The sequence below is a fragment of the Mercenaria mercenaria genome, chromosome 1, assembly GCF_021730395.1.
Source record: "Mercenaria mercenaria strain notata chromosome 1, MADL_Memer_1, whole genome shotgun sequence".
NCBI lineage: Eukaryota > Metazoa > Mollusca > Bivalvia > Venerida > Veneridae > Mercenaria > Mercenaria mercenaria.
Window position 1 is genome coordinate 86,058,772 of NC_069361.1, and position 72,089 is coordinate 86,130,860.

Genomic DNA, 72,089 nt, shown 5'->3' on the forward strand with positions numbered 1-72,089 from the left:
CGGCAACGAGAAAGAACAACTTCCTCCCTGCGAACAGATCTGTTCTCTTTGTGCCATTCCCCTAGAGTAGGTTTACAGATTTTATTAACTATCACAACAACGTTCTTTAAGTGCCGTGTGACGGCTGTAAAAAGCCTCCCCGTATTTGGTTTCAGTGTTGTTATATTTTCTGGTCCTTTGGGATCATAGAGTTCATTCAACATATGTGTAATAGAGTTCCGCTTAAGCCGGTGTTAGGGGGCGTGAGAGGTGTTGCACATGTCATTACCTCCAATGAACGGACTCAATCAGACCGAGTCTGCTATTATTCTTCTTGGTTGCATTCTTTGCTTCCAAATGATCTTTTTACAGATTTTATTAATATCATGAAGTTTATTGAAAGAAGCATTGTTCCATGACGATTGCCATTTAGATATATAAAAGTATTTGTTCACATTTGGTCTAAAATCAGTATATGGTAATTTCAAAATAGATTTTGATAATGAAAGGGATTTCTTTGCTGCAGTATCAGCCTCCTCGTTTCCATGAATACCAGCATGATTAGGAATCCAACAAAATATGATAGACTTTTTTAAAGATAGTGCATGAAACCTGAGAAGAATATTTTGAATGAAAGGATTTTCCATATTTCAGTTATGAATTGACTGTAAAACAGAAAGTGAGTCAGAAAAGATAATATTTTTTCTTCACTATATTTTGATATAAAAATTTAGGGCTAAATCAATGGCTTTTGCCTCGGCTGAAAATATTGTTGCGTTATTTGGCAAACGTAATTTTGATTGATGAAGTTGGCTGACACCTTTCGAATCATCTTTCGAACCGTCTGTGTAAATTGCAAAATAGACCTTTTAAGTTGACTTGATTTCATTATATTTGGACTTGAATATTTCAGGGTTTGTTTCAGACATTCTAAAGGCAGTTTTCATATAAAAAATACTGTAGGGGAATTAAGGGTCCATGGTGGTGTATCTGGAATTACATCTTCTACCATATCATCGAATTCTATGTACTATGAAGTTTGTTGCACGCAGTATAATATAACAGTAGAAGGAAAGTACATTTGATTTTGTGTATTGTTATTTTGAAAAAAAAGATAATTGCGCAATGTAGAAAAACACAGATGCAATTTAACATGAAGAATAAGTAGATGTAAGCGTTTAGACCGAATAAGAGGTCAAAGATGTGTATTGGTATCCACACCACGACAAGGAAACGCATACAAATACTAGATGCCCATGGGCAACATGTCGAGTCCGCCGTTTGATCCCTAACTGTGACCTTAACCTTTGAAATAGAGTCAGTCTCACCGAGTTGAACATTCATGCCAAATATAAACAAGATTCCTCATTGCATGTCAAAGTTATGGGCCGGACCAGATCTGACATGACCTTTTTCCAACTACGACCTTGACCTTTAAGACAGGAACCTTGGATTTGCGCATGTCATTCCGTCTCACTGAGGTTAACATTATTGCCAAATATAAACAAGATTCCTCAATGCATGTTAAAGTTATGGGCCGGACCAGATCTGACATGACATTTGACCTCCAATTGTGACCTTCACCTTTGAGATAGGAACCTGGGATTTGCGCATGACACACTGTCTCACTAAGGTTAACCTTCATGCTAAATATTAACAAGATTGCTTCATGCATGTCAAAGTTATAGTCTGGACAAACAAATTTGGACGGACGCACGCACGCACGTACTGACGCACGCACGCACGCACATACACCGAACAGTCATTTAGACAACTATGTCTTTGCTTTCGCAAGCGGGCTCGACAGAAAAAAATATGCATAACTTTCCCGAGGTGCTATGGGGCACCTCAACATCCAGAACCCTCCTACCCGATCCGCGGCAAACGGGCGGCTCCATTTTCAAGGGAGTGGTACCTCTCTGCATGGAGATACAGCCGGTATTTTCTATCCCCCGCCGACAAGGGGCCAGTATTTCAGAATGTCCAACAACATGTGTAACTTCTGGTTCTTGTGGATGAGTTGGCAGTTACTTTCGAACAAGATTTAGTGTTATTTACTCGGAATCCAGGAATACTGGTTAGGTTGACAGCCACTGAACTGAAAAAAAAATGTTGATCAACAGCGCCTTCTCGATGCTTCCGAGGGATCTACTTTTCAGATTTTACCCAAAACAAGCAAAAGAGATTTACTACGCCTTTGTGAGCATGTGTGCATGATGTCGCTAATATTTTATTTAGAATATCTAGTTTGCCTGCTGTTTATAGTTGGTTCTGTCGTCAAAAGTAAAAAAAAGGTAAACCTAAAATTTTCCAATGAATAGGAATGTTGCAAGCAAGATCAAGTTTCTGAGTGGAAACGTCCGTTCTCACACCATTGAGATCAGAAATAAAACAATTAACATCCTATTTAAACTTGAGTTAGAAGAAGATATTTTAAATTTTATCATTGCATATAGCACATGACCACGAAAAGTCCCATGACCGTTAAAAAGAAAATGAAATATTTTTGTCTTATTTTAAATATTATATGTTTTTATGTTATCACTCACATCAGCATTTAATACCTTAAAATACATTAATAATTTCAACTAACATCTCAAAACCAGATGATTAAATAAACGATTTATCAAAATCTTGATTTATTGTAGGGGAGGCCAATTGGTTTTGTCGGCCCGGTATCGTTTCTCTTTAAAATTATGTGGAAAAGAACACATATCCTTGTACATGATTGTAAGTTTCATTAGAAAATTAGAACATTGACAGCTTTTTTCCCCTAAATTTTAACACAATCTTAGTCAATCTTCAATAGAAAACAACTCACATGAACAATATAAACACCGACTTTAGATAAAGTTTGTATTGTATTTAAATAAAATTTGTATTGTATTGTATTGTATTGTAATTTTTTAAATTGTTTTAAATACTTTAATCCCAGTGCATATATTTTCTGATGAAGAGTTGTTGATACACCTTACAATTCAAAATTAACGTTTCCCTTTTCAGTGCTGAGAACAAGTGTGTTATTTACGACCTGAAAGACAAACGTAAAACAGCAACAATGAGTGAAAAGGGATATACACGGTTAATTTCTGCAGCCAGGAATAAAAATACTATAATATTATATCCATGCATTTCAATACTTTATCCTTTTTTTTCTGGCATATATAGCGTTCTATATTTACCTGAAAATTGAGAAGAACGGAAGCAGAAGAACGCGGTCACGCGTTACTTATACCAATTTAATTTTGATTATATTTTTTAACTGTACATTTTTTTTGTATAATGTATCTGCATCGAATAAAAGGTATGCAACACCGTCTGCTTTTTTTGTAATTGTTGTTGTTTTCGTCTCTGTATTAAAACACAATACTGAATACTTGTGTCTCAATCTATCTCCTCCTTTGTTATCCAAACATCTGTGATATATGTACATAAAAGAAATAATTATTGAAGGGTCCGCCTGGAGTCTATTTGTAACATCCCTTTTATAAATATAGATTGCCATTGGTCACTATATATATTACTCGCCTATTAATCTTAGTGTCAAATTAATTGACCTTTATGTTCATTCTTTTTATAAAATTGCAGGCGAACAAATGTATGTTACACCAGGGAACATTGTCCACTGTGAATGTAGAAAAACTACTGCCACCCGAATCTACTTCGCGCTGCAAAGAGTACCTCTAAAAAGGATACCTCTAACGTAGCTAAACGGACACGTTCATCTGCCTTTTCTTTTCACCCCAAATGTCTATTCTGTGGTACAGATGCCAAACAAAATAACAATATAAAGGCATATGATGTCTTTTAGTGAAAAGTCAACAATAAAAGATCTTTGTAAAAGCAGAAATGATCTATTGGGAAGTAAAGTTTCCTGTAGACTTGAGTCAGTACATGATCTAACTGTAGTTGATATCATCAAGTGTAGCACAAATTTTAGAACAGGATGTCAAGTTCCGATTCAACATCAAACGCTTAAAAATAATGTAAACCGTAGAAAAGCTAGACCAACAAAAGAATCATCTGAAAGGGGTTATTGTTTTGAAGACCATGCAACATTTTGAAAAACCGAAATTGAACAAGTAACTGTGTCACATCTAGGAAAAATGTCTAAACTGTGTAAAGATAAGTCTTACACTACTGTTTATATAAAGAAAATAATTAAGAAATATTTGGGGATGTCATTATTATTTCTCAAATGAATGGGAAACATGACGTGGTAACTTTTAAAAGCGCTGCTCATTTGATTCTACATATTTTCTATAGAGACAGCAAAAAAAAAGCCAGCGACTCTGAATGCCAAGCTGTTATAAGAACAGCTGCTAAACTCATTTTAACTGAAATAAAAGATATTGATTTTTCTGCTGAAGTGCATCCAACAAGTTCTGAAATAATGTCTGTGGAATCAAACTTAAAATACTTACCTGAAACTTGCATCAATTGGTCAAGAGATTGTGCAAGCGTCCATTCCTCGGAGTATTATTTCACCACTAAAATTGGCTTGGGAATACAGGTTCATCATCTGGTGGAGTCAATGCTTTTGATACAAACTTTGCGAATTCTTGGTTTCTGCTCTTCCTATTAAGACGTTCCTAAATTCGAATCAAGTGCTGCAATATTAATAGAAAAAGCAAAACAAAAGTAAATTATTTGTTTGTTCATTTCATAGATGGGAATAATTGCAACGGTTAGGCCTCAAGTGCAAATCAAGTAATTCCATACATAAATGCATCATATGAAAACATACTTGCTGTTGGACAAATAGAAATACATTTCTATAAACAAAAAGTTAACATTATTGAAGATATGGTTTTAGAACCACTGACATATTTACCTGACATTACAGAAACCTCAACTAATATAGAATTTCTGATTACAATTGCATGACCGTAACCACAAAAACATACCAGGATGGTCTGGAATGATGCAAATGATGCAGAAAGAAAAATATTCTTGAGAGTCGTCTACGATAATCATGCCTATGATAGATATGAGAGCTAGTGTCATGTCTTGTATATATTCGAAACTAAATTTTTGTGGCAGCACATTCAAAACAGCTGAATACAACTGCAGTTCTTCCCTTTGACCAGCCTCTATACTTGAAGGCGCTTAATATTGTTACAAATAAATAAGATTAAAACAGTTGTTACCAGGCTCGAAGGATTTCACACAGAGATGAGCTTTCTATGATATGTTGGCAGAATAATTGACATTGCAGGCCTGAAAGAACTTCTAAGAAGTTCACAGTATATGCAGAGAAACGGTTGATCACATGCTTAATGGTAAAGCAATAAAAAGAGCTATAAGAAGACATTTCATGACAGATGATGCTTTGCATACTGTTTTGTTTGAGAAGATGTTTTCGCTACAAGATAATGTATCAGACTTTAATATTAACACTGCTAAAATGTCAGACTTTAATGACACAGTTGACCATGAAACAGACAGTTATGACACGGGCAAGAATAGTTTTGAAATGCCTGCTTTAAATCAAGTAAGTGACCATGTAAGTGATGCTTCTGATATAGGTAATAACAGTATTGAAATTCCAGATTTAAACCAAATGAGTGACGATGAAAGTTATGCTTTTGGTTGATATAGGTAATAACAGTATTGAAATTCCAGATTTAAACCAAATGAGTGACGATGAAAGTTATGCTTTTGGTTGATATAGGTAATAACAGTATTGAAATGCCAGATTTAAACCAAATGAGTGACGATGAAAGTTACGCTTTTGGTATGAACAACTACAGTGCTAGAATGCCTGACTAACGTGACTAACCTAACCATGAAAGTGATATGTATCATACAAACTATAACAATGTTAAAATGCACGATTTAAATGACCCAAATAACAATGAAATAGATGCTTCTGATATAAACAATAACTGTGTTGAAATGCCTAACGTAAATGATACGTGTGGCCATGGAAAAATATCTGAAAATAATAGTTTCCCTTTAAGATTAGTTAATGACACTGACAAAATTAAAGGCATAATGTGTACCATTAAAGGAGAAATGTGTTCCAGAGACAATCAGTAGTGACCCTTTTATACGTGGGATAATGAAAACTTATGAAAAATTAAAAACCGGTCTTTTGAGATATAAGACTGCAAGATTATGGTTACAGTACATGGAGATGACAGATATACTTAAATCGTTTGTCAGGGCGGAAAGGACAGTAAACTTGAATTTGCATTTACAATCCATGCAGAAAATGTTACCTTTCTTTGCGTTTGCTGGTCATAATCTCTACTTAAAATATGTTTACATATATTTTCAACAAATGTTAGAATTGCCAGAAAACAATCCACAAGTTTATGAAGCATTTTGCGACGGGTACCATGCCTCTGTTTGAAGAAATGAACCAACTTATAGGTTTAAGCGAATGTATGTTACCTAATGAATTAACCTCTTAATTTGTCTGAATCATTCAATTTCAAAGAAGATGCCCTTCATAATCTGATTTGTTTTAGATTTTCTAATGGGCATTTTGATACCTAACGGTTATAAAACTATAAAAACATTTCACGTTGGAATTTGTTTAACATTTTGACATAATCTGTGGAAATATGATCCGCCTAACAAACTAAGCAAAATAATAGCACGCTCGGTTTGATTGAGTCTGTATATGAAAAGAATTAAAATAGGCAACATCCCTCAGGACCCGTAGCACAGGAGCGGGATTCTATTATAGTAAAATTGAATGGATTCAATGACCCTGAAGTACCAGAAAATGTAGAAATGAGTCCAAGTTTTCTTTCAAAACAACACGGCAAAACTGTGAATTGACTATTAACACAATAAACAAGTATAATAATCAATGTCTTATAAATAGCTTGAAGATGTCTATAGCCAGCAATGAAAATATTTACTGTCTGTGTTAAGTATATGTTTATTAACATCAAACTCAAGTTCATTATGAACAACCATCTAGTTTTATATTACAGTCCCTGGCTTGCGGATATTGCTTTTTCTGCGTTACCACATGCACAAATACTTATCCTGGGTGGAAAATCGCGATGATTTTTTGCACATTGAACGAAATATTCACTACGATCCGCGATGAAAAATCTCAACGGGTCGTGCTGAATTGCGATGAATTGCGGAGGATCACCTGCAATCACCACGATATCAATGTAAGGTTTGCTAAGGCGTATATTTATAAAATTAACAAATGATATAGTGCACAATTTGCAATCGTGTTTAATACCCCAGTCACACATACGGCGCGGATAGCTACGTCTAGCTACGAATAGAAACGAAGTAATCCGTATCGATCCGTACCGGAGTCGTACGGATTGGTACGGATTGATACGGATTACTACTTTAAGGTACGACTCAGGTACGGATAATCAGGTTCCCTGTCCAATATTGGTTCCCATTCAAAATGGCTTCCAATTATTGGATCAGGTAACCACTAAGCAAAATAGCCAAAATTGTGGCTAACAGACTGCGTCGTAAAATAATATTTGAACAAAGCTGATTTCCTAAACAAAATATATACCAGTCGAGCATCTGAATAGCATCTGAAATCGTGTCCTTGTTTCCAAGGTAAATAAAGAATGAAATATCGACAACAACAACATGAAAACTTTTTTCCCTCGATTCATTCGGAAAAAAATGAATTTCTATGACGAAAGTACTTCATTTCGTTGTATGCATGATCATCAGAGAAAAACACAACTTATGCCTCAAATAATAATGTCTTTGTTCAACAAATGAAGAAAAGCTGAAACTACCAGAAAATGCTGCCCAAAAAATAGGCATGCCAGTGACACATGTTGACTCTTGTCAGTCTTGAATTTTGCCCAATGAAATTTATTATATTAGATATTTACAAGTCTTGCCTTTTAAAAATAAGTTCATAGATAAATGTGCATAGTCCAAGCTTGTCAGAATTTTCATGCATAAAACAGTATCCCAACAGTATCCCAACATTTATAATCATCACAAATAATATTTGCCAAAATGTGACAAAACCCTTATTTATTTTCATTTACACCTGCAATAAATCCTCTCCCCAGTCTCCTTCAAAACAAAACCAGAGACTTGCAGTTATAACTTGTCTTCAAAACTGAATGACCATTAACTTGAAAATGCATATTTTGCATAAAATGCCAATTAAATGTTCATGTACTATTAAATCACTCACAACTAGAATCACTAGTCATGATCAAATAAACCCATAGCTTACATTATGTGTGTCATGCATCTTCACTACAGGAATGTGCATGTTACATGAAGGCTGAAGACTGACAATTTTCAATGGAATGCAGTTTTTTGGTTTATGAAGTTGCAAAAATTCTTGAGGATTCCAATCATATCACACCTTGGAACATTGTACAAGCATAACTGAAATGGTGCAACCTGACTTATATCTGACACAGTTTGAGCATGAGTTCTTTTTACAAAATGTCACAAGTAAGTTTTCTATATAAAGCAACTTGACTAAGGTGATGGCTTTTTACTTTGACAGTCAGCAATAATAAAGAGTAATGTAAGTAAAGTTTTGTGAGTGATTCAGTGAATGATTGATGTATTAATTTTAGGCTGTCAAAAAGCAATGCTTGTTGGATTTTGGCCCCTTCCAGATCAGCCAATGCTTCCCCCAGTAAACATCACAGTGAGATGTGCACTTACAGCACGCACAGCTATAACTCCTGAACAAATTTTGCAGTCTTACGTATCACTTCAAAGAGTATTTTTCTTTTATAACTTTTTTTATTCATTTACTAATTATGACTTGGCCATATCTAAAAGATTTAATAAAACTGTCTCTAGACAGAATGTAAATCAATATGTCAAAGTAAAAAAAAATGTTTTTGTATATTTACAGTTGTTTTCATTTCAGTTTGTTACCTATAATACATCTATATAGGTACTTTTAAACTATCTATCACAAGTATTTGGTACTTGTACATTTTTAAGATAAAGAAAAGCAACAATAATTTTATTAAGGTACATAATGCAATGAGGACAATCACATTTCATGGTGTGGGATCACTTAATTGTTATAAAAATGTATTGAGACAGCAATGTACATTTTGGTGATTAATATGCAAGTATGATCTTGAATTTATCATGTACTGTAAGTTAGTCTTTCATATTGTCCTTGTACCAAAAAATTATTGTGTGGGAAATTTAGAGAAAACCTGTTATGTTTTATGGTTATCTATATTATTTCTCAAAGTGTATACCAAAACAAAATTGTACAAACATATACAATTAATGACAAAAACACACAATGTTTTGTAAATTGGAAGTCCGTCCAAATAAATATTTCTCATATACCAAGGCTTTGACCTCACATATAAGTTGTTTTCCTTTTTGTGAAATTTGGAGACATTTTTAAGGCTATTTACTCTTGAAAAAAATGTTTTTATCAAAATTCACTAAAACTATCTGTTTGAGATTTTTCTGTATGAATAAATAGCACTTTTGGGTAAAATTTACTTTTATGTTGCTGTGCTGAACCATGATATACAAGAAAAAAGCACATGTCAGGAAAGGACAAACAGCAAAGTATGGGCTTAAAGTAGTCTAATTTTCTGAGTAATTGTAAAAGTGTTTTATAACTGTTCAATAAAAAATGGGGAAAACTGGATTTCTGTGAAACCAGACCTCTTCCTACATTCTTACAATTATGGAGTGTGGAGTGTATCAGGCATTTTTTTTTTCAAAACTGGAAAATATATAATTTTTGAAAACATTGTGGCACAATAACCTTTAAATTAGTATAATATTAACTGTTTACGTAAGTAACAGATTGGTCAACACATTCTGGTGTTCTCCAATACAAAACTTGCATGTGGTCAATCTCATTTAAGGAACATGTTATATATGTCATTTAAAATGAAAAATAGGCATATTCTTGTACAACGGGCATCAGTTCCAAGAAATCATAGAACATCCAAAATACATTTTTATGTCTCAGCTGCCAAAAAAAAAACAACTATTCCACTATTTTCCATATACTACATACTCTTATGCAGTCCTAAGTTTCCTCAAATATGAATCCTCAAAAATTACTTTGTACTTTGCCTGTAGTGCATATAAATTAAAACCAAAATGACTTATAAAGGGAAAATAAAATATTGTTGTTTTTTTTTAATGATAAAAATTATAAAAAAATATTGTTTGTTTGCAGTGCTCTGATATAGATGCTTTTCCCCCATTTCTGCCAACACTAACAGACAAAACAACAGACAAAGAAAATTCAAGCCGCCAATATTTAGGCTAATAATGAATAAATTATTACATTCTACAGAAATAAGTAAATTGTTAATACAATTTTTTCTGTATGCCAGGGCTTCCTGCTAGGATTTGAACCTAGAATTCTTACTGAAGTAAGCGTGTTTCCTTACACTACAAGAAGTAACCCCATAGCAACACAGACTTTTTAGATCATCTTAACATTTTCATTTATATATAATTTAAAAGTGCAATTAGTTTCCAAATCTGCAAGAACAGATGATAACTGAAAAGACATATACAAAACGGCAATCTATATTATATCTGTGACAGTGATACTTGTAAATATTTCAACGAAACAAAATTTAATACATCATGGACTGTTGTGATATGTGCTGATAAATTAACAACGCTTGGTAGCATGTACTACATGTACAACTAAAAAAAGCAAAATGAAAGTGAATTTTGCTGTTGTTGTTGAATCTAGAAGTGGCAAAATTAAAAATATGTATCATATTTAAAAACAAATGGATGCAGTAACCGGACCCCTTGACCATATGTCTACCGGTCTGGGTATAATTTTATAATTTACCAGTAATTGCTGTTGGGAAAAGCTGAAGTAAGTTATCATCAACATTGCCTCTTTCCATTTGTTATTAAAGAATCTGTACATTTGTATGAAAAACAAATATCTATGGGGCGTTAGACTTGAACTTAAATTATGAGTTAAATGATTAAATCAATAATTTGGGAACGAATTCTCAAAACAAGAGCGAGTTGACTGAGTGCGAATCGGCAGTAAGCCATCATTTACGCGTATTTTTAAGACCTTCATCCATTTAACATTAAACAAATAATGAAGAACGGTAAATCTATACCATTTAAATGAAATGAGATTTGTAACTGCCTCTACTGATTTGAAACAAACCTACATTTCGTCAGAAAATAAAACCTCTCGATAGCTTACCTCGCAGCCGCCGCCATATTTGTTTACCAAAATCCCTTCAGCCAATCAGGCTACAGAAGTCGCTGGTGATTACCTGTCGTACTTTTTCGAAGTTCGCAGGGGACCAGTCTAAGGTACGGATCGATACGGATTACTACGTTTCTATCCGTGACTAGACGTATTAATCCGCGCCGTATGTGTGGCTGGGGTATAAGGATATGGATACGGATCGGATTTGTTTGTGGTGGGGGCGGACACGGATAAGTGCGGAGCAGTACGTCTTAGTACGGGAAAAATGGTTAGAAACGGGGAACACAAAATACAGGACGCGAATAAGTACTACGTTGAACTACGTTTTACTGCGCCTGGCAACTTGCCAAGCGCATATTGGCTTAAGACTACAGTTATTTCTACTATATGTTCTATATAGGCATTGGACACTATAGCAATTTTGCATGCATTCCAACCCTCATAAAAATACCTGAACTCAACAGAACTATTCGAGAGAAAAAAATAAAGCCACAGTAAACATTGGGTTGACCGGCTCTTTTTTCCACCATTTTGAACCAAATCACATGCGTATGAAGAATACTCTCTAGATGGCCGCAAATAGGCAAAACAGGCCCTATCAGAAAGTCATGTTATGCATATTCTGACATTCTCATTCTGTCAAATTGTACATTTACCTACTATTTCATATCTCCTCTATTAAATTATGCCATTTATTGCAGGTCTTTCACTCAAAAATTCACCAATATTCACCATCAAACAGAGAAACTATTTTCCGCGTAACCACTTCTGTATTGTGGTCAACCAAGGGCAAATAACTGTTTTCGAAAGGAACCGAGATATTATGCCCATACAAGTTGTGTGCAAGTTTGATTAAAATCAAAAGCAATGTGGTCTCTATCGTGTTCACAAGGAAATTGAGGACGGACGGACGACGGACGGAGGGCGATCACAAAAGCTCACCCTGTCACTACGTGACAGGTGAGCTAAAAACGTGCTATTCATACCACTGCATTATTTTCTTAAACGCCTTATACATTGTAGCAGCTCATTGACGAGTTACTGTAAATTAAATTGTAGTATATATTCCCACTTTACCTGAAAGATTAATTAACTATGCAATCTAAAATATGCAAATTCCTATGTAGTGCGCGTAGCATGCTCGTTTTGCAGTTTTATGCATACATATCACAGAGGTACTTTGATAGAAGTGGTTTATCAGCGATTCATTCATATTTATCAATATCAGTGATAAATTTCTTGTATAGGTGAAACTCAATAATATCCTTTGTCCTATTATGTTATATTCTAATAACTATGACTGCACGTTGATGATACAATCATGTAACCATTCTTTTGTATATAAAGATAAGATCACTTTCACTTATATGGCCTTTTTATTACTAAGATATTGACAAAAATATTGAGTTTTCACTATATATGTAGATACTAACCTTTTACATAATACGACCACACTATAAAACAAACAAAAAGCGTTAGAAAAGGCAAAACAAAGAATGCCTTATTTTTAGCTCGACTATTCAAAAGAAAGTCTAGCTATTCTACTCAGCCTGGCGTCGGCGTCGGCGTGGGTGTCGGTTCGGCGTCGGCGTCAGCGTCACATCTTGGATGAAGTTTTGAATGCAAGTACATATGGCTATCATTTAAAGGCATATAGCTTTGAAACTTTTTTTTTCTTTTTCTAGGTCAACTACCAATCTCATTAGGTCAAGTCCTATAACTCTGACATGCATTTTGGCCAAATTATGCCCCCTTTTGGACTTAGAAAATCCTGGCTAACGTTTTACATGCAAGCTACTATCTTAAAAAACTAATGCAGATATTGAATTGAATCTTCAGAGGTGTCTTCAGTGTTATAAATCTAGCCCTTTAAGTCTGTGACAAGCATTTTAGCCAAAGTATGCCCCCTTTTGGACTAAGAACATCCTGGTTGAAGTTTTAACCGTCCATGAACAGGCTCAATCAAACCGAGCCTTCATCATTTTCGTTTATCTTTTGTTAGGCAACATGTGGTTTTCCATCTTTTTATTTTAGGCAAGTTACTATCTCCAAAACATTTTTGAGTTACTCTGGTTACCTTGCAATTTTGTATTTTTTGTTGTTTAAAGTTTGTTGTGTTTTTTCTATGTTGTTACGTCTGGCACGTATTACATGTTTGACAGCTATCCTATAACCCCCTGTATGAAGTGCTTTCTTCGCGAATAGTACCTAAACGTGCTCCAAACTTCATCAAACTTGGTCAGAATGTTTATCTCTTTTAAAACTCATACGAGTTTGAAACTGGTTCATGTGGTGTCAAAATCTGGGGCACTATGTCAAATATGTTTACCCTTAATGGTGTGTTACTCAGTTGAGCGACCTAGGGCCATCTTGGCCCTCTTGTTTAAACTAATTTTATTGGCTGCACACTTTACCAGACGTACTGCGTGCAGTGTTTACTTGCAAGCTGTTAGGTGTTTTATGCAAATCCAATGACAACAACTTTCATTAATAGTTAGGACAGAAATGGAGCTCAAAGCAATTATTGTTATATTATTATTGAAAAATAACTGTCAAATAATATTAGGTAAGACTAATATATTGTAGTTTTTCTTTTCGTTTTAGTAATATGATTTTGTAATTATGTTATTATTTTTCGCAGACTCTTATGTTAGGTACTAATGATCAACTTGAAAGGCCGATGCGGAGTCAAATATGACTTTGTTTAATTAAAGGGTTTGTGTACATGTTTTAAACCAGTATATTAATTAAAATATACCAAAAAAAGACTAAAACGCCTATTTTCATAATGCGTCGACTTAAATGCTTTTAAGGTTCATTCTATCGGAAAAAGAGTGGATCTGAATAATTAACCTTTACCCTGCTGTCGCCTAGTGATCTTGCATTTGCGACCAGTGCAGACTAAGTCCAGCCTGTACGTTCGTGCAGGCTGATCATGGTCTGCACTGTTCGCTATTCGGTCAGTACATTTTCAATGAACACCCTTTCGAATAATTAGTGGTACTGCCCAAATTGACTGATAGACCAGTCCTTTTTAGAAAATTAGCAAGGTAAATGTTAAGATTTGTGAGTTTGTTACTGAACAAAACATATAAAAAGTATATACCAATGGATTCGTCTTGCCAGTGGAACGAAGTATACGACGAGATAGTACGATGACGAATTTGATAACAAAATTGGTCATGTTTTTTTTAAATCAAGGACTGTTTCAAAATAGATGTGGAGTCCATTTAAAATGTAACAATATACAGACAAGACATGCATCTAGTTCCTGCCACCCTTGAAATTACTGCACTGGTTTTTAAAAGGCTGACAACGTACGATTAAAGATATACTTTAGAATGCTTCAAACGATTGTTTTCATCGTCCTATCGTCGTTGATATGACGTACTACTTTTAAAATGCTATAAATATGAATGTTGCACGGAGAAATCGTGTCCAATTCCCTCAAATATAACAAAGGATAGTTTTTCATGCCGTTTACTTTAAAGTGGCATTATGCGCATCTTAATGCACATAGTGTGTTTTTGGTGAATTGTCCGTTGCTGTGCATTTAAATGTGTTAAAATAACGATAATGCCGCATAAGTATTTGAAGTTGATGCTTTAGAAATAAAGAAATCAAACTAATAAAATAATGGTTCTTTTCTTCAATCTTCTAAGCAGTGATCTCCCTTACCTATAGGTAGAGATGTCTGAAGTTGAAGGGAAGCAACTCATGCGTGCAGTTTGACTTTTCTTAAGAAGACTTCCCCAGTCAAAATCAGAAAAGTCATATTTGAAAAGTTATTATTTCTTACTGGTAACGGAAAAGGCTTTGTTTATTAGGTTAAAAGCTATCATTTCCTCCACCCTTTTTACACACACATCTATTTCAGCTGGATTTTTACTTAAAAAATAAGCAAAATTCCACTTTAAGGGAGAGTTCTTTATCCCGACGACCATTCTCGACAGATGGACCCGGGCCTGCTAAGGGCAAGCTAAACATTGAAGCCACGGTTCAAACATTTGCATTACTTTGGACGACTTTTTAAGGCCTTCGGGTTAATCTAAGCAAACTGTGAAAACATATCAGAATAAGTCTGTGGAACCAATATCATTGATTATTTAGTTGTTAACTTCATAAATGAGTTTTTCTGCATAATGTACATATTCATTGAGTGCTTTTATAAGCAAGTACTGTCAAGGAGCCACGAAATCGCAACATTTATAAAAAAAAAAATGACCACTGAAACTGAATACTTTTTGTCTGACTGCCCAGCGGTGTTCATTTGCTTGTTTTTTCCCTCGTTATGAACTTGTAAATACTTTGCATTTCTGTACAAGACTGACGGATGTAGGATTTCTTTTTACACAGCGTCCTAGAAACAAGAAAACTCTTTTTTATATCAAATAATTAAGTAGAACATATTCACAAACAAAAGAGTGTTAGTATACAGTATCTTCTGTGAAGGATTGTGCTATTAACGATTAAAAAGATGAAAGGGACAACTACGTTAAGTAATTCATAAGAACTGTTTTATTTGCAGTGTAACAAATGCGTGCATGTCCACACAATTAAAATATACAAATTTTAAACAACTTTTACCGTGCCGTTTTTTTTATATAAATTTTGTATAATTCATGGCATTTCCTCATGCTCAAGTAGAGACAACTTTCAAAGTGATGGCCACTGTCCAAAACGTTTGCAGAGAATTCATTATACCATTCATTTTGATAAAAGAAACGTCAAACTATTGGTAAACAATTATAAAACACAAAATAAAACTAAATATCATTTTTATAGGGTGCCTCAAGTAAAATGATTTAATGAGACAGAATTCTAACTCCAACATTGAAACATTAAGGTCGAGTCCTGCGGGACTGTTTTAAATTTTACTGACCTCATTCAAAAAAACTTTAGGGCAGAAGTAAAACCTACCTACATTTCTTCCACAATATGAAGGCAAAATAGAGAACTTTTATTGCATGTAACTCAGTATTTTTAAAGATGTCTAACTCTGCTCCCTTCTGTTTTAGAGGTAAATTCACCTTGAACAGCAAGAAATCACTTATCAAATGAAAAAAAAAATCACTTTTGTACCATAAATCAGTAATAAGTCTTGAAGAAAAAAGTAACACTTATTAGAAACAAGAGGGCCATGATGGCCCTATATCGCTCACCCGAGTTTAGTTGCTTCTTTGCTAAAGCTTCTAAAACAAACATGAAACGTGGAAATTCCACGAAAACTAGGTTTACAAACTTTGCATCACGCCACCAGGTTCTTTAAAAAAAATTGTCGTATTTTATTATACATATGTGACTGCATCCAATCATGCCATTCAGAAGTACAGGTATAAGAAAAGTACGTGTCATTTCCCTATATAATTTACACTGCATGAATTTTACGCAATATGACTATATCGTAAATTCTAATGCCACGAAGTTAAGGCGGCGGGTATAACTTACAAAAGTTACAGTTAAACTGGTTTCTGTATTGTGTTATAAAAGATACATATAATAGAATTTATCGAAGTACTGTTTGGTTTTTTTTTTAAGTCTTAAAGAATATATAAAACTTAGAGTGATTGCCTCAGGCTCATGGAGATAATATTACAGTACCCAAATAAATTAGCACCAGGTCATATAATAATTAGAATATTCCTTTCAAGATCATATGGTAAATATGCGGACTAATTTATCTAATCCACCAATACCTTTGTCAGTCAGTCAGTCAGTCTATATTCATTTAATTAATTTTCGAAATATTCATATAATGAGTAAATCATTCACTCAAACAATCAATCAGCCATCACGTCTGACATGTCCGATTCACAGTTGGAGCTTTGTACATGTATCATTTTTAACAAATTTAATTCCAAGTAAATGTGACATTTAAAGTTTACTGGAATTGACGTTGAATGAAATTTACCTGCATTTGAAATATACTTAAACAAGTTTACTACAAATTTACTTGCAGTAAATTCGAATTATATTTTACACATTAAATCTACGAAAATGTAATTTAGAAGTAAATTCCACTTTTCATGGAGTGTTATGATTCTTTGATAAAAGCTATCAAACCATAAAGTTCGCTGACAATAGGTGCACCCAAACTAAAGATATTGAGCATAAACCATTTTTCTATTTTTAGTAACAGTGACATAAAATACAATCCAAAGCCAGTTCTTATATTTAAAGTTATAAACTCGAAAGCAGCTTTTTGATGATCAAACTGAAAAATAAAATCTATTTTTGATTATAACTATGACCATATTCTTCAATTTTTAGTTACCCAACGGCATTAAAATGACCTTTTTCTCAAAAAAGAAAACGAAAAAAGAAAAAAAACAATTGGATCTGGAGATTTGAACCCTTCCATTCCACAGCATAAAAAATTCATTTTTATTTCAAATATGACCCCATTTTTCTATTTTTAGCTACATTTACCTTGACCCTAATCCATGTGACCTCAAATACATTCCCAACCTTTTGTGTTTGACAACAGTGTACCCAAACTAAAGATATTGAGTGGAAGCCATTTTTCTATTTTTAGTAATAGTGACCCCAAATAATATTAAAAACTAAGTTTTCAGATAAGCTTGCTGTACACAAATTTTGGTGGCAGTAAGTAAGTCCAAACTAAAATTTTAAAGCAGAAACCTTTTTGATGATCACATTGAGAAAAAAATATATTTTTAGAGAAAAAGAATCTATTTTAGAAAATGTGACTTGACCTTGACCAAATGACATTAAAATGACCTTTTAATCACAAAAAGGGGGGGGGGGGATTGGATCTCAGTAGGATTTGAACCGTCGCCCTTCCGTCCCACTGATTTAAAAGTAGCTTTTGGCCCAACGCACTATACCACTGCGCCTCCGTAGAATGTTCTAAATGTGAAGATTAAATAAGTTATCTTGACCTTGAACTTGACCCCAATGATCCCATAAAGAAATAGAAACCTTTTTTTTCTATAAGCTACCTATAGGCCAAGTTTAATTTCAAAACATCAATGCAAACTAAAGTTATTGAACGGAAACCAGTTTTTCTATTTTTAGCAACAGCAACTTTGACCTTAAACAATGACCAAAACTGCATTTCCTACCTTTGTCCCCTTATCATCTATCTACATGCCAAGTTTGGTGTCTAAAGCTTGTTCCAAACTAAAGTTATTGTGCGGAAAGCAAGTTTGTCGCCCGCCAACCCAACGACATTCTACGAAAACCTGGTTAAAAACTGATAAAGGTTACTCAGGATACCTACTGAAATAAGTCAAAAAATTATACAGGAGGTCAAAATCTCTTTGCTGTAGCTTCAAAAACAAGAAAGTAAATCAGTAGGCCAGGGTTAAAAATATTAAAGATGAGTATTGAAATCTGTATCAAAAGTTATAAACGTGGTCCTACTTTTCTATGTTGTACCTTCAAAAACAAGAAAGTTGGTCAGTCGGTCATTATTAAGACTATTCACGATGAGTATTAAAATCTGTATCAAACATTATACTTGTGGTCCCAATTTTTATTAGCCACTGCTTCAAAATATAAAACAAAGGATCATCTGTGCGTGGCCTGTACTGGTATGTGCAACACCTCTCATGCCCCTTAGCACTGGCTTAAGCGGAACTCATTAAGCGGAACTCTATTACACATATACTGAATGGACTCCATGATCTCAAAGGACTAGAAAATATAGCAAAAAGTCTATTCAAACCTTTGCCACCGGGGCGGTGCCAGTTTTATCCCCAAGGGGATAATTTGAACACTCTTGGTAAAGGACTACTACCCGATGCTACATACTTAATATCAAAGCCCTAGGCCTGTGGTTTTGTACAAGAAGATTTTCAAAGTTTTCCTTAAATAAGTCTATATAAACCATGTGACCCCACGGGCGGGGCCATATTTGAGCCTAGGGAGATAATTTGATAATTCTTGTTAGAACACCACTAGATGATGCTACATACCAAATATCAAAGCCCAATGCCCTTCTGGTTTGAGACAAGAAAATGTTCAATTTTTTTCACGATATAAGTCTATATAAACCATGCCACCCCAGGGCAGGGCCATATTTGATCCTAGTGATAAAATTTGAACAAACTTGGTAGAGGCCCACTAGATGATGCCACATACCAAATATCAAAGCCCTATGCCCTGTGGTTTTGGACAAGAAAGTTTTCAAAGTTTTTCCCTATATAAGTCTATATAAACAATGTGTACCCCAGGGCGGGGCCATATTTAACCCTATGGCGATAATTGGAACAAACTTGGTAGAGGCCTACTAGATGATGCTACATACCAACTATCAGAATATCTAGGCCCTGTGGTTTTGGACAAGAAGATTTTTAATGGTTTTTCTTTCGATTGCCACGGCAACCAGAATTCTGTATGGAATTCAATTCTTTGAACAATTTTCAAAGAAGACCATCAAAGGAACATCGATATCCCTGTGAAATTTCATCAAAATTGGTCTTGTGATTTAGGAGGAGATGTTGTTTAAAGAAAAGTGTGGACGGACGGACGGACGGACTCCCTCCGGACGATGAGCGATCACAAAAGCTCACCCCGAACACCTTTATGCTCAGGTGACCTAAAAAAGGAATATAAGGGAAACATGCGCTCTGCACGTCGGTCGTCTCGATGTGGTGAACATGTGTGCCAACTTTCTTTAAAATCCTTCAAGCAGTTCAAGAGTTACAGAGCAGACACGAAGCAAAGTCATAAGACTTTTGACCCCTAAGTGTGACCTTGACCTTTGAAGCGAGCCATCCGAAATATGCGCTCTGCACGTCGGTTTTGATGTGGTGAACATTTGTGCCAAGTGTCTCTAAAATCCTTCAAGCAGCTAAAGAGTTACAGAGCGGACACGAGATAACGTCATATGACTTTTCACCTTTGACCTTGGCCTTGAAGCGATCCATTCAAAACATGCGCTCTGCACGTCGTCTCGATGTGGTCAACATTCGGATCAAGTTTCTTTTAAATCCTTTAAGAGGTTCAAGAGTTACTACACGAAATTCATTTTGAATTTTTTTTTTGAAACGTCTAGGTCTGCAGCTTTCAAATACGGAATTATCTTACATCTGAGCATAAACTGACACTTCCAGACAAATCAAAAAGGACCTTTTGAACGATTTGACGGAGTTAAAAAAATCTCCATGTATCATTGCTCCGTTACGGACCCCTATGGGATTTGTGTTTATTCCGTGTTCAAATATTTGTTCGTAGATGAAAGGCTTACAGCCAAGGTATTTTCAAATCGTTAGAAAGTGCTGAAAATTGACTCCCCATTAGCAAAAATGTCCACGCGCATACATTTAGACGGAGTGACCCCTGCGCGTTAACCCTGACTATCGACCAATGCAAATGCGACTTTTGTATTCAAGTTTAGCCTGTCTATTTTCATTTTCTTTACTTCCGGAAATAGCAGAAGTTCGAGTGTTGTCATTTTCTGTGTTTCCAAAAACATACCTATGCCAGGCTAGATTACATGAAAATATGCCCGGTGTCCTAAGGATATGCATAATGTCATTAACAATTATTGTGAGGTGTCAATGTATTTTGAAAATTAATCTAATAAATTAAAAACAGTTTCTTCATGCATGACAAATATTTCATTTTCCCTAATTCTTAATATTTCTTCTCTGATTCTCCCAATTTGTGTCTGGAAATATAATTGCACATTTTTGACTATCACATCAATGTAGCCATGCTACAATTTTTTTATGTAGAATTATGCTCAGAAAATTGAAAATAAATGTTGTTGCTGTATTGACTGGACACATATTTTCCAGAAGAGTACACCTTTCTTAACTTCCATACACATAATACCTTTAACAGTTGTGAGATTTCAAAGTATTTTGCAAATTAACCTAAGACAGGCTCTTCATGCATGTTTCTTTCTCCCTAATTCTTGATATTTCTTCTTCTCCGATTCTCTAAATTTGTGTCTGGAAATATGATTGTACATTCTGTATGATCCATCAAACAGTTCAGTTTTTGTTGACCAATGCTTCAACACTTGTGACCCTTTGGATGAGCATCTGAAGGAGAAATTGTAGTCATTTTTACACAAGTATAAATCTTACAGGTTTCGTTTGTTCATTAAAATCACAAATTTAAGAATACAAAATGTAAAATGTTATATCTTAGAATTATATTAATATCAGTCTGACAGATATGATTAAGACAAATGTCCTGACTTTATTAAGGAGTGGTAAAACACTACCCCGCACAAGTAATAAAGATTAAGACCTATGCATTTTAATGATATATATATTTGTCTACATGTCTTCATACAGCTTTATTTTCAACTAACACTATGCACATGATCATGCTGATGATGTAAAGACATAACTCTAGAAAAAGCAACCTAAAATGGAAGTCTGGCAATATATGCATGCCTACTTCATGTTGATAATTTCAGATCAACTTACATTTCCATTGTATGGAAACTGTAGGACGAGACGAGTACATTAGATACAAATATAATTGTTATATTTTAAAAAGGGGCATAACACCCCTAAAATAGATAACGGCCCTGACATTTATGGTAATGATGTATTAAAAATTTCATGGGAATTGGATAAAAAGTGAAGGAGGAGTTGAGTACACGGAGGACAAAAGAAACAGTAATATTTAATTTACAAAGCCCAGAATGGGCCTTAACTTTAGAAAAGAGTCCTCGGATATAAAAGTCACGGTATGTCTGCTGCCTGTCCATGAAGTATACCACGATTCATATGAATCTGATGGCATCTGCAGTATGAGGTTTAATACATAAAGTATCAATGTAGCTGTGATATAATAAAATAAAAAATGGAATATTAACTGAAGATAAAAATAACCAAACTTGATACTCCTGACAATATTTGCACGTCCACTTCATGCTGATGTTGTGTACCAAGTTTTACTTGAACTGAGGGATGGAAAATGTAGATGTTTAGTATATGCATGAAAACATTTGATAAAAGCAGCACTTAACTATCTTGTACCTTTTTGAGGTCTACTGTTTAAGGTCTAGCCAAAGCTCTATAAGGCTGCACTGAGGGTTTGTATTCACCATAGCATACTGTAACTGAAATAGAAGACCAACATGAACATTTAAATATGTACATAAATCTTACCTTCACAATTAGCTGTATTTTCTCTTTAAAATTCAATATTGCTGAGACTGTATATTAAAAAAACAATTTTGAGAAATACATAAATCTAAAATAAATTATTATAGTTTTGTTAATACATGCTAAATGTCACATTTATTTTCAAAGCTTTGACATCTACCTTTATAAAAATGATGTTTACATATGGCAAAGTAAGTCTTCTACTTGGTGATCATAGCATTTATAGTCCCATTATTTCCTTGGATCAATTTATATATTCATCTTGAGTATGCACAGTAGAAAAACTATGAGTATAAGGGAATTAGCATTATTAACATTACCTTAGGAATTTCTATGGAAAATTGACAACTCGTGTCGATTCACTTTTTTTATTTAAACAAGTTTATTCTGTAAGTCTACAGTACACGGACCAGTTGATGTACAAATGTAGTTGAAAAATTCATGCATACCATGAACAATAATTATCATACCCCTTATTAAACAAATCAGGTATAATATATGTTATTGTTATTCAACTCTTATTTGTTGATGTTTTAATGAATGGCCATGCTTCATTCAGACCCTTGTCAGCTATGCATAGGTATCTTTTCTTTGGCTTACTTACAGACATCGTTTCCTTTTCATATAGAAACATTGTATATAAAATATTTGACATACTGTTGGTCGCCGTCTGACATGCATTCCTTGCTGAACAAGAAATGTGCGGCCGAGCATAGGTTCCAACAGTTTACGAATCTAAACCATTATTTCCATGGCGCAGGTTTTCATTCACGGCAAATCATACATGTTTTATGCAGAGGTTATCTGGCCCTCTTCTCCATTAGAAAAGAGATTTATTTTATGTTGTTTTCAAATTATGTCAGTTTGAATGAACAAAGTATACATGTCCTAAACAAAAAGTACATCAACATTTTTTTTTGCTTTGTCAGTGACCCATTGTGAATGAAACAATTAGTCAATTCTGCTTCTAATAATAAACTCTGGAGACAATGTAGCCCAACTAATTGTGCGCAAAGGGCTCTTTGAAATATAGAGACTGTAACGCCCTCCGACAGGCAGTCAGTCTGTGAAATCGGTGTGCCTTACAGTCGAAAAATTGAGATATAGTGATAGTGATACACGCATAAGTTCTCTACCAAGGACGTACGTTTAAATGGTTATGAGTGAGCAAATCATTTCAAAGTCTTGAAATACAGGCTACTGATTATCAACCTTGCAAAATGATTAATTTATATATGAACTTGCACTTACCGTTGTTTCTACAAGATCAACTCGACCTGTCTAAATGTGTCAACAAATTGGAGGCCCTTTGACAGCGCAGTCATGTAACATCCGAAGGAAATAGTCCAAAATTATTCCATTTACTTCCATATGCGATACTTTCGTGAATTGTATTCATATGCATAATGTATCGCATGTAGATTTAAGCATAAATATGCGCCGAAAATTACGTACTCCATAAGGCCATGTGCTTAAGCCGCCTGATCACATTACTACGCACAAACACATTTTTGTCTGAAAAAATGCGGAAATCTACATTTTGTTCTGTCAATTACTTTGTAATTGCAACCGTTTCTAAAAATATAATTGACACATCTGACATTTATCTGTATTGCCCTTATTATGATGTTTATGTCAAATTAATAAAGAAATGGAAAACAACAAAGAAAATAAAAATTATCTGAAATGGCCAACACTAACAGGCCTTTTCGTCAAATTTATTTAAAAATTGATTGCTCGCAGAAAGTAAATATTTTATTTAGGTAAGTTTTAATCAGAGTTTTAGACAGAATACTGCTTGCGTGTAGTAGCTGTTGATTTTGAAAAAAGAAACATGACCTCCTGAAAAATATTATTTCTGTCTTTTATCCGGATTTTCAGATAAAAGTTGACATTTATTTTTCAAGATATTTACTTTAAAAGAGAGTTTAATCATTTTCAATGGGTGTTTCTTTCATCAAAAAATGTAACTCTTCAGTAACATTTCGCAAAATGGTTGTAACGACAAGCACCAAAATGTCGATATTTGGCTATAGAATGTACCTTAAATAAATAAAGTCGATGGATTTGCATATTTTAGCAATAAATAGTGTGTTTCAATGTTGGTATCAGAGTAGGAAGGTTTTAGATATTTATAACACAAGGAACGTCACAACAGCACTTATTTACTTGTCAGTTTATTTAATTATTTTCTATCAAACTAGGAAGCGAACCCTCGGGCAGTTTGCACACTACCACCAACCACTAGCCCCGCCCTCAAACTTGCGCTATACCACTAGAGGCAACAAGAAAACATGATGTTGCTGGTTAACTATAAATGTGAACTTTAAAGCTAATAACCACAAATATGATGACGTCAATCGGATTAAAAGCATATTCTATATATTGCAACATTTAAGGACGACAATACACTTTAGACAGATAAAGGATGACATATTTGTCAGAATTTCCTTAACTGCATATCTATGGCCTTGACAGATTGTGTGATTGTTCCGATTTATAAAAATAATGGTGACTGTAATGTAAGTATCACTGCCCTTAGATGGAATGATAAATTTATGAAAGTGGTTAAGTATTTATTTGATCTCTTTCAATGTTTTGGGGGAGGAATATGAAAGAAGTATGGATCTTTAACACACAAATTTTGTTAAAGAAGAACGTTTTGCGCTGTGCTTTCATTGTTCGACTCTGACGATTGATTTGTGGTGGAACAGGTTGTTTCTAATTCCCATACCGTATATGTATGTTCGGGAACCACCGGTTTTTGTTGAATGGTGGAAAAGATCGGAAACCGCAGTTTATTTTTAGAAATATCTTTCGCAGTTATTCTTTTATTATAACTACGAAATATTGCCGTTAATAAAGTAAAATGTTATGAATGAAATTTTCATTTATGTACAGTTTACCAAGCTAAGTCGTGTATTACAGTTTCAAACTCCGATTCTGATGTGTGTTATAGTCAAGGCGAGAACAATTCACCTGTTCAATATTCTATGTTCTAAGATAATTTCACTGAACTTGCTGTTAGATTATTTTTAATTCAAACCAGAAGTTTCAGAGAAACCACGCATGAGTAATGTTTTCCATAACATCCCCACATTTGAGCGTAAAATATTAGGAACCATAACTCTTGTCGGAATTGTTTTCTCCTTTTTTTTGCCTTGTGCGCCGTTGTAGTTGTTTCCCTTTACACTAAAATATCGGTAAACACTGTATAGCGCTTCTTGTTAAGATAGAATTATTGAAGTGTGTAAACATACCTAAAGTCAACGAAAATCATCATCATCATCATCATTTATAATATAATTATTGGTAAATCAAAATTACAAGACTAGTTCGATTTAAAGTTTATTTCATTCAAATATGTATGCATTTAAATAACAATTTCAAGAAATTATACAGTACAAGTTATATAATTCTATAATTACAGTCGACATTGTATTAAGAGACCACCCAAGGGACTGCTAAGAAGTGGTCTCTTAATGGAATGGTCTCTTACTGAATTTCAGTCAGACGAAAAGGAAAGTTATTTTTAACTGTTAATGTACCTGTATTTATTATGAACATACATGTCTGGTTTCAAAGTCTGTTTTAACATAGTGAACACTTTTCCAAAGCCACAAACCGTGAAATTTATGGCTATATTGTTTGTCAGTTCGACTGATACAAAGGTTAATTGCATTCAGTCACGTGCAAAACGTACTCGCTAATTACACATATGAAGAAATGCCCGGTAGAATTTTGGTACCCGGTCGCTTAATAGATACTTTTGTCGAATATTTTACCTGTCGGGACTACATTAATGTGGTCGCTACTCGTTTAATAAAAAAAGTCGTTTAATGGAATGGATTTATATACTGAAAACGTTAGGGAGGGATTTTGACTGGTCGTTTAATACAAAAATCGCTTAATAGAGGTGGTCGCAAGTACGATGTCGACTGTATTTCCCAGATCATGTGACAAAATTACTAATAGATGTTTCGAGAAAAAAGTAAAAACTTTATTAACATTTTGCATTTTGAATTCATAAGTAAAGTAAAGTCGTTTCTGTTATAACAATCTTACGATATCACGTGTTTTGTTTGTTCCTTTATTTTGTTTAGATGAAACTGAAACGACTATACATATTAGACCTTCCTGGATGAAAACAATACAATTATTTCGTATCTGGGGGATAATCCATTATCTAAAATTACAATCTCTCTTCGGAATTTGTATAATTTAATTAGATTTAACAAAAATATGTAATACTATTAATTCAAATTTATAACCAAAGTACAGTGTACTTTAAATAGTTCTAACTGTTGTGTTTAAAGGAGATTTTAGCAAAACAAAAACTGCTGTTTACTTTTTTGAAGTGCAACATTTTAATAGATGTTTTAGTTCTTTTTTAATTTATGCATTCCTATATCTGTCCTCAATCATATATCGGTCCATCCTTGGTCCATTTCAATGTCGATTCCTGTTGACTTATTGTTATGGTAGTGTTGATGCATGTAAGAGTTCATTTAATTTAACATGAACTAGTGATCGAACACCAACATTTGCAAACTACAGCTTCCTCGAATTACTTCAGTGTGTCATACAGAATGCCTACGACACCAATTGCAAAACATGCATTGTCAGTCCACCTGCGTATATTCAATTATTCCTTACATACTTGTACGCCCTATTAGTTGTATGATTAATCGAGGGAAAAACTAATTTTGGCTTAGGCTTAAAGCAACTTAATTGACAAATATGCCTAATTACGGCTTCTTCGAACAGAACGTTTTCTTTCAAAACTGAATAGAAAATCGCATAAAGAAAGAAAAGCAACATTAGCAATGTTCAGCTTAAATACGCATATATAATTACCCCGGTAACAGATCCCAGCGTAAATAATACTCAGTCTGACAAAATACAAATTCAGCAGCTGACGGACTTAGTATACTTTTGTTTTCAAAGAAATTGAAACACATGAATTAACATGTTGTCTTTAAACAATTAACTGTTCATTATAGCATGCACGGTAATCTTTTTGTTATACGTAAACAATATATTCGAAATCAGCAAGCGTGAAATCATTAGAAATGTTGTTTTTTTTTTTTTTTTTTTTTTTTTTTTTTTTGTTATAAATAAATTGGAAACTACGTTACATTTTAGCAACAGACGCTTGACAAATTATGAAATAAAACTCCTCATCAAATGTTAATCCAACCACTGTTTATGTGAAGTAGTTTTAAAGCTTGGTCAGCATAATATGCACGAAATGTTTACTCATTTAGATTTAACGGCCTACAATATACACTGTACAAAGTGAATAGTTAGTCTACGGATCGCGGGGTCGTAAGTTCGATCCTCGGGCGGGGCGTATGTTCTCCGTGACTATTTGATAAACGACATTGTGTCTGCAATCATTAGTCCTCCACCTCTGATTCATGTGGGGAAGTTGGCAGTTATTTGCGGATAACAGGTTTGTACTGGTACAGAATCCAGGAACACTGGTTAGGTTAACTGCCCGCCATTACATGACTGAAATACTGTTGAAAAACGGCGTTAAACCCAAAACAAACAAACAAAAAGTTATTTTGACCAAGTTGCTGTTACCTAAAAGAGTAGGCTGGCATGTAAAATAATAGTTTCATATAGATTTCAGGCAATTTCGGAGTTAACAAAAAAAAATCTTAAAATTTACCCCTGACAGGTTAAATAAATCAGTGTGTTGAATAATCATATAAAATGCTGCTAAAAAAGCCAACGTCTCAGCTCCATTTTGACACCATTTGTGTTGTTTTAACGCAAAAATATACCAAGATATTACTTATTATTATCTAGTATATGCTTGGCCTTTTCAAAAATGAACTGTTGTCATGGAAACAGTGAAATCATGATTATATAGTTCAAACTAGTTTTTTCATAAGACCATTTTTTGGTACCTATGAAAAAAAAAGTCTAGTGGGTGGGGTGCATGGTAGATGTTTCTAGCCCCTGTACTATTATAGAAGGCCTGAAATAAAGAAAAAAGAAAACAAAACAGTTGACACCAGTCTCAGGTTAACACTGTTTACTGAGTCCTTGATGGTACCTGTATACCTTTCAACACAGAAACACACTCTACACTTGAAGAAGCTGGTCAATGTGATGTGTGTGATCATTTTTGTGATAAAACAATGCCCATTTTGGAATCGCAACTGTGCCGACGTTCACGTCACCGTACATCCTTATGCAGTGTAAAATCATTTTAATGTCTTTTTCTTCGCCATAGGTACTGCCTATAAAATATGCAAACAAAACATCATTCTGCATTTTAATTTTAGTTAACATCTATAGGTTTAAACGTCTGAGTTCTCTACTCAAAACAGATAATTATTTTATAAAAGTTGTTCCCCATATTTTCACGAAAATGTAGACCAGGAGAAAAATCGGTTCATCGATATACTCACAGTCTACAGGATCATTTTATAATCAAGTTTTGTGATTATAAGATCAACACACTGTCATTTATCCATATCATATAAATCTTTACACTGTAACCTACTTTATACACTTTTTCTGTCACAAATTTCATATGAGTTAACCTAAAAAAAGACAATAATGGGACTAGCAAAAAAAACTATGCCGTGTTGAGTTAGCTTTACTGTAACACGTATGACCCATTAATCATTTTGCGATTCTTTTCTAAAGTTTATCTTCCTTCACGATCACAAAGATCTGACTTGGCGTTCATTTAGCTTTGTACATCATCCTGTATTTGGAAAAAGTTCTCGACTCGTTCAAAACCTCGAGGTAATCTGAGGAACTAGCAAAGCTATGGAGTTGACATATATATCATCGGAAAGGGAATTTTGTGCTGCTTAGCCTGCTATATGTCTTGTAAAACCCGGTTACGACCTTGCATTTTTCGTGAAATTTGGCTCTGTGGCCGCAATTTTATGCGTGTTACGTATCATTTTTGTTCACGTATCCCCCACAGTTTTCGCGGATATTAGCGAAAATAAAACCATCGCGAACATTTTCTGTCTTTAGTAACACTTATCATCCTATTCAAAATTATGCAGGACGTACCTGTTAAAAATTAATTTCATCCCTAGAACGAATTTTGAGTGGTAAACTTTTCAGTTTATAAGAAGATTTATTTACCTGTATCAAAGCGTCAGAGAAGTATTTCATTTACACATTAAGTGTCGACGAGTAGATTAAATATTATATGAATTTGTCTACAAATGACAACAAACTTCGAAAACATCTCATGTTTGTGAAACACTTGACGTATAATTGCGAATGCATCTCTACATAAGTAGTTAGATCTATATTTAGCCAATAAGCATTTTGATACTAAAATAAGTATTTGATAATAAATCATTTGTTTGTACATCATTATAAATTTATTGCAGCTTTGCTTTGCAGCGTCGACTGGAACCCATTGGAGAACAAGTAACAATGTTTTCTACTTTTCGACGATGTCAAACTTTTTCAAATTTTTGTTTTCCAATTTGGGTTTACATCATGTAAACAACATCAGCATTATTTTTATAGTGATACAATGAATATTGCGGCATATCACGTTTACAAACGGCATATTAATGGAGAACGACAAACGTAACTAAATATATATAGCAGCTTCATACGTGTATGTAATACTAAAATGCACATCAAATGGTGATATATATATCTATTGTAAAGGATATATGTAAACATATTTGCTGAGGGTATTTTGGATTTAAATAAATATTTGATGATAAAATTATGTTGTTGGTACAACTTAAAATTTATTGCTTTGTTTTGCAGCGTCCACTGGAATCCACTGGAGCTATGGTGACAATGACGGTGAGAACCATTAAAAATGTTTTCTACTTTACGACGATATAAAAAGACATTTATTGACATATAGTTGCCGATTCTCATTTTCCTTGCTACACCGAAATTACGCATGTTGTCAAAATTTCAACATGAATTCCGCAATTAAGTTTAAGAGACCCTAACCATATAATTTTCATTAAAATAAGAAAATTAAAGAATATTTTATTTTAATTTTGGAGGAGCATTTCAAGATGTGGGTTCGTTTAACATGTATGTTTCTTTTGAAATCAAAATTAGTCTCTGTTAACTAGGACTGAATTTAGTCATTAATGCAAAAGTACTGATATGAAAAGTGTGCAATACAATGTTAGAGATTTATTCACTTTCTGATACTTTTCTTTCAATTAAAAAAAACAGGACCGGAAAAATGGCCAGAATTATTTCCTAACATGTGCGCAGGAGTGAAGCAATCTCCAATCGACATTCAACCCTTCGATACGGTTTATAATAAGCGTTTAACAAATTTCGGGTTCAATGACTCGCCTGAAGAGGGAACAAAATTTATAGCCCATAATAATGGACATTCAAGTATGCTTTAGTACAATCTTTAATAACATAGAGGTAGTTGTTTTATATTAATTTGTTTAAAATCTCATTTTACAAGCAAGCAGGAACCCGCCATTGTAACAAGAACTATCGTAAATAAACAAATACAAAGAAAAATAAAAACTCTGTTGACAATATTACTTCAAAACAGCTATCAAATATTACTTCTTCAAATATTCATTGTGTAAGTGTGCATGACTTTGCCGTGGACCGTTCCAAGGCGGTGCACACTGTGTATCTTGTTTTTTTTTTAATTTTGTTTCGTTTTGTCCTCATATGTTTGCTATGTGTGTGTGGTGTGCATATCTGCGTGCTGTGAGTTTTGGGAAGGCTGCATTTTTGGAACGTTGTTTTCCTTGTTTAAGTAATTATCTGAAAACAATCTTTTACACCAGTTCAAGTGGATACTGAAGGCAAGTTTCTTCTCGAATATGGCGGTCTCCATTACAAATACAGAATTAGCCAGTTTCATTTCCATTGGGGAAATGCCAATGAAATAGGATCAGAACATACAATTAATGGGACAGCTGCCCCAATGGAGGTAAACTTTTAGATAAACGAACAAAGAGCGAGGGTCATTCATTTTAAGCAAGTTTCTTTGTTAACCTTTGTTAACCTGTATATTCAGAGACGTCGGATTCCCAATTTAACATTCTTCCGCAGCCACTCCATTGTTTTTTTATGTCTTCAGAATGTATAATCTGGATGAAAAATCACAAACTGAAAATGTCCAATTCTAAAACAGAAGTTATAATTTATGGAATCAAACATCAACTTTTAAAACTAAATATCTCGTCTGTTGAGGTTGATGGAGTTCTGGTAAAATGTGTTGATCATGTAAGTGATTTCAGTGTTCTGATTGAAAATGGAACGTTGATTGTCACATTAGAAATAAATGCCTAATTGCCAGTTACCAATTGAAACAACTGAATGGTATTAAAGGCTATTTAATAATAATTTTACAAGATATTACACGCTGCGTATAACCGTACAACCGAGTGGTAAGATCATTTAAACATGGTTCTGCAGTATTTTCTTTCGAATTTAGTACGTATTTCGTGTAACCAAGTAAACAGTGGATAGCACTTTTTCACGGCAAAGTTTAGAAGGTCGAAGGGCCGTCATGATATGATTATGTTTTAACATAATTAATATACGGGACGGAATAATTTAAGGGTGTATAGACGTCTTCTGAGTTATTCTGCACGCATAATGATCGATTCAGAGTGTGCTAATTTAATGGCGCCCCGTTATTCTGCGCGCTTCGTAATCGATAAGTGACGTTACGCCATCAATTCCGGTTTATCCAACTTGCAGAACTGACTTAAGTACAACATCTTTCTGTCATATCATTTTGATTCTGCGAGATATCTTATACACAATAGTAGACCAGTGTGGTACCACTTTTTCTCGGCGCCTGTATGATACAAAATAATATGTCAATGTGACGAACACAATGCCGCGTTCCATGAAAATATGCATTTGCCCCAAAAGTTAAATAGCTGGATAAAACTTTCAAATTGATATAAAATATATGTTTATATAATAATGACAGTGTGCAATCTGCTAAAGATTTCTTTTAACATATGGAAACTTCTTGTCTTTTCTCACAGATGCACATTGTAAGCTGGAACGTGAATAAATACAGTAGCATGGCAGAGGCAGCCACGAAATCAGATGGGCTAGCAGTTTTAGGGATACTATATAGGGTTTCAAATTCTAATAACCAACTCCTAGAACCACTTGTACAAGTCATTCCAAGCAAGTATTAAAATACGCACCAGCCATTTAATATTATATGCGTGTTTTACTGTCCCAACTGGTTTAATCGTATATATCATATAATATCTACATCATATAAACTTAATTAGACTTCTTAGAAATGTCAAAAGTTTGGAAATTCAATAATTGTGAAAAATATTTGACTGAAATGAGTAAACTTTATTCCTTGTCTTAAGCAGGAGTTTAGAATTTCTAATTTCTATTGCATTAAAACTTGAATAATCAAAGTAAGGAAAAGCTTCCCTTCAGAATTTTCTTCTTGTGTTTAATGTATGTTTAATGACGTCCGCACTTTCAGAACTGAACAACAATGTAGAAATCCCCGTTGTTTCTCCGAGTGCATTTTTGCCGAATAGTCCAGAAAAATACTACAGATACCATGGATCATTGACCACCCCAAGATGTTACGAGAGTGTTACCTGGACCGTGTTTAAAGAAAGACAAACAATAACAGAAAGTCAGGTAACATGACCATAATTCGATCTCACTTTCTTTTGTTTTAATGTAGAGGTAATGGTGTGTATCCTTAATGAACCTTTTTGGCTGCATACTTAATATTTGACCGATAAATCATAACATGAATGGCATAGGACAACTTTAATGTAAAAACTCGTCTTTACTACCATATACTTTAATCGTTACTACGAATGTTAATATCGTATAATTGTATCATAACCTATCTTTACGATATTATGCGATTTCAACATCTGCTGAAAGACCCCATATTCTTTTAGCCTGTGCTCGTGTACCGATCATAACTTCTTTTTCACATTTTCACATACATGCTTTCAACCTCGACTGAAAGACCTCAAATACCTTAGCCGTTACATGTAATGAACATGGTCTTTGTAAAGATCTTAGCCTTTTGCTTGTTCATATTTGTCAGAGCAACTGACGGCCCTTTATCTATGTCACATTAACGCAGCCTGATTCCAATATAATGTCTTGAGACTAAATACCGGAAGCAAAATAGGGTTTTAACAATTTTTTAGTTATTACTGTAAATGGTTTTGTAGAGTTCTTAATCATTTTGTATAACGATTACGTATCAAGTTTGATACGTTAGGTTTCATTTTCATGCAATTTTAAACTACTAACCATTTTCATAATTCTGTCTTTTCTGAATTGCCAATATTATATTGGTATTTCTTACATTTTGTCAAAAATAGCAGAATTAAAAAAAAAAACTGTCAACTATTACTAATTTTCAGATTTATCCTTGTTCCATGAAATCATTATTGACAATTTACAAGAATAAATGTTTCATAGTATAAATTCTTTTCGTTCGGGGTTACGATGCAGTGAAAGTCGATGCAAACTTTTGACATGACAAAAACATTGAGGATAAAATTGCTTCAAAATAGAGTATTCGTAACTATGTTACTAAAATGGAAACATAACCTGCAGGTATTTGTGTTGTCTTTGATAATATATAAGCTTCATTAAAATATTTGCTTTGCCTAAATCAATGTTCTCGTTTTGGTCAGACTGCGTTTGTAGAACTATTTTCTGCAGGTTGCAATTCTCGAAAACTAAAGTCAGGGTTGTTAATTATCTTAATGAATACATTGCTTTCAGTTGAACGTTTTCCGTCAGACACTGGTGTCACATACGACTAAAGCAAAACCAATACCTCATCCTGCGGAAGGAATCAATGGTAAACCCAGATTTAAATTTGACTTTGTTGAATTTAATGTTTATATATATTTCAAAAACCGTTATGTTGGCAGGCTTTGGAGATGTCTTTAGGTGAATATGCTAATGCGATTTATTAAAAATATAAAAGGTGAAGGTAGATTTTCCGGAATCACAGAGCACCCCAAACACGGCCATAGAGCTATGCATAGCAAAGTAGACCTGCAACAAATGAAAATATTTGTCCGATCATCTTATACAAAGCTCCCTTCTACAAGAATGTACTGGTGTTATGCTTTCTTAAAGTAATTTGTAAGGTTACATATTATACCACTGACAGCGCTCGAATGGCCGTGATTGTTTACCTCACATCGCATTTAAGCAAGAATCATTGCATTGGACGTTGCCGAAATAATTGTATTGAGAGTAAAATATATTCTTAAGTGTGAAACACTCTGTAAAATATAAACCAAAACGGCGATACACTCTATAACAAACACCCGTATGGAGCGGTGTTCAAGTGGTAAGAGGGTCGGTCGCTAACCCGGAGATGGTTGGGTCGAGCTTCAATCGGGTCACGACCATACCTTCCCAATGTCAGTGCTCGAGTTTTCCAGGAAGTGGAGTAATTCACATAGATTTCCAGCTTTCATTACAATCGGGCTGAAATAATTAAGTCTAAACTATAATCACCTGTAGCATGTTGCAGATATTTGAGGTTATTTATTACGTACCTAATATTTACAGTACTGTCTTTTTGTTATTATTCAGATCTCATTCGAACGAGTACGTCTGACGAAAATACTTCAATAACCTAATTAAAACATTCTCCAATATAAACGTGATAAAAAACAATAGTATACAGTACGTTTCAATGTCTTATTGTAGGTGAAGGACTGGAACACTTAGTGAATAATTTCAGACCAGTACAGCCTTTGAACGGAAGAGTTATCCAAAGAAGTTACAAGGTTTAAGACGTTGTGTAAATCGATACACGGAATTCGAATTCCCTTCATAATATTTACTCAAGAATATCTGTCTTACACGATTTATTCACGACACCTGTTCACGTTGTGCAGCATTTAATCATTCACTTTGTTTTTCATTATTCTTGTTTTTCAGCGTAATGGATTTTTTTTACATCTATTAGTTATTGTCATTGTCCAGACGTGATAACGATCAAAGAAGAACGACATGTTTTTTGTAGTTGCTTTGTTCAGAAAGTAACAGAAACAGTAACACCTTGAACAAATAATAAATATGCTAGTGGTATCATTAAAATGGAACACTTACCTTTGATGCGCCGATCTACTGGAGCTTTTTTGTTGTTTTTTATTTTTCAAAACGTGAATGGACTTTATCGTCTCCTGGTGTCTGTTCGGCGAAACGTCAATGCCACCCTCCTGATTACTTTTAATTTCTCAAAACGCCGATAAAATTGTCCCTTTAGCCTTGTAGAGAAACACCCACTTTAAAGAGGACGACCAAAGCAATATGCCTGCTTAATATTCTAATGACTTCATATTTATAATTTGACTTGATAGGAGTGACGTTAACAACTCACGTAAATTTTAAGTTGTCTAATGAACACGCGGCTTGGACAACAAGTAAGAGAAATGCAATGTATTAGAGAATGCAAAATAGAAACAGATCTGAATGGAATAGGATGATGTTATATGACGTAATTTAAAAGTTTCTGATTGTGTTTTCCCAAGCTCTTGTATTATTTAATGTTTTGCTCAGATTTATAGATGTTTTTATTTTAAAATCGAATGACTGAAAGAATAAATTTTACATAAATATTATAAAAGTATATAATATTTTCAAAACGTTATGTAATTTTATTCGACTGGGCCACTTGTTCGTTGCTATAATTATTATTTATTGGACAACCTCGAACTTTATGCATAATAAAGTTATTTTAATACTATTTTTGTGGCAGATTTTCAAGCACTTAACATGTTACCCTATATTATCTTAAAGTTAATAGTTACCAAGGCAACAGGGATGTTTAGAATATCTTCATCATTGCTTCTCTCGTGGTTTCCTAAATTCATGTAATTTGTCATTCTTGTCTCTATAAGTTTCAAGAAATATAAATTTTAAAGTAAGAAATGTATTTGTGTTGATTATATATTCATTTACATGTCCTCTGTGACATTTAAAAGACCTTTTGCCGAATGTCATTACGTTCTCAACTTCTGGTTATTGTGGAGGAGTTGGTAGTTAACTTGCGGCGAACAAGTTAGTATTTACTCGGAATCCAGGAACACTGGTTTAGTTGACAGCCACCGAACGGAAATACTGTCGAAAAACAGCACCTAGCCCAAAACCTGCAAGAGATTTACTACACGTTTGTGAGCAGTTGTGCATGACGCCGCTAGTATTTCATTTAGAATGCCTAGTCTGTCTGCTGTTTATAGTAGGTTCTGTCGTTAAAAGTAAAATAAAGGTAAATGTAAATTTTTATCAATGAAAAAAATGCTTTTGTCGCAATTGAAATCAATCGAAATGAAGTTAGTTCTGCGACAGGACTTCATTAATTCTACGAGTCTTATAACCTGGAATAGGACAAGTACTTCCCCGATCTGAAAGGCATGAAAAATAAGCATTATTTTAAATCCAACTTTTTGAAAGTATTTTGTCATAGGAAGCTGCGGTCAGTGGGCCAAGGTAATGGGCCTGTACTGATAATCGGTATTTTTCGTTCGTTTACGTTTACTCCGTATGCGATTTCAGCATTACTAAGTAAAGTATGGTGAATATGTAAATGGATATTTTTATAAATAATAACAGACGTATGATATTTTTTTTACTTATAGATTAAGTATAAACTTAAATTTACAACCACCACCACAATAACGTAGTCCATTTGTAGCAAGCAAACATACCAGTAAAATAAATGTAAAACTTTTGAATTCCATCATTTTGTAAGTTTTCATCCTTCTTTCTTTTTAACAACGATGATTAACGTATTTTAAGCGACATATACCTGCGAACTGCACAAAAAAACAACGTCAAAATCATTTAACCTATCAGCAAGTCTTGACGGTTTGCAGAACATGCGCACACTTAATCTCAACACTTTCCGCGGGAAAAAAACACAAGTGTTAAACAGTTTGTTGACTGTGTTCTCAACGTCAATATAATTTAAACAGTATCATATTGACTTATGAAATCTTAAATTAATAAATTGACAATATACAAATGTAAATCTAATAATAAATTATCATTCAAACAGATACAGTATTCAATATTTCCAACAGTGTCATCTCCCTTTTGCATTCAAGCATGGCTTTAAATTAAATAATCTTCGTCACGTACGAACTATAGAAAGCATACAATAGCACTAATATTCAAAAGGTCCTGTTCAATCTTATATACAAAGATAATATGGATAGATTTTGTTTATTCTCTACGCCTTTTTTCTGAGAAAGAAAAAATCCAAATTATCTCGCTAAACTATCTATCACGTCCCTTTCCCAGCATATACCAGAAACCATTGCCAAACAATCCACTGCCTCATAGTTATGTTAAACAAAATATATCAAGTAAGCTGTTTCCTGTAAGTAATTTAAAACAAGTTTTACACACTGCACTGGTGGAAGGTTTTATATCACGTCAATAACATACTTTATCTAAGCAAAACACACTTTCTGAGTTAAGCTCTCTTTTCTGTATTAGTAATATGATCTTGCTGTATGTAAGCACGGTCAAGTTTCTGAGCAGATATATTCATTCTCTCTCCAATGCCATATCTATATTTAGCATTCATACAAGATACCGTTTCTTAGTGGGAAAAAATGTTATTTCAGTAACGTATTGCATGTAGGGTAAACAGATGTTCTTAAATCAGAAATAAAATAAAATAATCAAAATCTTATCTGAGAAAGAAGTTAACTTTTCCTGTTAAACATACGCACCTACGATATATTACAATTTTAACCACAGGGTAGCAATAGCATATATGTTATGACATGAGTGAAAGCGACAAATATCAAGAAACATTTGAACGCCCTCTTGTTAAATGGGAACGTACCATTTCTGATCATTTAGTACAAAGTTATCATTTTTTTCCTAATGCATTTCTTTCATTAACATTTCCTTAGTTTTTTATAGACTGGACACAACTCCGGTATAACTTCTAAACTTCTAGAAATGCGTTGTTCTTCGGCGCTCTGCAAGTTGATTTTGCATTCAAACGCTCAATAAGATTACCAACATATTTCACATAGATTATTCGAAACTAGCTTTCATCTTCGCACTCTAATTCTTTTATGTTCCGTCATCCACAGCCATATCTAAATACGTATTCTTAGGTACCTCAATGTATTCTCTAAAAGCGGTAACAATTTATAGTAAAGAATACTTTTCTACATGTATGATGAATTAAGTAATCCTATAGCACATTGAAGTGTGGATTTGAGAACTCTATATTTTAATTGATGATAATTAGCTTAAATTCATCACCATTGAAATACAAAATTGTTATGTAGCAAGTGGTAATCAAATTTATTTCGCCATCACAGATGGGTTATAATATCCTCAAACGTGCATAAATAAACAATCATTTTAGTTGGTCAGGAGCATAAATTAAAAATATCAGAAGCTAATCAAATGACTTCGAATCATAAAAGCATATTAACAACTTCTAAATGCCAAGAGTAAAACGATTTAAGTACACTTTTTTGGTATCATTTACCTTATTAAAATCATGAAATCCATCCTAGGACAATGATCCTGATAGTATGTTATCTGAAACGACACGAAATTAAAAAAAAAAAAACATTATCGAATGACAAATCATGCGTTGTGATGTTTACAAAAGTCCGGCTGATCCATATTATTAGATAAAAAACACTTTCGTCCTAGCAATTGACACTTGATCATGGTACCAGATTTGGAGAAAATGGTCGGTACTCTGCCCCTGTAGTCAACGGATGTTGGAACCACGTCTTTCTCATGCACTTAATGTACATTTAGGAATGAATTGCCCGCTTGTGTCAGAAATGAATCTTATTACTTTTCTCTAAAGCGTGAATGAAAAAATAATATATTGAGTATAGCTAGTATCTAAGTTGTTTTTCAGTTCGTTTTTAGTAAAAAATGGTAGGCTATATCAAAGTAGTCCTGGATCAAACTTTTATACAAATTGAATGTATAGTTGATGAAACCTAGATTTTCAAAATTTCATAATATACGTTGAAAGTTTTGGCATGTACAAGATAGGGTCTTGTGCTCGATTTTGTTCTAGACTGACTTGATAAATTTGGACCTAAAGCAAGTTTTCATAGGAATATCTATGGTAAAATCGCAATTTTGATGCCAGTTTCGAGAACAATTATAGTTTAATGGAACTTTCCACACATGCAATTTAACACATTGTCTATATATGGTCAAAAAAATCTATAGCCATGTGCTTGTTTTTTGAGATGTTTGCCTATGGTTTAAGAGATCCTTAAATTTCAAGCGGATTTGAATGCATTATTTGGAATTATCTTTTGCCGATTGTCAGTACCTATCATCATTTTATGTCATAATTTACAAGAAGAGAGGAAAAATATTGCTGTTATAAAGGAACACACGGAATGACATTTTTACGCAGGTTGATTTTTCTTTAAGCTACTGGTCAAGGAAGTAACCCTGGTTTATCAAAGCTAAAGTATTTCCGGGTCATTGTTTTCTAGGAAGTAGTTCTTTGAAATGGCGAAGTCCTCAATGTGTGAAGCCATCTCTATTTTTACAGGTTACCTTCTAAATGTATTTAATAACATTGTGTAGAATTTGTGTCATTATTTTATCTTTTACAGTTGCCTTGCTTGTTTTCTGCAGGGCTTCATTCTGTGCCGAAGGATTTAATTGTACTAAAGGGTATTCAGCTATGACAGATGAGTATGAAAATGCTGAAAGTGATTGTAAATATTGATGACGTACAAAAGGGACATAACCAAGATATTTGATTTATTTAAAACCTTTTCGGTAAGGATAGTATTTCAACAAATTGTGTGAATAATATTGACAGTGCTCTTTGATGTTACTATTAGCGTTCATTCAAAATTGTGTTTGTGAATTAAACTTTAAGTATTTTGTTAAAGCTATAAAACCAGGATAAGTGAAGATTTAATTCAGTGCTTATATGTTATACATGTTAGGATGATTTTGAGGTACACTGGTCTTACTGCAATTTTGTAATTTTTGTTGTTTAAAGTTCGTTGCTGACTTTTTATGCCCCCGAAGGGAGGCATATAGTTTTTGAACCGTCTGTCAGTCTGTCATTTTTTCAGTCTGTCCGCAATTTTCGTGTCCGGTCCATATCTTTGTCATCCATGGATGGATTTTCAAATAACTTGGCATGAATGTGTACCACAGTAAGACGACGTGTCGCGCGCAAGACCCAGGTCCGTAGCTCAATGGTCAAGGTCACACTTGGACGTTAAAGGTCATTTTTCATGGTAGTGCATTCGTGTCCGGTCCATATCTTTGTCATCGATGGATGGATTTTCAAATAACTTGGCATGAATGTGTACCACAGTAAGACGACGTGTCGCGCGCAAGACCCAGGTCCGTAGCTCAAAGGTCAAGGTCACATTTAGACGATAAAGGTCATATTTCATGATAGTGCATTGTTGGGCGTGTCCGGTCCATATCTTTGTCATTCATGCATGGATTTTAAAATTATTGGGCATGAATGTGTACCACAGTAAGACGACGTGTCGCGCGCAGGACCAAGGTCCGTAGGTCAAAGGTCCTAAACTCTAACAGCAGCCATAACTATTCATTTAAAGTGCCATCGGGGGCATGTGTCATCCTATGGAGACAGCTCTTGTTTTATCTAGCCTGGCACGTAATACATGTTTCATAGCTATCCCATATTTCTCAGTTCGAACTGGCTTTAGGCTGAACACCACCATTTACTTTATAACGGTTTTCCGACATTTTCTAGCATATCAAACTTTCAGAGACTTATATTCCTATAAAATAAAACTGTATCGCTACTATAGAAAAGAAAAAGAAAAAGGAGTGTTTACTTTTATATACGAAAACTACAGTTCGTTATATTCAACACGCTGATTTTACTCCCTTTCTGTTCTTTCAATGTCTCTTATCGAGATATAATTTTCTAACGCCGCCATATTTACCTTGCATGCAATAGGAACATGCCGATTACACATACATGTACGCGGTATCGAGAAAGAGCAAGAGAGGAAAGGAAGAAAGATTTGTACTATCTATATATGCACTACGGCTTACATTTGATTTAGTATTGATCAGCCTTTATTCGCGAATAGTACCTTTCAACGCGATTATATAAACTAGCCCTAAAGCCACCTGGAACAAACCATAACGATCCTACCCAGTTTATACCATTGACCAATTTAGAAAATTGCAAACAAATTTTGTTTGGACGAAGTTTTCTTATGCTTTGTATCTCTGCTGAGCTGGTTCGCATCATTTCCTTCTCTAAAGACACTCGGTTTTAAATGTAGTCTGTGTCTTTTGGACAGTAAAATTACTTCTGTACCATAACGTAGTGGGAAGTGTGATAGAGCGGGACTGGGTCACAAAAGTCGTGATTTCTTAATTATAAATACAGTTACATAGTTCGAATAGTTGTGTCATTCCCCCAAGATTAGTTATTTCGGTTTCATTTGAATCACTGCTGGATGTTGTCAAATTGACTTAATATACACTCAACAAAATTCCTAATTGGTCAGTTTATATTGTATTACTATTTTGTTAATAATGTATGTATTCACACGAAAGTGTAGATGTTCTCTTAAGCGCTAATTAATAGTTTGTATGGATAATGAAATGTAAATCAAGTATCACCGGATATTCCCATCTGTATCTACAACCAAAGACAGATTATTTTTCTTGCATGCCATATTTAACAAATTAATGGAAAACAAAACAAAACACTTTCTTTGTAGCACTCTTTCTAACAGTAGTGTATCTTCTGCGATAATTGCATGTTATTAAGGAACACCTTTAACAGTTTTGAGTTAACAGATATCAGTTGTTAAATGTTGGTTTTATTATACAACAAATTGCGTAAACTTGTAATATAGAACTGTATTATATAAACTACTGAAATAATACATAAACAGACACGACGTTTAAATAAAATAAATATTACCGAAAGGTATACATATATGTGGCTAACCAATTAAAAACATTTTTGCAAATGAAATGAAATAGATGAAAGAGATGTAAATTAAGGTCAAACCAGTTCAGTAGCAGTAGTAATATGTTATATGTAATATATTATTATATCGCGTCTTCATCATCGTAACTTTGCTCTGCCACCATATAAGCATCGTGTATTCGCACTTAAAGATAATTGTTTGCCCATGTTTTCAAAACTGGTCAATTTCATTCCCAGATATTTCAAAAGCTGGCCACTATATGTATATTACTATGAAAAAATAGCTGGACCTTATTACAAATTAGGCGTAAAGAACCTACTAGGGGCCTCCGCGGCCGAGAAGTTAACTTCAAATTCCTTGCTCTTCATTGTTTCAGGTACAAAACCTTGCTTAGGTGGTACAATTCTTTCATTTGAGGAAGTCATCGAGTGCTGTTTCTACCCAGGGGACCGCTCGTGCCCGAAATATTATACTGAGTGTCACCTAGGGTCTTCACCCACTATGAAAACCTAAAACTTTGTCATATAACCTAAATTGTGTTGGTATGACGTAAAATCAAATGAAGACCTTACCCGTTTTAGATTATTTACTCACTCTGACGATAAAGAATTAAAGAGATTAAGGCCATAATTGGAGAAAAGATGTGGATTAAAAGCCACGAATGGAGTGTTGAATTATTCATGTGTGGAAGCCATGCAACTGGCTTACGGATGGTGGGTGGTTCTCTCCAGGTGCCTGCCAATGCCTGAAGTAATGTCTGGATTGGCACCTGGGTCTTCTCAACCGCCAAAAGCTGGAAACATTAACATTCAACTTAAATTGTAACGGTGTGACTCTAAATCTAAATTCAAACTGACAGTAGTTTATGTAGACTACGTAGCCAAAGAACTGTAAAATAAGAATTTCACGTTCTCGTTTTGAAATTTATGGTCAGTATTTTTTCAGTTTCATGATCTTCCCTTTAATAAATGCTTATTTATGATATACAATTAAGATTCGTATACCCTTGTTAGTGTTAACTTGTAATGAAACAAATTGTTCTCTATTATAAGTGTACATTTTTAAAGATGTATTTTCCATTTCCCTATTTTATGTCTAATGGCTAAAGGCAACAACGTTGCAGTTTTGCTATACATACTAGTATATAAGCTTGATGTAAACTTTATTATACGTCTAAGCATATGAACGTGGGATAGCGTGCATTGATATAAAGGCACTAGTGTCAACCTTACCGGCTGCGCTTACCTGTACTTAATCTAGCAGGCTGTTGGGTATTTTATGGAAATCCACTGATAGCAACTTACATTCATAGCGAGGAAAGAAATGGAGTTCAAATCAATTATTGTTATATTCATATTGACAATAAACTTTCAAAGAATATTAGGTAAGACTTATCTATTGTAGTTTTTATTTCGATTTTGTAACTGTAAGTCAAATTCAAAACTTACAATGCATATGTAATTATTTTTCGTCGGCCCGTATGTCGGGTACTAATAATCAATTTGAAGTGTCGATTCTGAGTTATATATGATTTTGTTTAACTTAATAGTTTTTTAACATTTTCAAACTAGTATGTAATTTTTAAAAGACCAATACTCGATCTTCATACACCGCAATACGCCGCTTTTTATGGAATTACACGCTAGTGTATCATTTAAGGGTTCCATGTGCACCACCGTATGAATACATCTGCGGATGTTTCTAAATTGATTTTTGTACTTGTATCATGTGTAAATGTTAAGTTCTGCTCAACCCGGGGCTAGAAGGCGTGGACGGTGCATTCATTTCCACTACCATCCATGTAGAGGCTCAATCAAACCGAGCCTGCAACATTTTCGTTTTTGGCGTGTTGAGCGACCTGTGGAGTTTCCACTTTTCTTTTTTATTTCTTACATCAGGTACTTCTAAAACTAGGCAGTGGACCCAAATAAAACACGGCAACCTGCGTATAATTACGTATTTTTCTTATGCTTACATGATATCTTTCGGATATAAAAGAACATTGCCCTTCCAGAACTACCGAAGAAAATAATTACTGCATAGGAAGCATACTTTCTATCGGAAAAATGCCAGAATGTCGATATGGGTCAAGTACCTTTAATAACAAGAGAGGATTGTATGATTCCCTTTGCTTCAGATTGCTACAGTTTTTATCACAACCATTGCATTGGTCAACAAATTAGACCAGATGTACAAAACAATGTTAAGAGGCAATCTGTTTTGTGTTTGCTTGAGATATGCGTTATATATATGAAATTGTCAGCATAAGAAATGCCGTGAAACAAATTAAATTCTAAAACAATGTATATCTATATTTAGAATATAACCATGTAAAAATCAGAAGTCTGCTTAATTTCGTTTCTTCACCGACACTTATTGTGAGTGGCTTTAAAATGTTAGTTTGAATGGAATTATTTCTTACGGAAGGTCAATTGGGGCATGTGAGTTTTATCTTTATATTATCTCGTAGCCACGAGATACAGAAAAGAAAAGACAAAAAACAAAAACTCCTGACATAGAATTAGAAGGTAAAACAAAAAACAAAAGTTATCTCGTGGTCACGTGATTTAAAAAAGAAACAAAGAAAAATAACAAACATTGTTATCTCGTGGCCACGAGATATGAAAAAAACAAGAAAACAAACAAAAAGTTATCTCGTGGCCACGAACTTATTTTGTTTTTGTTGTTGTTTTGTTTCTTTTTTATATCTCGTGGCGCGGAATAACATATTTTATTATTATCATTTAAACTGTCTCGTGGCCACAAGATAGCATTGTTGTTTTTTGTTTTTAAACTATCTCGCGGCCACGAGATATCGTTTTTTTTATTTTTTGTGGGGTTTTTTCTTTTTTATATCTCGTGGCCACGGGATAGCTTTTCGACCTTCTTTTTTGTTTTGTTTTTTCACGAAATAACTTTTTTGATTTTTTTTATATCTCATTGCCACGAATTACTTTTTTGTTTCTCTCTCTCTCTCTCTCTCTCTCTCTCTCTCTCTCTTATTTTACGTGGCCAAGAGAAAGCTTTTTGTTTGTTTTTTTTCTTTCTTTTTATATCTCGTGGCCACGAGTTAACATTTTTGATTTTTGTATTTTTTTTTTTTGTTGTATTTTTTATATCTCGTGGCTACAAGATAACTTTTTGTGTTTTTTTATGTTTTATTTATCTCGTGGCCACGAGATGATATAAAAACTAATGTTCACATGTCCCCGCTGAGCTTCCATAATATCTAGTTCATGAGTTGTTGTTGTTGGTGGTGGTGGTGGTGGGGTTGTTTCTTTGTGGAGTTTTTATCATCAGTTCAACGTAACAAGTGACCTTAACCTCCGGGTGATGTTATTCAATTTACGCGCATTAACGTAACAAAACATAATACTATTTTGTAACCGTTCTGAAAAGGCAAGTGTTGACTTTGATGTACCATTTTCACAGCGTTTAAGAAAATACGGGAGTAGTGGTAATGATCTACTAAAGTATGCAATTTTTGTTCAGATTTCCAATTAAAGTTCTTTGTCTTTAAAAATACGCATGTATGAATTATTTTGTTTATACATCACTTCAGGGCAAATATGTCAATGTGAATGAGGTATAATGAAAGCATTATGTTTGTTTGACGCCAATATATATTTGTTGTCGAGTTGGAACAAGTATTAAATCCAAACTAGGAAGTTAACTCATGACCCCTCCACTGCCTCACTCGAAGCTTGCGCTCTACTATTAGGTTACAAAGGCAGCAAGAAATTGTGCTGTAACTGCGAGCTAAAAAGTTAATTTCTGACATAAAATATAATGACGTCAATCTACTTAAAAGCATATTCTATATAATTATGCTATATTCAAAGAAGACCGTCTACTTTAGTCACATAAATGATGACATATCTTTCCCTGAATCTGATGTGAGTTTTAGTCAATGCGAGAACAATTCATCTATTCAATCTTTGTTGTTCCTAAATGATTTTACTAAACTTGTTATTAAATTATTTTGAATTCTGACCAACCACTTAAAAGGGCTCGGTACGGTTTACATTGAAAAATGGTTTTAGTGCAAACTGCTTAAATTAAAATAGCAAAAAGTATCATCCTTTTATATGATAAATCTTAAAAAAATATTACGAAGTCTTAAAAATTGCTCCTTTTATACGCCGATATTTAACCAGACTATCCGAACGAAAATATACCTTTATGCGTCATTTTGACGTTATTTGAAACGTTATTCAACCTTTCGTATAGATAAAAGAAGTTTCGGGTAGCTTTTAACAAAATTACATTATGCAGGCAAACATGTTAGTGTTCTTAATTATTTTATTTATTACTTTATCAAACACACCGTGACTAACGTAGAAAAACAACCCCCTTCTTTGATTCCGGTAAGAATATATTAGATATAAAATGTTATTTATGATGTTGATGGTATATTCAGAGCTGTGCATTACTGTCTGCAAAATCTGTTTGCTGACATGTATTTCTGTGTAAGTACCAACATAAATTTACTATATAAAACATATATAACCGTCTAATCTGTCAGGAACATTATTTAGCCATACAATATGTTATTTTAAAACAAATTCATTTACGCGTAGGGAGCAACTAGAGTATATTTCTTTCGGACAAAGATTACAGACTCGTTATATCCATTTAAGAACGCTTGAATTTCTGTAAGAAAGAAATCACCTTTACGAACAATAAAGAAACTTAATTTTCATTCAGTTTATAGACATGATTTTCAACGTTTTCTTTTAAAGTATACCATCGAAGAATGTCTGACGCGGAAGCAGTGTTTTAGATACGTATAAAAGATAACTGATTTGAAAGAACTCAGTGCTTTGAAGTTTTGTCATCTAGTGGATGATTTAAAGTCTTTCCTCTTTTTACAAAAAAAAGAATTTCAATACGTTTTGATAGTATTACGAATTAACAAGCGGACTTTTATGTGGGAAATGTCCAAGTTTACTTGCTTCTGCAGAAGTGTTGAGATCGTCCACGTTAGCTCTCTTAGTAAAGTACAACACTTCAAATAATAGGTCACAGGTTTGATTCCCGGCGGGTGAGGAACTTTGTTTTTCCGTGACATCTTTACTAAACATGTGATTAATAGATGGTAGTTGTTGTTTAGTTTTGGAGTAAATTTAGGTGATAAAAGTTTAAAACACAGGAAAACAAATAGAGCAAGTTTTATCAGGGTTATCACAACTGACATCATTCCATCCCAAACTGACCGAATAATGTCGTCATATCACATTTTCCTGCGGATGATCGAGTTTGTTCGATTTGTGTCCGAGGGATTGGAGCATGGGGTGGCAGCGCGGATTTTCTTATCAAGTTTTCTAAGTATTTTCAGCGAGGGCACTGGACTTATGCGAACTCAGATGTCCAACTATGATCACGTTTAAAAAAGGAAAAACCTTATAGTGATTGTGTGATGTTGCAAAATAAGAAAAAATGATCTTTCTCGAAGCTCAGTATAGTATCATGGGAAAATCAAAATAATAGAATGTGTTTTCGCATAGAAAAGAAACTCATAGGGATCAACTGATCAAGTACCTTCACATTAGATTCATAAATAATAATTTATGTTTTTCATACGTTATTTTACCAAAAATAACACACACAGGATATTTAGTTGTCTCAAAGTAAGATCGAAATATATTTCAACGAGGGAACACCATGCAATAAAACGGCGTGTAAAAATGTAACCCGTTCAATGTCACGTCCATTGCGCTATGACGTCACGATGTCGCGACATCGCAATATCTATGTTGAAGAAATGTCAAATAGTTCTATGAATTTATTTAGATTTATTTAACATTTTATTGCGATGGTGAGATGTCTTTATGTTCGTAGCGAATGCGTTTTTGTTTCAATTTCAAATATATTTTACATTAGACACTATACAATTTTGTCGCTCCAACAAAAAATAACGTTTGGAGGTCAACGGCGTTTTAAGTAGATGAAAAAAACATATAAAAGCTAGTAGTTAAGTATTTATATTACACGTCAATTATCGAATAAGACATTTGGGTAGAATTAAAATTTATTTTAATTTGTCTACAAATGGCAAACAAACATCGTAAACAGATCATTTTTGTATAACACTGAAACACGAAAACATAGTCAGTATGCATATATATTTTTTTTTTTTTTAAATCCTCTTGAGATTTGACATTTAATTGCGCATGCAGCTCTACATACACAGTAAGATCTTTATCTAGCTAATTTGAGAAAATTGGCTGAGGACTTTCTAGATTTAAATTAGTATTTGACAATAAATCATTTTGTTGGTACATCATAAAATTAATTGCAACTCTATTTTGCAGCATCGACTGGAACCCATTGGAGCTATGGTGACAATGACGGTGAGAACAATTAACAATGTTTTCTACTTTACGACGACGTAAAAAGTTAAGTGATTGACATACAGGTGACGAGTCTCATTTTCCTTGCTACACCAAAATTACACATGTTGTCAGAATTTTAAAATGAATCACGCAATTTAGTTTACGAGACCCTGGCCGTATATTTTTACTCAGAATTATTAAATTACAAAAAATCAAGATGTCAGTTCGTTTTATATAACATATATATATTGCAAACAGAATTAATCACTGTTAACTATAACTGACTTTAGACATATGAAAAAGTATTGATATGAAAAGTGTGCAATTAAATGTTAAAGATATATTCACTTCCTGTTATTTTCCTATAAATTTAAAAACAAAGGCCCGAGAAAATGGCCGGAACTGTTTCCTGACATGTGCGCAGGAATGTTTCAATCTCCAATTGACATTCGACCCATCGACACGGTGTATAACCGACGGTTAACAAATTTCGCCTTCTACGACCAACTACGATGGGGAGCAAAATTTATAGCACATAATAATGGACATTCAAGTATGTATCATTATAATTTTTCATTTCTCCGAGGTAATTGTTTTAAACTAACTTTTCTAATTATATTCAATTATCGTCTTAAGTTACAAACACAATTAAACATTTCATCAGTAGAAAATCGCAGTGTAAACAAGACGCTTTGTAATTATCGCAAATAAACAAATACAAACTGCCTTGATTATATAACTTCATCAAATGTTACTCTTGAAAATATCTTTTATTTAAAATTGTACATGACATCACATAAATAATATGAAAACATTCTTTTACATCAGTTCAAGTGGATATCGACGGCCAGTTTTTTCTCGCATATGGCGGTCTTCAATACACATACAGAATTAGCCAGTTTCATTTCCACTGGGGAAGTTACAGTGAAAAGGGATCAGAACATACAATTTATAAGGCAACTGGCCCGATGGAGGTAAACATTTAGATCAAATTAAGTTTACACATAGATAAATAGAGCGAAGGACATTCATGTAAGTAACGTACTTTTTTGACAAGAATATCTAGAGAAATCCGTCCTCTTTGTACTATATAAAATTGAGAATCTTCTAAGGTAGTTCTGCACGTTTGATAAACCGGAAGTGCTGGCGTAACGTCATTTATCCGGAAAACGTTTTATAAAGTACGGAAATAAAAATCATTTTTTTAATATATAGCAACCCGTGGGTACATTTATAACAATGGCCCTGTTACTATCTGTTTATAATTAAAATATGATATTAAGGCATCTGACACATTAATTATTCAAAATAATATCTGGAAATTAGCGTTCATTGTGCGATTCACTTAAACCATGGTCAAATATCTCAAAAATACACATGGATCTATGCATTTTATTTTAACACTTCATAAGCCATATGTTTATGAACGACTGCGAGCAGTTTCATTAAAACTGCATTATAGAAAAACATCCTATTCGCGTAAATGTTACGAAGGTTGTGATTTTCCCATAGACACCTATTATGAAAACTTGCGTTTCAAATCAGCCTAGCAAAAAATTCAAGCACACGAACCTTTCGTTTTTATTAACTGAATTTTCAAAGTTTATTCTTAAGTTTTTAAATATCAGAGTTTAATTAAATTCTACATTGTAGAAAAAAAATTCGATCCGAACGTGCAGAAATACCTTAATGCAAAAAAAAAAAACAGTTTTCTTTCAAAGAAATACACTGTAAACTAGAAAAGTGGAAACATGACAAAATGAAAATGTTGCAAGCTCGGTATGATTGTGCATGCTAATGAACGGTAGTGGAAATGCATGCTACAGCCCATGCCTTCTAGCTCCGGGTTAAGCAGAACTCAACCCAAGCCCAAATGTTCAAGCTGAAAAACTAAACAGTGCCAGTAACACAACATAAAAGTCGTGTTGAACAGTCTGAAAAGATCGAAATACAAAAGTTCTAATTGAATGTACAAGAAGTCATTTTACGGCCGCCACACGGCACAAACAACGCTCTTACGATAATAACTCGACAAAAATTGAAAATGTTGTAGGCTCAGTTTGATTGAGCATGTTCATAGACGGTAGTGGAAATGCACGCTACCGTCCACGTTCTCTAGCCCCGGGTTGAGCAAAACTCGACATTTACTCATGTCCAATGTACAAAAGGAATAAGAGACCGTACATGTGTTCATACGACGGTGCACATTAAACCTTCAATGAAACACCGAGTGTAATTCTATGGAAAGCACTAAGATCCCCAGTTTAAAGAATGGGTTCGCCCAAAACGAGAAAGCAATAGGAAGAACTAAACAAACTGAATTTAGAAAGAGGATGTGAGGTTATGAAGCAATAACACTATCAACTCCGACTCTATTTATAAGATATGTAGTTTTCAAAACAGTTAATTCTTTAAACATGTGTAGATCATCATGACTTACAATGCAATAATCCACTACAAAGCTACCATTTGCTGAAAAACATGTTAGTCATTAGCGACATAATTTCGTCAATTTGACAAACACATATTACTGCTGAGAAAAAAATAAATCAATAAATGACCGTATTTATTAACAGTAAAATCTAAAACATTCCTTGCAGGTATACAATCAACTCTATCAATATTGTCAGATATATCACACATCTACTGTTGAAATATCCGCAAATAAAAAGTTACCCTAAGTTCTGATACTCATAAATATGGGATAACTATGTATCAAAGTATTTTCGTGCTTCTACTTGGCGTGAAGAATTGACCGGTGGTAGATAACAAACACAAATATTAAAACGAGAAGAGTCAGCTTTATGTATCAAAGATAGCCATAAAATCCTCACGTGAGGAATAGTCTGTGTCATTTTGATTTTTAGCATACACTCTAACACAAGAGTTTCTTGATTTTATACGAGAGATATTTGCACCATTCTGTCTATCACTAATTTTACGACAATGTTTTTCAATGTATTACAACGTTTTTCTTATCATTGCCCATGCTCACATGTTTGGTGATATCCTGCAGTTGATCATTTAAAGGGTCAATCTCCTTTTTTGTAAGTCAATTTTGCAATCACTCACTTTCTTGTCCATTTATCTACGCACTTTTGATGTCTCTGTATTCAGTCTTTTATCTGGATTTTATCAACTTATCTGAAATGTTCTTTTCAATCTTATTTTCCAACGTTTCCATGCGTGTATTTATCTGCAAAAAATTATCAGAAATGTCTGGGTGCATTTTCAATATAAGTTTTCTTGTATCACATTCTGTATATTCTCTATGCACTTCCGCCGGTCACCACAATTGCAGTGTCTGTTATTTTTTTACCTTTTTTCTTACGGGTTTTATGTGCTTTTAATTTTACACGATTAGTCTGTGTATCTGAATCTATCTCCTTACTCGATGCATTATCATCCTCACTTTCCTTTTAGCATATAATTAAAATGTACTTGCTGGATTTCTGAAGCAGCCCGTCTACGATATTTTTCCGTTACAGCTTCTTTTTGTTGTGGGCCTACTTTGTGATGCATGGCTCTATGGCTGTGTTTGGGGAGCTCTGTGCTTCCGGGAAATCTACCCTTACCTCCTTACCTTTTATCGTTCAGTATGCACACATTTCTGCCTCATCGACAACACGTAGTTCCAGATGACCCATTGGGGAATATTCCTCCATTCCTGCACAATATCCTGTTCCAGTTCACGGAGATTGCGAGGTCGACTACGTACTTGCCTGTTCAGCTCGTCCTAAAGATGCTCAATAACAATGAGACCTATTGACTAAGTAGGGAAAGACAGCTGCCACACGTTCTGTTACTGCAGCAATATCTGTGTCGTACGATTGGTATGGGCCGATGCTCGTCTTGCAGCAATTGCATGCCACGTCCACCAGCTCGTAGGTGCGGTATTGCGACAGGAACCAAAATGTTCTGCTGGTACCTAGCTGCACTATGGCTCACTCGAACAACTATCAAGTCTGTTTTGGTGTGTAATGGCACTCCGTCACATACCACCAATGAACCACTGCCATACTAGTCCCGTTGAAACACACACTCGTCGTTCAATCTTTCACCTCGAACACAGTACACTCGCATTCTTCTGTCGTTGTGGTATAAGTAAAACCGACTTTCGTCCGTGAACAGGACCACTCAATTCGTGTGTTGTCGGTGACGTGGTGTCAGAATAAGTCCCCTGAATGGCCACCTAGCTCTTCAGGGTGAATATAATTCTAAAATAACTAAACGAAAATAAAAAATTCGCTTACCAACATTTCCAAAGTGTTGAAATCGTTCACATACCGATTTGATAATTTCTGTAAAGCTAATGTACTTGATGTGTAGTTTCGAACTAATACATTGAACCACAATTTTCATGTTGGGATTCTTTAAAAATGCATTCATTTTAGGGCCCCATGAAAAACTCTGTTTTAGCCTCTATTACGATTCTTTTATTATGTATGTATTCACATTCCGTTTTTATTGAAAGGTTAAGATATACCACAGATGGTAAAACCTGTAATGGACCTTTTGGCCTTTTGAAGCACACTTTTGGCACAATTTTTGATGTATATGTTACTAGTGATTGATTACAAAAAACAAAAACAATCAAAAAAGTGCGCTTTCGTTTAATACATAGAATTAGTATATTACCGCTTAAGACGGTGCTAGGGGGCGTGAGAGATGCTGCAGTTTTCATTATCTCTCGTGAACAGATTCCATCAAACCGAGTCTGCTATTATTTTCCTTGATTGCATTCTATGCTTCCAAAGGATCTTCTTACAGAATTTATTAACGAGCACTTTTTAAACATATGTATTATAAATTACAAAAAGTATGTTAAAGTATGCATAGTACGTATTCTGCGTTAGAAATACTTTGTTAGCCTTCTAATCTATAGGAATGACCAATCTGACAAGTTGTCTGAAAGTATGTTAGCTGGTATCCGACCTCGTTCAATGGCCTTTCTGAGAAACAAAGACGTACCTACAGGCTTAGCGAAACATGTTATATGTGGCCTTTTCACAAGTATTTTGGACAAAGAAAGACCTCGTATTCGGTCGATAAACTGTACAGTATGCATCTAGTATTTACATTTAATAATAAACTTATTTGTAAAAGCTCTCTGAGCACGCATGAATTCCCTCAGGCTGATACAACCTGCACATTTTTCCGTGTTAGAAGAAAATCTAATAGTAGTTCCATAAGGAGTTACCTGTTCTGTATAACGTTGCTAAATATCCTGTCCTGTTTCAGAACATTTCACAATTTATGTAGCATTTTGAGTACCTGCCAGTTTGCACTTGGATAAAACGAAGCAATTGTACAATCATTATATAGCGACTTGAAAAATAAATAGCATACTTTTTAAGAAATCAATTTTATTTTTACCACACATGCCTAGAGGATGCTACAAATGCTACAAACAACAAAATCTCATATTTAAATATTACAGGGATTTAATACATGCATTTTGGTTATAATTTAAAATTTGAGATTTCAATCATTACTCAAGTGTAATGCGCATGTTTGAATTATGAACTCGGTGTAAGTGTGAACAAAATATTTCATGAACGAAGACCGAAATTCTTTTATTCCAATATTTCAACAAAAAGATGTTCAAGGGAAATACCGGATATAATGCAAGTGTATTTTCGTTTATTAAAGAAACAATTAGTAGCGGAACAATTTTTAAAAATATCTTAATAAAATGTGTTGCTTACTTAAGACATTTCATCATTTCGCGTCGGCGTGCGCGCTGTTTATGTAGCACATTTCGTTGTGTCGTCCTGGTGCTAGCGCCAACCAGCAATAACGAATTTTTGAAAGTTTTGTATGATGTTTAGGCACGCGCGCCAATGTGACAAAACGAAACATAGAAGGCAACAGAACGAAAAATTTTCATGTTTGCCCGTACGTCTTCAAAGATGATGTAAACAAGAGCTCGTAGAACACGAAATGCCCCCCCCTTGATGCATTCAGGTCACTGTGCACTGGACGTTTGACATACTGACCTCAAATTGTGGGTTATTTACCAGTCATAAGTAAACTCCGTATCAAATGTGATTTTAGACCAAAACATTTTCTAGTTATTTGGCAAAAAAAAATTCTATTGTTCTGGGTCAATGTGACCTTGACCTTTGACCTACTGACCTAAGTATCAATAGCGTTTATCTGCTGGTCATGGTCAACCTACCTATTAAGTTTTGTGATCTAAGGCCCAATCGTTCTAAAGTTATCATCCAGAAACCGTTTAACTGTTCCAGTCACTGTGACCTTGACCTTTGACCTAAACATCAATAGGGGTCATCTGCTGGTCATGATCAACATCCCTATAAAGTCTCAGGAGCCTAGGCCCAAGTGTTCTCAACTTACCATCCGGAAATGGTTTAATTGTTCCAGGTCTCAATTTATCGTCCGGAAAAGGTTAAACTGTTCCAGGTCACTGTGACCTTGACCTTGGACCTATTGACCTCAAAATCAATAGAGTACATCTGCTGGTCAATACCAACCTCCCTATTACCTCCCTACTACCCTATGACCCTAGGCCCAAGCGTTCTTGAGTAATCATCCGGAAACCGTTTAACTGTTCCAGGTCACTGTGACCCTGACCTTGGACCTACTGACCTCAAAATCAATAGGGGTAATCTGCTGGTCATGACCAACCTCCCTATTTTATAATGTGATATTGACGCGCATACCAAAATAAAAGTAGCACAATTTTGTGTGTAGTCCTTGTGTGCGCAAAATGAGAAAACTTAATTATTACACGCGGCGTATAAACAATTGGAAATGTTATGGTTGTATTTAATTTTGATACTAGTATGTATTCCATGTACAATGTATATAGTGGAAAACACATTTTCAAGCAACATGTGGTAGATCGATGTGACATCATGACGTAATTATGTTTTAACATAATTAAAAGACGGGACGGAACATCTTAAGGGTGTATATGCATACAGACACTAAATAGGAAAATGGCGCGAAAAAAATGGTAGTCGCATAATGGCGGATTCAAATAGTACTCTTTCTTTTTTTTTTTTTTTTTTTTGGCTCTGTAGAGCTATTTGCAATGTTTTGCTGAAACCACATGACAGATCTATGCTTGACATGTAGATAGCATTTTCATAATGAAATAACTACATGACAGAATTTGTCATGGAAACTTAGATTATACACCACCACTACAATTTGGGGTCTCATTTTTAGCTGATTTTGCAGTTTGTGTGTTTGACTGAAAATATTGTTCTTGCATAAAACATGACCCCTACTTTTCTTTTGACTTTTATTCAGCGCTGAAAATATTCTTCAAGAAAATGTAAGTTACAAACATTTGAAATGGGTCCTGATGTGTGCTGCGGCTATTGGAAATATGTCAGTTTTATATAGAATAAAGAAGAACAGCTATTTAGTGTGTTGTAACCTATATACGTCTATTGAGTAATTTTGCACGCATAATGATCGATTCTGATGCGTTAATTTAATGTAACACCGTTATTCTGAGCGGTACGCTATCGCTTCAGAGTAATGTAAATTAAGCGCAAAACCCTTCTGTTGTATCATTTTGATTCTGAAAGGTATTTTATACACATTAGTAGGCCAGTGTTGTTCCATTTTGTCTTGCCAAATAAATTGTTGACGTGACGTAAATAATGTTGTGAAAATGTGCATGCTTTCTTAGACTGGCATCAGTCGTTGGACTCCTTTAAAATAAGCATCTCTGCCATAAAGTCGTCTGAAATAGCACTGTCTGGAAAAAAAAACAATATCTCTTATCTCTGATTCTGATTTTAACGACTGAACAAATGCGATCTTAAATTGGCAGGATTCTGCCTAGCTAATGATTACCATGAAATGGAAACTCATTGCAAATTTGTTCATGATGTAACATAAGCCTTGGATGACTCCAGTATCATGAATCAAAGAAACCTTAATGGCCTTCACAGTCTGTATAATGAATTGCTTGCAAATGAGTACGTTTTATTACTAGATGAATAGGAAAGGTGTTAATCAACTTTATTTTGATAATCTTAAATTAAAAATTTGAATAAAGTAGATATTAGTAGGCAAGTTAAAGGGTGTAATTATTTAAAACAAGAAAATTTTGATAGTTTATTGTTATGTTAAATCATGCTTTAGATGCAGTTACAGTAAGACAGAAAGAGAGAAAGAAATAGAGAGAGGGAGAGATAAAAATTGACTAATTGCAAAAGATCTAAGTAAGTAAAACTAAACTGAGATATGTATAAAACATTTATATATCAGGATACTGTCAATTAAATTATGTAGAAAAATTGTTTGAAGCCTTGATAAGAAAAATTAGAGAATAGAAAATTTGCGATATGTCAAACATTTTAAAATATTTTGTTTAAGATACCTCCAAATCAGTTTTTGAATGAATTAAAACATCTTTTAAAAATATACCTTCCGAGATTGTTAGAGGGCCCGGTAGATTAATGACTGCAATAAATCACAAAATTATATCAATCTCTATAATTTCATATATGTTTGCCAACTCGTGTTAATTAGACTATAGTGGTCTTTGTGAACGACATGGTGCAATGTTTTACATCAATTATGATTCTGATTACAATCAAAGTGAAGATATGCTACCGGTATGCACCAGGGTGCTAAGTGATCAAATGTAACATGTGGCTTGAAAACTGGCCAACATAATCGTAATATATATAGACACGATGTACATGTAGGTGGCAGTTTTAGAAAACCATATCAATCTGAAAAAGTGTATACATGTATGTCATTTGTGCAGAGGAATTTCTAAATCATACTGAGATAAGCCACAGTAAGTTGGGGGTGGGGGGAGGGGTTCATAGAAAGAAGAAAAGACGATTTCTAATGAGCCCATTGACTGACATATTTTTTCATAAATAGAATGGGAAATGTTTAATCTCAACAGACTGTGTAAGTCTAGCTGGTAAACTGCCCTGTTGGCTTATGGAATGTTGAGGGTTTATATACACTGAAGTCTGTCCATGACAGAAACAATGCCAGAAACAATGCCTGGAAATGTACCTAATAAGTGTGCTAGGGTTCCTCTATCATTAAATGCCACCATATGACCTGTTTCTGGTAAAATTTCATATTACAAGTCTTTTCATCAAATGCATCTCTGGGTATCTAATACCATGTCCATGTTTATTTGACCACAGAAATGGTTATGTCATAATATTTATTTGAGTTTTCTAAATTGCACAGAATGTCTGGCTATATCGATTGTGCCACTGTTACTAACTAGAAAAAAAAATGATAGTATAAAGATAAATTTGTGTTTTTGTAAATTAAATTAGTAAATCGTACTAAGTAGTATATTGTGAAACTATAAGCTATAAATAGTTTTAATTATTTTTACTACTGTCAAAGGCATACTTTGTTAATGCCAACTTTTATGTATGCATCAGTTTTCATCTTTTGAAAAAGTACTTTTCATTTGAAACGATTTCTTAAAGTCAAACTGGCGATTTAATGATGTTATAATAAAAGCATAAACTATTCTCATATTGCCTACGATAATGTAAACAACTAAACAATTTGAAGGATGTGAATGTTACAAAAAGTTCAACATCAGCTATTTAGCATCAGCTATTCAGCAACTATTAAGTGCTTAAACATACTTCTGCAGGAAATTTACAATGTGGTAAAGGCTTTATTTTCTTTCAATTCTAGAGAAAAATAAAACATATGGTACAGGTAATTTGAAACATTTCAATTAATCTTGTTGCCGGTCAGTTTAGGGTGTGACTATTATTGGTACTAATCGCTCTTCATGAGGTTATATCACTTCAGAATCGCATTTTACAAGTCTGTTGAGATTAGCCTGGAGAGAAAATGGTTTTCTGTGAAAATATCAGTGTCAGTATGAAGAATGAAATTAGCATTATTACAGATTATTTTATCTCAACAGACTTTGTAAGTCTAATGCTTTCTTTTCGTATTAGAAAGAGATATACAACAGGTTTATAATGCAGGTTTATGCTTCAATTAGAAGTTTAAAATCAGCATAAAAGTTCAAATTAGAGCATTATGAATCTGTCTTTTTGCGTTGGATATTCTTGACTGAAAGAAAAACATTTAAATTTCAGTTACTTAAAGCTAGATCAGGGCTTGACAAATGCTGGATAAAACTAATTCAAAATATCTGTTTAAAGAAAAATGACATATTGCGTAGTCTGTGTAGATTTCTTTTATCATTATATATGGAAACTTCTCGTCTTTACTCCCAGATGCACATTGTAAGCTGGAACGTAGATAAGTACAGTAGTATGACAGAGGCAGCTATGCAACCAGATGGGCTAGCAGTTTTAGGAATACTATTTAGGGTTTCATATTATGATAACCCACAACTAGAACCACTAGTAAAGGCCATTCCAAACATTAGGGACCCGGGCAAGTATTCAAATATGTACCAGCCATTTTAATATTATATGCGTGTATATCTTTCCCATGTGTTTAAATCTTAGATATCATATACATTTTACACGCTACGAACTTAATTAGAAATGTCAGGATTTTGGAAATTCAGTAAATGTGAAAAGTATTTGATTGAAATAAGTAAAATTTATCCATTGTCTTAAGCAGGAGATTGCTTTAACACGCTTGATACTTTTAGCTTTAAGAACATTTAGACTTACCATTCTAATGCTTTTAAACTTTAATGATCATAGCAGGTAAATTTGACACTTAAGTTTTTTCTCCTTGTTTAATGATGTCGACACTTTCAGAATGGAAAAACAGTGTAGAAATCCCCGTAGTTCCTCTGAGTGAATTCTTGCCAAAATGTCCAGAAAAATACTACAGATACAATGGATCATTGACCAATCCACGATGTTACGAGAGTGTTACCTGGACCGTGTTTAAAGAAAGACAAACAATATCAGAAAGACAGGTACCATAACCACTATCTGTTGTTTTTAATGTAGCGTTAATAGCGTGTATCCGTAATACTTAATAGTTGACGAAAGATATAACGACGTGAACGGCATAGGATAACTTTGATGTAACAATTCGGCTTAATTATCACATACTTTAATCGTCAGTACGGATACAGACAAGAACCTATTTTCTCATGATATAACGCGATTTCAATATTTGTTGAAAGACACCGTATTTCTTTAGCCCGTGTTGGTGTATCGATTATTACTACTTTCTCGAGACAAATGAGCTCCAACCTAGACTGAAAACCTCTAATACCTTAGCCCCTAGATGAGATGGACATGCTCTTTGTAGAGATCTTAGCCTATTTATGTTCATCTTTGTTAAAATAACTGACGTTTTTCCATCTATGTCATATTAAATCTTCGGAATCAAATCGGTTTCAACAGTATTAAATATCATTATTGATAGTTTCGTGGAATTCTTAATTATTTTATATAACGATTATGTATCAGATTTGATACTTTAGTATTCATTGTCATGAAATGATAAACTATTGATCATACTGTATATATGTTTCTGTCTTTTCTGTATTGTCAATATTAGAATTTCTTAAATTTGTCATTTGTAAACTTTCATCAAAAACAAGGGAATTTCAAGGAGATTGTCGGCATTAACTATTCCTGCTTTTCAAATATTTCCTTATTCCATGAAATATTAATTTTGTTGACGATTTACAAGAATAAATGCTTCATAGTATAAATCCATTCGTTGAGAGTTACGATGCAGTGAAAGTCTTGTTGCAAACTTTTGACATGACAAAAACATAAAGGAGAAAATTGTTGCAAAGTAGAGTTTTCGCTCCTATGTTACTGAAATGGAAACAGGACATGTAGGTATTTGTCTTGAATAATATATACAAATGTATGTTATTTACAATGCTCTGTGCCTAACTCAATTTTCTCGTCTGGGTCTGGTTGCGTTTGCTTCTTAGGGGCCGACAATTTGAACTTCTGAAGAGGGTGGGGGCTAGGACTTAACTTAAAGCTAAGAAATTTTATAAAAGTCACATTTTTTTCTTTTCAGAACTTAAAAACCATAATATTTTTCCAGAGTAAACAAAAGATGATTTTTTTCCCCTCAAAATAGTTTTGTAACATTTATGCTATTCAAAATTAACAAGCGCGATAAGACTTACTTTCGGTATTGAGTAATATGCATAAATACACATTAAATAGCAAGTCTCTTTGATTAAATCATTTTCAAATAAAACGCAATTTGACCTTAATTACGGTTTCTTATTTTGAGCATAGTAATGTACTTCTCTAAGCATAGAAGTAAAACAACTGCTCTTAATGTTCATATACATAAGTTATATAATTTTGACACCTAAAAGATAAATTAGCCCCAAGGGGCAAAGCCAGCCAGAACAGGATGTTGATTATGACAGATTAGGGTGTTTGTTTCGTGGGGGGAAAATTGAATTGCAGAACAGTTCTGGTGCAATTCGATGTATTTATTTTGAGATATACTCTCCCCACCTTTTTACCTTTTTATATAATAATTTTATCTGCGAACATCATGAGCATGCCCAGACCTTTGGACCAGTATGGCTTATCTGATATAAATGCAAGCAAAACTGTAAAGGTCGTCAGTGTATTTGAATAATAATAACATTTAGGTAAAACAAAGGTGAAAACTGTCTAGACCTAATAGAATGTACAAGCAGTCTGATGGATAGAGAAAGGGAGTGGAAGCAAAACATTTTCTATAGCTAGAAGACAGTGAGTATTATTTCTGCTCTCTCCTGGACTTCTGCTAAATATAATACTACTGATAACAGATTTGCGAGCGCAGCGAGCAGAAATGTTCCAAAATAATTCTAGGCTGTAAAATATATAATTGCAGTTCTTTAGGAACAATGGTGCCTAGATCCTGCATTCTGCTGAAATTTAAGAGAAAGTCATTTAATTAATTAACTGAAGTTTCGCAAGTGTTTCACTTTTTCTGCAGAAAACTCAATTTGCATTTTAAAATAAATTTTACAACAAGGAGTTTAATATTATAAAGATTGTTATTCACATTATTTGGTCTATGTGTTTGATAGCTATTCTCAATAATTTTTTGTCTTATATGTGAAAGTGTTTTATATTTCTGTATTATTTCTGTATGAAATGTGTGTGGTACGGGGGTCCTCCCAATAAAATTTAACAGTTTGTGCATGCCTAATCTTGAATTCTAAATGGATTTCAACACTTTTATAAATTATGATTGTCGAATAATTTAGGTTTAAGTGATACAATACCAAGAAGCCTTAAAAATAGATTTGTCACATTCTGCGCCATCCCCTAAATAGCAATTTTTTTAGTACAGACCATCTCTTCACACGAAGGATTTTCGACTAAAAGTTTGAAGCAAAATGTATTCAGATAAGGTTTTGCATCTGAGCAAACTTAGAATCCATCCCTTTAAAAAGTGTATGAGGAGTTGAACACACCGAATCTCTTCACTATTGCGTATTTTGTGAAATAAAGAAAGGGCCATAATTAAAATAAAATGACCACAGAAAAAGTCCATTATCTATGGTCATCTTCATATCAAGGTCCTTCATCTGTGAAACTTTCAAGCATATCCTTTCAATAGTGTTTGGGAAGTTAAACACAAAAGATTTTACTCTGAAAGATCCAGAACTGCGGTAAAATAGTCACGGCAAAAGTTCGTTCTTTAATGGTCAGCTGCACATCAAGCTTGGGGCTCCCTCCCAACAACTACCTGCTCTAACGCCTTAATACTTTTCTTTCAGTTGAACGTTTTCCGCCAGACAATGATGTCACATATGACTAAAGAAGTACCAATGCATCATTCACCCCGAACCATCATCAAAACCACTGGTAAACATAGACCTAAATTTGACATTGTTGAATTTAGAGTTTGTATATATATATATATATATATATATATATATATATCAAAATACGTTATCTTGGCAAACTATTCCACAATTGTTCCATAATTGTTTTGTAATTGATTTGTATATAGTATACCAATGACAGCGCTTGACTATACCTCACATCGGCATTCGAGCAAGAAGCGCTGCTTTAGATATTGCCGATGTAATTGTATCGAGTGTAAAATATATTGTTTTTATTGGAATAGAGGCGAACATACGCAGTAAAATATAAGTTAAAACTGCGATACACACTATACCAAACACACATATGAAGCGGTGGTCTTTTGGTTAGATTGTCGGACGCTTAACCGGAGGTGGTTAATTCGAGCTTCGTTCGGGTCGCCACAACACTTTCCCTGATATCAGTGCTGGATTTGTCCAAGAGGTAGACTCGAGAGTGATTGAAATAAGCTTAGAGCATTCATCAAAATCGAGCTCAAATAAATAAGGATGAGTTCAACACCCATCGTTACCAAAGTGTGTTGTAGATATTTGAGATGATTTATTGCGTACCATATGTTTACAGTATTCTTTTCCATGTCATTATTCAGATCTCATTCGAACGAGTACGTTTGACGAAAATACCCGAATTACCTTGTTAAACAATTCTCCAATTTAAACGTGATATAAAACAACAGTACTGCAGTACATATCAATGTCTCATTGTAGGTGGAGGACGGGAACCCTTAGTAGATACCTTCAGACCAGTACAGCCTTTGAATGGAAGAGTAATCGAAAGAAGTTACCGGATTTTTCACGCAGTGTAAATCGATACACGGACTTTTTTTTCAAAATATTTACTACAGAATTTCTGTCTTACGTGATTTAGACACAATACCTGTTCAAGATTTCTAAATAGATTTTGCAGAATTTGATCAGTCACTTTGTTTTTCATTATTATTATTACTTAAACTACAAACTTCAATGTTACAAGTTACCAGTCAATCAGTATGCATGAAATAAGTGAGAAGTGAGTGTTTTACACTGAAATAATGTAATTTTGTTTTCTTTTTCAAATTGCATCTTCTATAATAAAGGTAAATGTTTACTTTCTTCATTGTTCTCCCGCGTTAATGTGTTCCTTTGACTCTTACGTTTTCATTAAAAACGGAGTAAGTCTGCATCAGTATCATATGTATATGTAGTTCTTACTCCTCGAAATGTACATAAACTTGTATTATGTTACAAAGCGCAGAACGGGAGGTTATCCGGCTATCGTCCAAGTAGATGTTTTGCCGTCTTGAATGCCATAGCTAGAGCGTCAACAACTCGAAATAAAAGCAGCCACAGAGAATTCGGAATTACTTAACAATACAGAGACAAAATACAAACTACGTATAGGAGCAGAATAAAACAAGAAAACGCTTTTGTTTTATGTTTAATTTTCCATGAAAATAAATGCCAAACAAGTCGAATAATTACATGTATCTTTTAGTAAAACGACACATTAATTATTATGTAGACAGATACCTTGTTGAAAATTAATATTACGATTCTTATACATTAACATTTTGAATATAATATTTAAGAGTTAGTAATTAGATAATAAAATTGATCATTTAAAGGGTCGTACACAAAGTTGACGTCATGAAAACATAGATGACTTGCCGTGGGATGCTCTCCCCCGATGACACAAAAGGCAAAACACAATGTTTAGTAAACTCTAAGGTATCAGTTTAACATTCTGAACTATCTTTGTAGCAGATGCATTATTTTTTTCAAAAGTATACGAATTTGACATGATTTCAGTCACTAATTTTGACGTTATGGCAGAAATTTACGTGTATTTGAACCATCTTGGTATACACAAGAACAAACAAGTTGACATTGACAAACGTGTACTCAACAGAAAAAAAAACAGTACTCCTAAGAATGAACATTGAACTGTGTCATGCTACATCGTTGTATATTCAGACGTATTTAGATATGTCTGACCTTGTGTCTACGCCTATTTTCCCTGTGGAAAATCGCGTCGCTGGTGTTGCGTACCGTCTGGCAGATAGAAATGACCTACACAGAACGGCTCGCAGGGATTGTCATTTCTAAAAGGAAACAAAACACATTTGAACATCAAAGGATTGAATTATTTACTAATTAGACAAATGGTTGTGACTTTCATATATTACTGTATGATTATTATAGCTGTTCACGGCAATTAAACAGATGTGTAATGATGCTGAAAATTCTTTTCAAGTAAAATCTTTCCCATTAATTACTGTGTGTTCTTTTCAAGTAACTGCCACCCTTAAGTCAGCGAAACTGGGACAAAATATAACAATACGACAGACTACAGACACTCAACACAATAACAACACAAAAACACATGACAGATATCAGCAACCAGAAGGCAAGTAAAATTAGATAAACATGAACCATTTATGAACATACATAAATTTGTTTGGCATGAACACTTTAAATCTTTGCATGACCTACATTTCCTAAATATTTATTTATTGTGATACATCTGCATTCAGCTTCTGGATAAGCAGGACATCTAGCATTGTGGCATGACTTTCTGACACATCGCATCTGAGGTCTGTTCTGACAGTCAACTGTCAGTTAAGGTAGAACGCGACACTTTGCGAACTTTCGAGTAGCAACTTGAAATTTTGCCTGTGTAAAGTTGACCATATTTCAAACAATGTTGAGTTTATTTTATACCAAAAGAGCCAACCAGTTTTTGTACACGCGTTGACACACAAAGCCCATTTTTGAAAATGACGCCACCGCGTATCCTTGGCAACAGTTACGGGTACTGCAACGGCACTAGCCAACAAATTTTGTTAAATTATACGCTATTCAACGAGAATTAACTTTTCTTTTATGCTGATATAAAAAGCATTTTTTTACGCAGACAAATATTTGAAAAATGGAAAGAAAATCGCCGTTTTTGACTAAAAATTGACGTCCAGTTCCGCTGCATTTTACGGCTTAAAAGCGGCATATTAAAAATGCCCCTGAATTACTTTTTGCTTACACGCACACTGCATTTGGATAATTAGGGCAGTTGTGGATTACAACGCACCGAATCATTGGAGGGCAATCATCTTCATAACAATAAATGAAATATCAAGATTGGACCATTTTAAGATCAATGTCTCTTTTAGAAGTACAATATTATATTGTTCTTCTTTTAAATTCTTGAAATCAAGATTAAACTAAATGTTGGCAACATATGTACCTACATTCTCAAAATGAAATTTTAAAAGCATTTTTTCAAGATGGTCTTTGAACTTGACGGCGAGATGAAGATTTGTTAGTATAATTTAAAGTCTCAAAAGTGCTCAATATACAGGTTATATGACCGTTAAACCATCTATGCTCATGTGAAATAATATAAATATTGTGTAATGCGGAGTCTTCCTGGGATTGTCGCTGTCAAGCAGATGGTCTGCTTTCTTGTTAACTGAAAAAACGTAGGCTGATACTTAACCTTCAAAACTAGCCACTGCAATTTATTATTTTGAAACATAGTGTCTCTGCTATGTACCAAATATGAAACTGTGACCATGTAGTATATTTGTGCTATGATCATGTATTTAAGTATATGGTATGCTGTGTGGCCCACATCGGCGACGTTTCCATAACGCCAATTTATTTACTTCAATTGATAATGTCATTACATCTATTGAAAAGATACTATTAAACCTCGGTGAATCAAATAGATAATATACAATTTAAAGTATCCATCTTAAGAAGACATCACTCTTGGTTAATATGAAACATACATTAAACTGAAACATGTATGTAGATTTTGATTTCCTTTTGTCATTCATTTCACTACAAATCATAAAATAAATATTTATAGCCGTATTATGCCTGATCAATTATAGAGATTAATGCTAATGGATGTTTGAGCTATCTTTTAGATAGGTAAACTAGAACTCTCGATTTCTGCAGTAATTCAAAAGGTATTGTCTGTGTTTTACCAAGTTCTTGTGCTTTTAATGTTTTATTCAGATTTATAGACGTCTTTGTGACGTCGTCTTTATGTAAGACCACGTATGACTGCCTTAGATAAAATTTTGTTTATTTTAAACTCGAATGACCGAAAGACTAAATTTTACAGAGACAGTTATGAATTCTATTTACAATTACTGCGGTTTCCAAATTTAAGACGTCAAAACGGCGACTGGGCCGCTGGTGTGTGCTATAATTATTACATAACCTCTAGATATGTATTGTGTTATGCCATTCATTTTCAACAAATACATTTGCAGGCGGACATGTTACTGGTTATACTAACTTTCACACAAATGGCACAAAGTTATAGCAGCAGTCTACGTATTTTTTAAACAAGCTCGAACGTTATGGAGGCGCCTCCGTGACCGAGTGGTTAAGGTCGCTGACTTAGAATCACTTGCACCTCACCGATGTAGATTCGAGACTCACTCGGGGCGTATAATTCTTCATGTGAGGAAGCCATGCAGCTGGATTACGGAAGGTCGGTTGTTCTACCCAGGTGCTCTCTGCACGGAGGGGCACCTGGGGTCTTCGTCCACCATTTAAGCTGGAAAGTCGCCCTATGACCTAAACTTGTGTCGGTACGACGTTAAACCCGCAACCCCACCCCCCCCCCCCCCCCCCCCCAAAAAAAAAAAAAACTCGAACGTTGTGCATGGTAACGCTATTTAATACTTTACATGAGCGTTCACAGTTACGGCCATAAAGGGAGGTAACCACAATAGATTCATAAAACTTTCTACTAGTATGTAAATTTTATTCAGTATTCAAATCTTTCACAAATATTAGAGAAAATAACAATCGGAAATAGGATTAAATAAGAAATTAATATATTTTATGGGCATAAGGGAAAATGTCACAGCCACGTTCTAAAGAAAGGTATAATTAGCCTTTAACACGTTTCAATTAAAATTCGGTTTTACTGTTACCTACAGAAGTCTGTGTAGATGATAATTATTGGTATATTAATTAGCGTTCTAATATCTGCTTTAAAGATATATGTCGCAGAACTCGTGTTTCCGTAGTAACGTAGTAAGTTTTAGCAATTATAGATAATAGAGAGTTTGAGAGTTCAACCTTCGCCTTCCCCTTCAACGTCTCTCATATATATTTTGGGTAAAACGTCACCGATATGCGTGTATTTTATTTATATCAGACGTTGCTACTAAAGTTTTCCTTGTAATATCAAGTAAGCCTAAGACTTCTCTTTATTACTATGTGAAATAAAACGCTTTGTTTCAGGATTTCTGCTAATGAAGTTATTCGATTATCCATATCTATAATTTGACTAAATTTGATGCAAAACAATATCAATAAGTATAAGAATATTGAAGTTCTGTATCGCTAATAATTTTAACTAAATACATAGAATTGAACCTGGAAGTATGAAGTTATCAACTGATTTTGGGAAGCATTGAGATTTTGTTCAAACTTTAACTTCTACGGCATATTTGTGTCCTCAGGCGGTATTGATTATACTAGATAGGCCTTTTTGTCGTATGAAGTGAAGTTTTGAACGTCCGAAGATGTGATATCACGAAAGTCAATACTTCAGTCTTTTTTTTTTCATCTACTCTGTCCCCTTACTCGACATCAAAGACTGAAATCTGGATGGAGGCACATGGCAGGCAGTCATTGTACTTGAAAAATAAATAATTACGCGCGATTATCATTTTGTTGAACATTTTATTTTCAGTTCCAGATAAAAACGATCCGTTTCTGTCTGACACTTTATACGATATATAGTTGCGTTTTAATTATAAACATAAAATGGTACTAGTAAGACGGAAAATTCTTCTGAAGTATCAGACAATTTCAGATCAATGATATCATGATGCGAGAAGTTTCCTGGTAGCCGTATGGGATAACTCCATTCTTTAAATGCACGGACCCAGAGCCTGGCAGAGGGGCATTGTGGGTCAATACCCCTTGGGTGACGCCCTCTTTAAAGTTGGTGTCCCCCTAACCGAAATTCCTGGATCTGTACATCGCTTTACTTATAAAATAGTATATTCAAACAAATACATGTATATGCCCACATGTTATTTTGTGCGACAATTTCCGTCTCCACCTAACAGTTCTTGACTGTTTCGCTAGACACATGGTGCTTTGGCACGATTATATTGTCCTGTCTGAGAGTGTGGCATTATACAGAGTCATGCATATTGTCATGATACCAAAACGTCTGATATCACGAGAGTATCTTAAATTTTGTTTAAATGCGCTATTTACATGTATTCATAACTTGTGTTTATTGACTCATGTTATCAACATATCGTTTAAAAGGTTAAAGTTTCATCAGGTACATTGCTAAGTAAAACGCGTCTTTTAAGGAATTCGATGTACAGAGTACCAAATCAAAGTGAAAAAGCCTTTAAGAAAAACTATGAAATACTAGTCAACAGCATGATGGATGAATCTATCCTTTATAATATTTTATGGTCATGCCTTTTGTGTTTGCTTTATCGCATATATTTAACTTAAGTTAAAACTACTTCGACAAATGCATTTGAAACAGTTGGTGTTTCATTTTTTGTTTGGAAAATATTAACTGCATCTTCTTTCAAGAACACCATCAACAATAAAATACGTTGATATGATATTTTTATTTCCTCTAATGTATGATTTACAATCGTACATTGTATACTGACATCATTTTATATAAAATTTAAAACCAACGAGTTTTTACATTGTTCACATTGTTTCTCTTTTTTATCGTAATCGCACTAATATTCATGCAATAATCATATTAATTGAAATGTTTTTATTTAATTTTCATTTTTAAAACCTCTTGTAAAAGCCGTGCCCTTTTGGACAATTGATATCAAAATGCACGAAAACAAAAACGATCATAATTACGGATAAATTGAAAAAGTGGATTAAATGAAGTAAGGTTCATTCTAAAATTTGAAATCTCAAGGAATTTTAATCGAACTTCAACTTCATACGTTAACTTCGCAAGAGACGTTGAATGGGAAGGCGAAGGTAGAAATCTCAAACTCTCCAATAACAAGAATTTTACAACGTCATTGCCTTTACAAAATAAGTAGAATATTCAGGTTATTATTTTGTTTGCAGAATATCAAACACTTTACATGTTACCCTACAATATCTTAAAGTTTTAAGTTACCATGGCAACAGGGATATTTAAAATATCTTTCACCTCGCTTCTTTCGTATTATCTTAAAATCATTTAGTTAATCATTCCTTTTTCCAGAAACTTAAAGTTATATCAATTTCAAGGTAAGAAATATATTTATGTTAACTATTGTGTGTTCTCTGTGACATTTAAAGGACCTTGTGCCAGAAGTCATATCGTTCTTAAGATATTAGACCCGTAATAGAGTACCTCCTTTTTGAAGAGTATTCAATTCCTACCAAAAACCTACTTTGACTGCAATTTTCAGGGGGGTGTAGGTTCAAGCCCCACTGGGCCAAATTTTTTTTCCTTATTTTCCTTTTTGCTAGTAAGTTTTTACTTCTTTCAAGACTAATTATTGATTTATTGTACAAAAGTGGAAACTTTTCATTTGATAAGCGATTTTCTTGCTGTTCAGAGTGAATTTACTTCGGAAATAGAAGGGGTAGAGTTAGACATCTTTAAAAATACTGAGTTACATGCGGTAAAAGTTCTCTATTTTGCCTTCACTCTTTAGATTATATATTGTGGAAGAAATAAAGTAGGTTTTACTTTTGCTCCAAGGTTATTTTTGAATGAAGTGAGCAAAATTTAAAACAGACCCGCAGGACTTGACCTTAATTTTTCAGTGTTGGAGTTAAAATTCTGTCTCATTAAATCCGTATATTTGAGGCACCCTAGAAAAATGATATTGACAGTTTCATTTTGTGTTTTATAATTGTTTTCCAATAGTTTGATGTTTCATTTATCAAAATTAATGGTATAATGAATTCTCTGCAAACATTTTGGATAGTGGCCATCACTTTGAAATTTGTCTGTACTTGAGCTTGAGGAAATACCATAAATTATACACAATTTATAAAAAAACGGCACGGTAAAAGTTGTTTAAAAATTGCAACAAAGTGCGAAACACGGTCAACTAATAATAAAAAAATAAAAACAAATAAAAAAATAATAACCGTAAATGTAAACTTTTCAGATGAAAACGAACGCTGTTTCTTCTTCTTTTATGATAATGGCCTCGTTCAGTACTGATACATTCTGGCCATGTGTGGCGGGGTTAAAAAGTGAAAGACTAGCAGGTTTCCCAAGCTAGTCAGTCCACCTAGTACTCCCTGACAGTTGGTGATAAAAATGTGCAAAAACCTAACATCTTACAGCCCTAAGTGTAAGACATGTACATACATAAGCTGTTGTGCAGGAAAAGAGAAATATCAGTAGGGTTAAAAACAGGATAAAAACAAGTATATATAATAATTATGGTTGGAACATCGATGCAGCCAGTGCTGATTTGAATCCGAAGATTGTTTCAGCACTGACTACATGAGATGGTAAGACGTTCCACTCTACCACAGTTCTGGGGAAGAATGAGTACTTGTAGTAGTCAACTGTGGTAGAAGGTATTTGCAGAGCTAAGTGATGGTAATGTCTAGATTGTCTAGTAATTGGAGCGAGATATTGTTTAGGATCGACATCAACATGATTATGAACCATTTTATTAAATAAAACCAACCTACTATACTTCCTTCTGGATTGGAGGGAATTCAAACTTAAACTGGTTAGAATATTTGTGACTGTGCTCGGGGTCTTGCTGTAATTATTTACTACAAATATCGCAGCTTTCCTCTGAATATTTTCTAATTTATCTATATCCTTCTGATGGTAAGGATCCCAAACACTGGAACTATACTCTAAAGTTGGTCTAACAATGGTGTTATAAGCAGTTGTTTTGGTACTACTTTTAGCAGAATGATATAACGTTTAAAGAAACCAAGACTTTGACATGCTTTACTAGATATTTTGTTTATATGAGGGGACCTAGATAAGTTAGATGTTACTTCTACACCTAGGTAAGTAGCTTGACTGACAACAGACAGAGGCTGATCATGTAAGGTATATACAGTATTTACTGGTTTTCTGGATCTAGCAACATGCATAATATGACATTTGCTCACGTTAATGGACATCTTCCATTTCTGTTCCCATAATGACATATTGTTAAGGTCCTTTTGCAGCTGAGTTGAATCTGCCTGTGACTTAATTGTTCTGTAGATAACACAGTCATCTGCAAAAGGACGCACATTGGAAGATACAGAACCCGTTAGGTCATTAATGTAGAGCAGAAATAGAAGAGGTCCCAGTACGGACCCCTGGGGGACGCCTGATATAACAGGAGCCAAGCCAGATGTTGCCCCATCTACCACCACCCTTTGTGTTCTATGACCTAGGAAAGCTTTGATCCAGGAATGTGTGAGCCCCTGATGCCATAATGATCCAATTTTAATAACAGCCGGCCATGGTGAACTACGTCAAACGCTTGACTTAAGCCCATGATGGCAACATCAACTTGGCTTCGCTGTACTGATTTAGCTAAGTCATGAATAAAACCCACAAGTTGGGTCTCGCAAGACAGCCGGGCACGAAAACCATGCTGGTTGTCCACCAGGATGTTAAATTTGTCTAAGTGATCCAAGATATTACTGACCAAAATGTGTTCTAATAGTTTGCAAGATATACATGTCAATGAGACTGGTCTATAATTTGAAGCTTGAAACTTTTCAACTTTTTTTAAAGATTGGTGTTACGTAAACCTCATACCAATCTGAGGGAACAATACCACTATGAAG

The 72,089-nt window shown here is 34.1% G+C and overlaps 1 protein-coding gene across 3 annotated transcripts; it reads left to right on the forward strand.

Moving 5' to 3' along the window:
- The first annotated feature begins 13,563 nt into the window (after positions 1-13,563).
- On the forward strand, positions 13,564-36,167 carry LOC123531655 (carbonic anhydrase 1-like). 3 transcript variants are annotated; one of them, XM_045312814.2, is made up of 8 exons: positions 13,564-13,715; positions 30,016-30,054; positions 30,445-30,615; positions 31,029-31,174; positions 32,247-32,394; positions 32,714-32,877; positions 33,994-34,072; positions 34,939-36,167. In XM_045312814.2, exons 1-8 carry the CDS (start codon positions 13,655-13,657, stop codon positions 35,022-35,024), a joined length of 894 nt encoding a protein of 297 aa, XP_045168749.1. In that variant the 5' UTR covers positions 13,564-13,654; the 3' UTR covers positions 35,025-36,167. The 3 variants fall into 3 exon arrangements, with proteins under 3 accessions (XP_045168749.1, XP_045168783.1, XP_045168766.1); XM_045312831.2 differs by lacking the exon at positions 13,564-13,715 and adding an exon at positions 29,494-29,524; XM_045312848.2 differs by lacking the exon at positions 30,445-30,615.
- The last annotated feature ends 35,922 nt before the right edge of the window (positions 36,168-72,089 follow it).

What these genes read in the sequence shown, in the direction of transcription:
- LOC123531655 (XM_045312814.2), top strand. Translation starts at nt 13,655, where the DNA reads ATGGAGCTCAAAGCAATTATTGTTATATTATTATTGAAAAATAACTGT. An exon ending in GAGCTATGGTGACAATGACG is followed by an intron (nt 30,055 to 30,444) that starts GTGAGAACCATT and finishes TAAAAAAAACAG; the next exon opens with GACCGGAAAAATGGCCAGAA. An exon ending in AAACAATAACAGAAAGTCAG is followed by an intron (nt 32,878 to 33,993) that starts GTAACATGACCA and finishes CATTGCTTTCAG; the next exon opens with TTGAACGTTTTCCGTCAGAC.